Source organism: Manis pentadactyla, chromosome X (assembly GCF_030020395.1).
Source record: "Manis pentadactyla isolate mManPen7 chromosome X, mManPen7.hap1, whole genome shotgun sequence".
Classification (NCBI taxonomy): Eukaryota; Metazoa; Chordata; class Mammalia; order Pholidota; family Manidae; genus Manis; species Manis pentadactyla.
Genome location: NC_080038.1, coordinates 96,029,163 through 96,086,335, shown reverse-complemented (window position 1 = coordinate 96,086,335; position 57,173 = coordinate 96,029,163). Strand labels below are relative to the sequence as shown.

General features: G+C 41.5%; 1 pseudogene; it reads left to right on the top strand.

Moving 5' to 3' along the window:
• The first annotated feature begins 17,343 nt into the window (after positions 1-17,343).
• Positions 17,344-56,577, top strand: LOC130681797 (uncharacterized; annotated as a pseudogene).
• The last annotated feature ends 596 nt before the right edge of the window (positions 56,578-57,173 follow it).

Sequence of the window (57,173 nt, the reverse complement as noted above, 5' to 3'; positions counted from 1 at the left end):
CCAGGGAGTCCTGCAGGCACACGGGCCAGACATGGGGCTTTGCCTGCAGCTTCCATGTCCTGGACCTCAGTTGCTGGTACCACTGCTCTGGCTTTAATTCATGCTACAGCTCTAGCAAGATTCTATTGGGCTGTCCATCAAGTTTTTCTTTCACTGCCCCCACCTTTATCAAATCAACTGTTAATCAAATAATTAAGATTAAATGAGGTCATAAAAGTGGTGCTCTGGTGCAATAAGATTAGTGTCCTTACCAGGGACACATGAGAGAGCATGCTCTCTGTCTCTCTGTCTCTGTCTCTGTCTGTCTGTCTGTCTGTCTGTCTCTCTCCTTCCCACTCTTTCCCCTGCCGCACATGCACTGGGGAAAGACATAGCAAAGGTCAAGAGACTCCCAATGCCGTTGCAGGAGAGGGAGCAGAGAACCCAGCTGCCACCAATGGCTCTGGAATGAGACTTGCATTTGAACCACTGGACTCAATAAAGTAGATTGCCTTTTCCAATGTGGGTGGCCATTGTCCAGTCTGTTGAGGGTCTGAATAGAACAAAAGCTGTAGGGAGGAATTAGCTCTTTTTTTCTGCCTCATCTTCTCCTTCCTTTGGACTGGGATTTATACTGTCAGCTTGCCTGGTTGTCAGGCCTTCAGACTTAGACTGAATTACCTTGCAGAAAGTTATCATGAGCCAGTTCCTCATAATAAATCTCTATGTATCTATCTAATCTCCTATTGGTTCTATTTCTCTGCAGAACCCTGACTAATACAAGTTGATTATACTGTGCAGGTTGTCTATATCCTTACTGATGTTCTTCCTGCTTCTTCCATCGGTTGCTTATGCAGAAATGTTGAAGTCTCCAACTATATTTGTGGATTTGTTTACTTCTCCTTTGATTTCTATCAGTTTTTGTATTATGTATTTTGAGGCTCTATTTGTTAGGTGCACACCTAAGATTTTTGTTTCTTCTCGTAAAATTGATTCCTTTATCATTAAGTAATGTCCCTTTTATCCTTGATCATATTACTTGTTCTGAAGTCTATTTTGTCTGAAATTAACATAGGTCATCCAGGTTTCTTTTAATTAGTGTTTGCATGCTATGTCTTTATCCATCTCTTTACTTTTTATCTGTCTTTATACTTTAAGTGGGTTTGTTAAAGACACCATATAGTTGGATCTTAACTTTTTTATGCAATCTGCAAATCTTTCTTTCTAGTGGTGTGTTTAGTCTACTCACATTAAAAGTCATTATTTATTTAGAGCTGGGTTAAAATCTACCATCTTTCTAGCTGTGCTTTATTCATTATATGTCTGCTGTGTTATTGGCCCTCTTTTTCTGATTTCTCTGCTTTTAACTGGGCAATTTATATGATTCCATTTTATCTCCTCCACTGATGTCATTTATGTATCTTTTCTTAAACTATTTCAGTGGTTGTCTTAGAGTTTATAATATACATTTTTAAATGACCTGAGTTCACCTTCCAGTAATACTATGTCACTTCTTGTGTAGTGTAAGGACCATATCCATCCTTTCTGCCATTGTTGTCATACATTTAATTTTTGCATATATTATAAACATCCCATGTATTGTTATCATTAATGCTTTAAACAATTAACATTTAACATCCTTAAAAATAAGAGGAATAGGGGGCGGAAGATGGCGGCGTGAGTAGAGCAGCGGAAATCTCCTCCCAAAACCACATATATCTATGAAAATATAACAAAGACAACCCTTCCTAGAATAAAGACCAGAGGACACAGGACAATATCCAGACCACATCCGCACCTGAGAGAACCCAGCGCCTCGCGAAGGGAGTAAGATACAAGCCCCGGCACCGTAGGAGCCGAGCGCCCCTCCCCCCAGCTCCCGGCGGGAGAAGAGCAGGCAGAGCGGGAGGGAGACGGAGCCCAGAGCTGCCGAACACCCAGCCCCAGCCATCCGGGCCAGAGTGCAGGGCCCTCGATACTGGGAAAACAGGGCAGCAAGAACAGTGAGCAGGCACTGGAGGCTGGGCGACAGAGGACATAAGAAAAGCGCGCGACCATTTTTTTTTTTTTTTTGCTTTTTTGCTGCTTTGTTTTGGCGAGCGCTTTTTGGAAGTCTTAAAGGGACAGGGACCCCAATACTAGGGAAACAGGGCAGAAAGACCGGTGAGCAGAGGCCTGAGGCTGGCACTGGAGAATAAAGAAAAACGAACGACCACCTTTTTTTTTTAATTAAAAATTTTTTTTTTTAATTAAAAAAAATTTTTTTCTTGTTTTTTTTTGTGGTCCTTGTTTTGTTTTGGCGGGTGCTTTTTGGAAGTCTTAAAGGGGCAGGGCGGGTCACTTAATCCAGAGGTAGGGAATCCGGGATCTCTGGGCACCCTAACCCCTGGGCTGCAGGGAGCAGGGAGGCCCCTTACGGAGATAAATAGCCTCCCAGCAGCTCCTGCTCCAACGCGACTCCACCATTTTGGAGTAGCTGCCCGAGCCAGGCCACGCCCACAGCAACAGCGGAGATTAACTCCATAGCAGCCGGGCAGGAAGCAGAAACCCTGTCTGCGCGCAGCTGCGCAGCACAAGCCACTAGAGGCCGCTGTTCTCCCAGGAGAGGAGGGCCACAAACCAACAAGAAAGGAAGTCCTTCCAGCCGTCACTCGTCCCAGTTCTGCAGACTATTCCTATCACCATGAAAAGGCAAAGCTACAGGCAGACAAAGATCACAGAGACACCACCAGAGAAGGAGACAGACCTAACCAGTCTTCCTGACAAAGAATTCAAAATAAGAATCATAAACATGCTGACAGAGATGCAGAGAAATACGCAAGAAAAATGGGATGAAGTCCGGAAAGAGATCACAGATGCCAGAAAGGAGATCGCAGAAATGAAACAAACTCTGGAAGGGTTTATAAGCAGAATGGATAGAATGCAAGAGGCCATTGATGGAATTGAAATCAGAGAACAGGAACGCATAGAAGCTGACATAGAGAGAGACAAAAGGATCTCCAGGAATGAAACAATATTAAGAGAACTGTGTGACCAATCTAAAAGGAGCAATATCCGTATTATAGGGGTCCCAGAAGAAGAAGAGAGAGGCAAAGAGATGGAAAGTATCTTAGAAGAAATAATTGCTGAAAACTTCCCCACACTGGGGGAGGAAGTAATCAAACAGACCACGGAAATACACAGAACCCCCAACAGAAAGGATCCAAGAAGGGCAACACCAAGACACATAATAATTAAAATGGCAAAGATCAAGGACAAGGAAAGAGTGTTAAAGGCAGCTAGAGAGAAAAAGGTCACCTATAAAGGGAAACCCATCAGGCTAACGTCAGATTTCTCAACAGAAACCCTACAGGCCAGAAGAGAATGGCATGATATATTTAATACAATGAAACAGAAGGGCCTTGAACCAAGGATACTGTATCCAGCACGACTATCATTCAAATATGACGGTGGGATTAAACAATTCCCAGACAAACAAAAGCTGAGGGAATTTGCTTTCCACAAACCACCTCTACAGAACATCTTACAGGGACTGCTCTAGATGGGAGCACTCCTAGAAAGAGCACAGCACAAAACACCCAACATATGAAGAATCGAGGAGGAGGAACAAGAAGGGAGAGAAGAAAAGAATCTCCAGACAGTGTATATAACAGCTCAATAAGCGAGCTAAGTTAGGCAGTAAGATACTAAAGAGGCTAACCTTGAACCTTTGGTAACCACGAATTTAAAGCCTGCAATGGCAATAAGTACATATCTTTCAATAGTCACCCTAAATGTTAATGGGTTGAATGCACCAATCAAAAGACACAGAGTAACAGAATGGATAAAAAAGCAAGACCCATCTATATGCTGCTTACAAGAAACTCACCTCAAACCCAAAGACATGTACAGACTAAAAGTCAAGGGATGGAAAAACATATTTCAAGCAAACAACAGTGAGAAGAAAGCAGGGGTTGCAGTACTAATATCAGACAAAATAGACTTCAAAACAAAGAAAGTAACAAGAGATAAAGAAGGACACTACATAATGATAAAGGGCTCAGTCAAACAAGAGGATATAACCATTCTAAATATATATGCACCCAACACAGGAGCACCAGCATATGTGAAACAAATACTAACAGAACTAAAGGGGGATATAGACTGCAATGCATTCATTCTAGGAGACTTCAACACACCACTCACCCCAAAGGATAGATCCACTGGGCAGAAAATAAGTAAGGACACGGAAGCACTGAACAACACAGTAGAGCAGATGGACCTAATAGACATCTATAGAACTCTACATCCAAAAGCAGCAGGATATACATTCTTCTCAAGTGCACATGGAACATTCTCCAGAATAGACCACATACTAGGCCACAAAAAGAGCCTCAGAAAATTCCAAAAGATTGAAATCCTACCAACCAACTTTTCAGACCACAAAGGCATAAAACTAGAAATAAACTGTACAAAGAAAGCAAAGAGGCTCACAAACACATGGAGGCTTAACAACACGCTCCTAAATAATCAATGGATCAATGACCAAATCAAAATGGAGATCCAGCAATATATGGAAACAAATGACAACAACAACACTAAGCCCCAACTTCTGTGGGACACAGCAAAAGCAGTCTTAAGAGGAAAGTATATAGCAATCCAAGCATATTTTAAAAAGGAAGAGCAATCCCAAATGAATGGTCTAATGTCACAATTATCGAAATTGGAAAAAGAAGAACAGATGAGGCCTAAGGTCAGCAGAAGGAGGGACATAATAAAGATCAGAGAAGAAATAAATAAAATTGAGAAGAATAAAACAATAGCAAAAATCAATGAAACCAAGAGCTGGTTCTTCGAGAAAATAAACAAAATAGATAAGCCTCTAGCCAGACTTATTAAGAAGAAAAGAGAGTCAACACAAATCAACAGTATCAGAAACGAGAAAGGAAAAATCACGACGGACCCCACGGAAATGCAAAGAATTATTGGAGAATACTATGAAAACCTATATGCTAACAAGCTGGGAAACCTAGGAGAAATGGACAACTTCCTAGAAAAATACAACCTTCCAAGATTGACCCAGGAAGAAACAGAAAATCTAAACAGACCAATTACCAGCAACGAAATTGAAGCGGTAATCAAAAAACTACCAAAGAACAAAACCCCCGGGCCAGATGGATTTACCTCGGAATTTTATCAGACATACAGGGAAGACATAATACCCATTCTCCTTAAAGTTTTCCAAAAAATAGAGGAGGAGGGGATACTCCCAAACTCATTCTATGAAGCTAACATCACCCTAATACCAAAACCAGGCAAAGACCCCACCAAAAAAGAAAACTACAGACCAATATCCCTGATGAACGTAGATGCAAAAATAGTCAACAAAATATTAGCAAACCGAATTCAAAAATACATCAAAAGGATCATACACTATGACCAAGTGGGATTCATTCCAGGGATGCAAGGATGGTACAACATTCGAAAGTCCATCAACATCATCCACCACATCAACAAAAAGAAAGACAAAAACCACATGATCATCTCCATAGATGCTGAAAAAGCATTTGACAAAGTTCAACATCCATTCATGTTAAAAACTCTCAGCAAAATGGGAATAGAGGGCAAGTACCTCAACATAATAAAGGCCATCTATGATAAACCCACAGCCAACATTATATTGAACAGCGAGAAGCTGAAAGCATTTCCTCTGAGATCGGGAACTAGACAGGGATGCCCACTCTCTCCACTGTTATTTAACATAGTACTGGAGGTCCTAGCCACGGCAATCAGACAAAATAAAGAAATACAAGGAATCCAGATTGGTAAAGAAGAAGTTAAACTGTCACTATTTGCAGATGACATGATACTGTACATAAAAAACCCTAAAGACTCCACCCCAAAACTACTAGAACTGATATCGGAATACAGCAAAGTTGCAGGATACAAAATCAACACACAGAAATCTGTGGCTTTCCTATATACTAACAATGAACCAACAGAAAGAGAAATCAGGAAAACAACTCCATTCACAATTGCATCAAAAAAAATTAAATACCTAGGAATAAACCTAACCAAAGAAGTGAAAGACTTATACTCTGAAAACTACAAGTCACTCTTAAGAGAAATTAAAGGGGACACTAACAGATGGAAACTCATCCCATGCTCGTGGCTAGGAAGAATTAATATCGTCAAAATGGCCATCCTGCCCAAAGCAATATACAGATTTGATGCAATCCCTATGAAACTACCAGCAACATTCTTCAATGAACTGGAACAAATAATTCAAAAATTCATATGGAAACACCAAAGACCCCGAATAGCCAAAGCAATCCTGAGAAAGAAGAATAAAGTAGGGGGGATCTCACTCCCCAACTTCAAGCTCTACTATAAAGCCATAGTAATCAAGACAATTTGGTACTGGCACAAGAGCAGAGCCACAGACCAATGGAACAGACTAGAGAATCCAGACATTAACCCAGACATATATGGTCAATTAATATTTGATAAAGGAGCCATGGACATACAATGGCGAAATGACAGTCTCTTCAACAGGTGGTGCTGGCAAAACTGGACAGCTACATGTAGGAGAATGAAACTGGACCATTGTCTAACCCCATATACAAAAGTAAACTCAAAATGGATCAAAGACCTGAATGTAAGCCATGAAACCATTAAACTCTTGGAAGAAAACATAGGCACAAACCTCTTAGACATAAACATGAGTGACCTCTTCTTGAACATATCTCCCCGGGCAAGGAAAACAACAGCAAAAATGAGTAAGTGGGACTATATTAAGCTGAAAAGCTTCTGTACAGCAAAAGACACCATCAATAGAACAAGAAGGATCCCTACAGTATGGGAGAATATATTTGAAAATGACACATCCGATAAAGGCTTGACGTCCAGAATATATAAGGAGCTCACACGCCTCAACAAACAAAAAACAAATAACCCAATTAAAAAATGGGCAGAGGAACTGAACAGACAGTTCTCCAAAAAAGAAATACAGATGGCCAACAGACATATGAAAAGATGCTCCACATCGCTAATTATCAGAGAAATGCAAATTAAAACTACAATGAGGTATCACCTCACACCAGTAAGGATGGCTGCCATCCAAAAGACAAACAACAACAAATGTTGGCGAGGCTGTGGAGAAAGGGGAACCCTCCTACACTGCTGGTGGGAATGTAAGTTAGTTCAACCATTGTGGAAAGCAGTATGGAGGTACATCAAAATGCTCAAAACAGACTTACCATTTCACCCAGGAATTTCACTCCTAGGAATTTACCCTAAGAACGCAGCAATCAAGTTTGAGAAAGACAGATGCACTCCTATGTTTATTGCAGCACTATTTACAATAGCCAAGAATTGGAAGCAACCTAAATGTCCATCAATAGATGAATGGATAAAGAAGATGTGGTACATATACACAATGGAATACTACTCAGCTATAAGAAAAGGGCAAATCCAATCATTTGCAGCAACATGGATGGAGCTGGAGGGTATTATGCTCAGTGAAACAAGCCAAGCGGAGAAAGAGAAATACCAAATGATTTCACTTATCTGTGGAATATAAGAACAAAGGAATAACTGAAGGAACAAAACAGCAGCAGAATCACAGAACTCAAGAATGGACTAACAGGTACCAAAGGGAAAGGGACTGGGGAGGATGGGTGGGTAGGGAGGGATAAGGGGGGGAGAAGTAAGGGGGTATTAAGATTAACATGCATGGGGGGGTAGGAGAAAAGGGAGGGCTGTACAACACAGAGAAGGCAAGTAGTGATTCTACAACATTTTGCTATGCTGATGGACAGTGACTGTAAAGGGGTTTATAGGGGAGACCTGGTATAGGGGAGAGCCTAGTAAACATAATATTCGTCATGTAAGTGTAGATTAGTGATAGCAAAAAAAAAAAAGGGCAGTTCCTGTGTGGTAACCTCCAACGAGTTCTACACAAGGGTATAAAGGGCATATAAAAGTGTAGGCAAAGGGTCTGTTTGTGTTTATACAGAGGATCAAAGCCTAATTGGGCTACCCCGAAAATGAACTAAGATACGATATGAAAAAGAACTTCCAACATCTGCACTCTCTGCAAGACTCATGCCAGAAAATGATCATCAAAAAACCCCAACAAAGATCCACGCACTGCTACAGCTGTAGATGCACTCATCCCACCAGTTCCTGGACTTGCCATGGGAATGAGGAAGGAGATATCTAAGCTGGCCTGTGCATACAGTAAAACAACAAAATTGGACTGGATCTATACTGTTGGAACTCAACCAAGAATTTGGAGAAGTGCAAATTGTAGTGCTCCAAAGTCTTACAACTACAAACTATTTACTGTTAAAAGAACACAAGGGATGTGAACATTCCCCAGGAATGGGTTGTTTTAATTTATCTGATTTCTCTCAGACTGTTCAAGTTCAGTTGGACAATATCCACCATATCATAGATAAGTTTTCACAAATGCCTAAGGTGCCTAACTGGTTTTCTTGGTTTCACTGCAGATGGCTGGTAATTACAGATATGCTTTGGTTATGTAACTATACTCCTATTATGTTAATGTGTGTGTGCAATTTAAGTAGTAGCTTAAAACCTATACATGCTGAAGTTACTCTACAAGAAGATATATCAAAGAAATAATCAATCTTCCCATGTTTTCTTCCGCCTGCTACTTCTATAGCTTTTCTTCTTCCTTCCTAATTACAACCCTTAAATAGAATTCGTGCCTCATATCAAATTTACCGAGTATCATAATTCTTCCAAGTGGTAAAGATACCTCAAGACAAATGCTGGGCATAGAAGCCACAGGGCATAAATATGCAAAGAAGTAAAAAGCTAACTTTTTCAAACAATAAGGCTTCTCTCTCACTTACCAACTTCACATTTCCCTGTATGGCCCCGGAAGATGACTGGTTAGCCAGAGACGGGTAAGATTCCTCAAGGGAGGAACAACCTAAGACAGGCACAGTCGCAGGGGGGCCATCAGGTGAGAAATTGGGGATCAACAGAGGTGAGGCTTAGAACCTCACCCCCCCGTTCTGAGAGAAATCTTCTGCATACGTGGATGTTTTATTGCCCTTGTCTAGCTTGGATTAACACATAGTCTACAGGCACACACCTGATCATCTACATGTGCTCTCTTACAACACTAAACTATGTTTTCTACCTTTATCTTGTATCTACCTACCACTTCAGCATTTTATTAAAAATAATAATAATAAAGAGAGAAATGTGGTATCCACATATAAATCAAGTATAAAAACCAAATGAGTATTCATATTTGAACTGACTGTTTATAGTTCATAATGCATGAGCAAAACCGAAAGTTTCTGTGATGACTGCCCTTGTACTGTTCACTATGTAACTTATTCATTATGTAAGAATTTGTTCTACATGTAAAAACTTGTTTGTTATGCCTCAGACGATTGGAGACTGACAAAAATTAGGCTTGGGGTGGAATAATGATTGTGCATTGAGCATTGACTCCCCTATGCAGAATTTTATTGTCGTTAACAACCATTTGATCAATAAATATGAGAGATGCCCTCACAAAAAAAAAAGGACAGACTTCCAATGGTAAAATAAATTAGTAACCGGGATGTAATGTATAGCATAAGGAATATAGTCAAGATATTGTAACAGCCTGGTAGGGTGATAGCTGGAACCTAGAATTATGTATATAAATGTTCTACCACTGTGTTGTACACTTGAAACTCATGTAATGTAATACTGTGTGTCAACTACCCTTCAATAAAAAATAATTATTAAAAAAAAAAATGAGAGGAATAAATTGTATTTCACATTCATTTATTCCATATGCAAAGTTCCCTGTTTCTTTTTGTAAACCCAGGCCTTTAACCTCTACTGTATTTTTTCTGTCTTAAGAACTTCCTTTAACACATCTTGCAGGGTAGGTATGCTGGAAATTCTTTCCATTTTTGCTTATCTAAAAAGTATTTCTTCCTTTATGGGGATATTTTCAATTGGTATATCACTTTGGGTTGAATCATTTGATGCTTTAAAGATGTGACTCCATTGTCTCCTTGCTTTCATGGTTTGTGATGAGAAATATGACATAATACTTATCTTTGTTTCTTTGTGGGTAGAGGTTTTTTCCTTTGGTTCCTCCAATATTTCCTTTTTGTCTTTGGTTTTCAGCAGTCTGAATATAATATGCCTGGATGTGGATGTTATCTGCTTTTATATGTGTTTGGCTTCTGTCACTAATCTTGGAAAAAAATCTCAGTCATTAGTTCTTCAAACATTTCTTCTGACTATTTATTCTCTGTGATTTTATTTATGCACATATTGTACCATTTGATATTATCCCTCAGTTCTTGGATACTCTGCTTTGTTTTCCACTCTTTTTTTTCTCTTTGCATTTCAGTTTGGGTAATTTCTATTGAACTGTCTTTAGGCTCACTGAGTCTGTCTTCTGCTGTGTAGAATCTTCTGATAAACCCATTGATGGAACTATTCATTTTACTTAATTAAACAAATTGTGCACTTCTATTTGATTATTTCTTATAATTACCATGTCTTTGCTGAAATTACCTATTTTTTCTTGTATGTTGTCTACCTTTTCCATTAGATGCCTTAACATATTAACTCTAGTTATTTAAAATTTTCTATCTGACAGTTCTAACATCTGTCTTGTTATGGACCAAATTGTGTTCCACCCATAATCTTATGTTGAAGCCCTTACCCCCAATGTGATGGTAATTGGAGATAGGGACTTTAAAGACGTAATTAAGGTTAAATGAAGTGATAAGGGTAGGGCCCCAATACAGTGGGATTGATGTTCTTAGAGGAAGAGAATATGATACCAGAGATGTGCATGCACAGAGAAAAAGCCATGTGAAGCCATGTGGAACAAGAAAGTGACCATCTGTAAGCCAAGAAAAGAGCTGTCAGGGGAAACCAACCCCGATGATACCTTGATCTAGGATTTCTAGCCTCCAGAGTGTAAGAAAATTAATTTTTGTTGTTTAAGTCACCCAACCTGGCAATTTGTTATGGCAGTATGAACAACCTAGTGCATGTCTTATATGTGAATTTAGTTTTGATTATTATTTTGTCTTTTCATATGTTTTTTTCCTGCCTTTTGACATTTTTCATAAATTTTTGTTGAAAGCCAAATGTGTAGGGAAATTGATACTTGGGTAATTTTTTCTTTTTTTAAAAAATTGGAATATAGTTGATATAGAATATTATGTTGGTTTCAGATGTACAACATAGTGACTCAGTAATTATATACATTACTAAATACTTGCACTGTAAGTGTAGTTACCCCTGTTACCCTAGCAAGATATCACAGTATTATTGGTTATATTTTCTATGCTGCACTTCCATTCCTATGACTAACATTTTATAATTTGAAGTTTGTACCCCTTCACCTATTTCACCTCACTCCCCATTCCCCTCCCTATGGTAAACAACAGTCTGTTGTCAATATTTATGGGTCTATTTCTTTTTTGTTTGTTTTGTTTTAGATTCCACATGAAATTGAAATTATGATATTCATCTTTATCTCACTTATTTCACTTAGCATAATACCCTGTAGGTGCATCCGTGTTGTTTCAAATGGCAGGGTTTCCTTCTTTTTTATGGTTGAGTAACATTCCATTGTGTATATGTACCACATCTTCTCTACCAATTCATCTTATCGATGGGCACTTGGATTGCTTCCTTATCTTGGCTGTTGTAAATAATGTGGCAATAAACGTAGGGGTGCATATATCTTTCCGAATTAGGGATTTTGTTTTCTTTGGGTAAATTCTCAGAAGTGGATTTGCTGGGTCATATGGTATTTCTATTTTTAGTTTTTATATGTTTTGAGAGGAGCATGCCTTTTATTCTGTTAGGCATTTATAGAGTAGGGATTTGTGTTCATTTAGTCAGGAGTTGAGCTGTGTTTGTAATTTGTTATTGGTCTTGTTACCAGAGATGAAGTTTGTTGTTCCTCAGGGCATCAGAGATATCATATCTCTCCACTGACATATTTTGTTTTTGTCTTCTTGCTTGGTTGTGAGTATTCTGTTTGTGCTTCTCCTAAAGAGTTTTTGTATCTTACAGTTGTCTCAGCTACATTCTACTTTTACCTTTACTTGGTATATGTTATTGTACTTGTTGAGTGTAGTGGAGAGGGCATTCTCTAAGGTTCTGATTAAGCCTCAGACTTCCATAGGAGCTGTGCACCTGTACCTGGGAGTATGGCTTTCACAGATGTTTCTTACTTTTCCTCCATAGGCAGAGACTCCCCTCTTCTTTTTCCCCAGCTGCACAGGCATCCTCCAGTGTTCCCAGGCTACACTATTAAAATTCTCCCTGCAGATTAAGGCCTTTATAACATAGGAGAGATAAAGAAGTTGAGCCTGAGTAGAGTTTTATTGGTGTGTCTGTGTTCTTCCACCAGCTACAATGGAAATCTACCAGTGCTTTTAAGACATACATATTGATGAAGTTCCCTCTACAGATTAAGCCTCTTGTTTAGAAAGGGATATGGGAGACATGTCTCGGTGAATTTCAACAGTGGCTGCTATTCTCCTCCACAAGTCATTTAGTCATGGCATTTAGCCCATGAATATTAGCTTGGTTGAACATATGAAAATCAGTTAATGTAATATACCATATAAATAGAATGTAGGGGGTTGGGGGAACCTCATGACCATCGCATAGATGAGGGGTAGGGAAGCATTTGACAAAATCCAACATTTCATGAAAATAAATATAATAAAATAGGAATAGAAGGGAACTTCCTCAACCTGGTAAAGAGCCCCTAAGAAAAACCCACGGATAACATTATACTTAACAGTAAAAGAGCGGGTGCTTTCCCCCTAACATCAGGAACAAAATAATGTCTGTTCTTGCCACTTGTATGTAGTATTGTACTAAAAAATCCTAGTCAGGGCAATGAGGCAGGAAAAATAAAGAAAAGGCATCCAGATTGGGAAGGAACAAGTAAAACTATATGGGTAGATGACATGTTCTTGTATATATAAAACAGTAAGAATCCACCAAAAAGCACAACAATCTGTTTGAGGATGCAGTGGATGAGCTAAGCAAATATGCAGGATCCCAGATCAGTATGCACCAAAGAGCTGTATTTCTTTTTTTTTTTTTTTACTTTAAGTATCATTGACATACAATCTTCTATTGGTTTCAAGTATACAACACACTGGTTCAACAGTTACCCATATTATTAAATCCTCACCACCCCAACTACCCTGCTGTAGTGCAGTTACTATCTATCAACTCAGAAAAGATGTTACAGAATCATTGACTATATTCTCCATGCTGTACTACCATGACCATGACCAGCTTATATTGAGAATGAGAATTATTGTGCCTCTTTATCCTCCTCATCTTTCCCCCAACACCTGCCCCAACCCCTCCCCCTTGATAATTACTAGTTAGTTCTCAGTGTCAATGAGTCTACTGCTGTGTGGTTCCTTCACCAGTCGGTTGTATTTCTGAGCACTAGCAGTGAACAATCCAAAACCGAGGTTAAGACAATAACTCCTTTTACAGAATCATCAAAAAGAACAAAATACTGAGGAATAAATTTAAGAAGAGATGTGTAAGACACTTGTACTCTGAAAACTGAAATAAATTAAAGAGGACCTAAATAAATGGAAAGGCACCCTGTGTTAGTGGATTGAAGATTTCATATTGTTAAGCAGCCCATAATCCTTAGGGCAATATGCACAGATTCAATGACATGCCTCTTATAATCTAACCTGGCTTCTCTGTAAGAATGGACAAACAGATCCTAAGACTCATACGGAAATGCAAGGGGCATGGATGGCCAAAAGAATCTTGAAAAAGAAGAAAAAGTGGGAGGATCCACCACACTTCCCAATTTCAAAACTTACTGTAAAGCTACGGCAATCCTAAAAAGCATGGTACTGGCGTAATGATAGACATATAAGTCAATGCTTTAGAATTAGCGCCAGAAATAAGCCCATATGTCTATCAACAGTTGATTTTCAATAAGGGTGCCAAGGCCATTCAATGGAGGAGCGAACAGCCTCTTCAACAAATGGTACTGGGACAACTGGATATCCACAGACAAAAGAACAAATTTGGTCCCCAGTCTCACACCATGTACAAAAATTAACTCTAAAATAGATCACAGAGCTAAATGTAAGGGCTGAAAGTATAAAAATTTTGGAATAAAACAGATGTAACTCCCCATGACCTCAGATTAGGCCAAGGTTACTTGACTATGACAGCAAAAGCACAGCCGCCAAAGGCAAACAAACAAAAAAGATGAATTGTACACCATCCAAATCAAAAACTTTTGTGCAACAAAGGACTCAACCTAGAAAGTGAAAGGACAGCCCACAGGACGGGAGAAACATTTGCAAATCATAAATTTGATAAGGGTCTACCTTCCAGAATGCATAAAGAACTCTTACAACTCAACAGCAAAAAAAAAGGCAAGCAACCCAGTGAAACAACAGGCAAAGGTCTTTAATAGGCATTCCTCCAAAGCAGTTATAAATGGCCAAGAGGCACAGGAAAAGATGCTCAATATCATTAGCGGATAGGGCAATGCAAACCAAAACCACCATGAGATAGCGCTTCTCACCCCATAAAGGGCAATTATAGTCAAGGCAAGGCAAAAGAGAGCAAAGCAAGTGGAAAATAACAAGTTTGGGGGAGGATGTGGAGAAACCAGAACCCACATTCACTGCTGCTGGGAATCCAAAATGGTACTGGTGCTGTCAGAAATTGGTTGGGCAGCTCCTCAGTAAGGTAAACATGGAATTACCATACAATCTCACTATGCCAACCCTAGCTATATACCCACAAGAATTGAAAACAGATCTTGGAACAGAACCTTGTACAGGAATCATCACCGCAGCGCTGCTCACGATAGCTACAAGGTGGGAATCACCCAAACGTCATCAGCTGATGAATGGATACACAACACGCGGTCGACCCCTGGTCTAGAGAATGTTATTCAGCAATGAAAAGGGACGGAGAGCTGATTCATGCTATGGTATGCACGAGCCACAAGGCAAACGTTATGCTGAGTGAAGCGGCCAGAGATAGAAGTCCGCCTATTTACTGGTGTGACGCCATTTGTAGGAAGTCTCCAGAATAGGCAAACCTCCATGGACAGGGAGCAGGTTCGGAGCTGCCTCCGGGAAGAGATGGTAGTGGGGGGGAGTGCCTGAGGAATTTGGGGGTTTCTTTTTGGGGTGGTGCCGATGTCTCAGGACTAGATAGCTGTGATGGATGCCCAACATTGGGGGTGTATACTTGGTGCCACTGGATTGTATCTGTTTATCATTTCTCCTGTCCAGTGGCAAGTGAGAGTTCCCTCAGAGAGAGGTGCCAGGGAGCAGGGTGCACAGGCTCCCGCCTGCACCTTTTCCTTGCAAGCACAGGCCCACCAGAGGCCAATGTGAGAGCAGTGACCTAACCGGATGTACATCACAAAGCATGCGCCTCAACCTATGAGGGGCCGGTCCATGGTCACTAGGATATGGAGTAACGGCTTGAGTGCTGGCTGTCCTAAGCGGTTGGGGCCAACTGGCGCACTGCATCGCATCCCACCGCACCTCGTTGCACAGCAGCACATCCCACCGCACCAGACTGCACCGCACCGCACCACAGAGTTACGCTGTTCTGAGAAAACGCACCCAATGCCCAACATGCCCCAGGAGAGGAGCTGTCGAGTGTTGTCTCGTGGGCACAGGAGGACCCACTTGTGCACCACCCAAGTGGAGCTGCGGTTCTTGGTGAACCATATGGAGTGCCTCCTGCAGGTGGGCCACTACACGCAGCACCTGAGCTTGTCCACAGCGGCCTTCCTAGAGGCCATCACCCAGTACATGATGGCCAAGGTCTTGGAGCTGGCACGCAACGAGACCCAGAACTCCGGCAGGAGGTGCATCATCACCCGAGAGCTCGTGGACATGGCGGTCTGCAACAACCCGCTGCTCAGTAGCTTCTTTGGGACTACTACCATATCCCAAGTGGCCCTGGCCTGGGAGTAGCTGCTCAACATGACCTGGATCCCTGGGCCTTGGCTGACAGGCAGCAGGCCCACTCACAGCCGGCACAGTCCCAGACTGGCTGGTGCCCTGGGCAAAGTCATTGACACTCATAAAGTGTTTAAAGAAACCAATGTGCATGTTTCAGTCACTTTTGTAGGAGGTGGTTGTGGGGCCTCCCTCTTTGGAGGGATGGGGGTTGCGGGGGCCTGGCATGGGGAGAGGCAGGGGACGGGTTGGAATGGAGGATGATAGAGATGCGGTTTCTCTTGGTGACAGTGCAAGTGGTTGCCCTGGGTGGGAGAGGCTGGCTGGGGTGGGGGTAGGGTGGAGGGTGAGTGTGGGGGTACAGAAGACCCCCCATTGGCTCTGAGAAAGTGGGAGCCCAGCGAAGTAGCCGGAAGGATGGTGTTCATTGGGGCAGACCTCAAGACCATGACTGCAGTGTTGTGATAGGAGAAACATGCAATGGCAACTTGGGGGCGGGATGGAGGGGTGTACAGAGTGGTTGGCACCTCCCAGTTGAGGGCCCCCAGCACCTCCTTGGCTTACCTTGGAGAGCCGCAGGGCTTTGCTCCTACGGGAGCGGGAGCCCATGTGGGCTGAGCCAGCAGAGGGCAAAGCCACAGGGAGCTGTCCCAGCGCTGGTGCTCCACCTCTCCTCCTGCAGCCCTTGCATCCAGCTGGGCCCTCCTGGGCACCCGGACAGGCCTGGTCCAAACCTGCAACCTGGCCTGAGGGCATCACAGTGAGTGTGCCTGGAGCCTGGGAGCCCTGGCCAGAGGCGGCAGGGCTGGTGGCTCCACTGCATGCTGCTCCCAGCACGCACAGCACCACTGCCCCCTTCCCCCGGGTGGCAGGATAGGATGGCATGGCGTGATGGTGCCCTGAGTGAGAAATGGTGCTGAAGGAGCAAGGCCCATCTGTCCTGGCTCCCTCTGGGACTGGCATGGGGGATCCCCAGGGGCAGGTAAGGCCTGGGAGTGACTCCTGCTCTGCACCCCTCATCCCTAGGCTGGGCCCCTGCTCGTGCCAACTTGGCCCATGTGTGGAGCCCTGAGGGAGGCACCTGGCCCAGGAGGCTCGTAACTTCCTCCCAGAGCTCCATTGGCAACAGGGGAACTGCGATCAGCAGGGGCAAGTCACAGGTGGGGCTCGCCTGACTGGCACAACACAGGCTTGTTGGGGAGGGACGTGGGAACTCGCGTGCCCAGCGGTATCATGAGAGGTATCCACAGGGTAATGGAGGAAGGGCCTGTTTGTGCAGGTGTGCTGGGGAGCCCGAGTGATGTCACGTGGAAAGGGGAGGAGCTTCCAAAGGCAATGTCAGTCTCTTTGGGGTGGAGCTGATCCCCGGATCTCTACGACCATGGCCTGGACCTCTTGGCGGGAAACAGCCATGTGGGGTTTGTTTACGCGGGCACACGGGGCATCCCACGTTACCTTGTGCGTTAAGCGGTGGAGCTTTGTGAAGGAGCCGCAGTCTCAGCAGTCTGCAGGGAGTGCGGTCATGTCCACCATGGTCTCTGACAGGGACAAGGCAGCAGCCATATAGGCCCCAGACGGCAGCGCCAGTGATGTGGGAGGTCAGGGCATCCCACGTAGCCTCCGAGCTCCTTATTGCCTGTCTTGCTCAGGCAGCCTTGAAATCAAGGGTGGCCCTGGCCACGGAGGAGCAGTGGATGAAGCAGGCATCTCCCCTGTGCAGGGTGAGCATGCACTGCCTGCGCTCCAGGACCTGGCAGAGATACAGACCCCATGGCTGTGGGGCTTAGAGGCCGACTGCTGGAGTTGTATCCTTTCCATGGAGCCTCCCTGGGCAGGGGCTGTGGTGGGGTGGCAGGGGCGCATGGCAGCAGCCTGGTGAGGGGACAGAAAGGTGCGCAGGGGGCGACCACGGGCAGCCTGGAGGGACTAGGGGTTGTCGACATCTGAAGGGCCTTGGTCAAGGCAGTGGGAAGAAGGCTTTCTTTCTATAATCGGGAACAAGACAAAGAGACCTGCTTTCACTGCTACTTTTCAACATTATACTGGAAGTTCTATATAGAGCTATTAAACAAGGAAAAGAAAAAAAGTCATCCAAATTGGGAAGGAAGAGATAAAACTATTCGTATTCACAGATGATGTGATGATACAAATATTTGTGTATGTGTGTATAAAATCCCAAAGTTACCTAAAGAAAACTAGAGCTAGTAAGTAATTTCAGCAAAGTTAGAGGGTATAAGATGAACAAGCAAAAATCAGTTTTGTTTCTATATACAAGCAATGAGCATCTTAAAAGGAAATTAAAATAGCAATTTTATTTAAAATAGAATCTAAAAGAATTAAATACTTAGGAATAAATCTAACCAAGGAAGTGAAAGACATGTATGTTGAATACTAGAAAACATTACTAGAAAAAATTAAGGAAGACCTAAATAAAGGGGAAGACATTCTGTGTACATGGATAGGAAAATTTAATATTATTGTCAGTACTACTAAAAAACCATATACAGATTCAATGTAATTCCAATCAAAATTCTAACAACCATCTTCACAGAAATAGAAAAGCCAGTCTTCAAATTTATATGGAATTTCAAGTGTTCCAAATAGCAATGATTTTGATAAAAGAACAAAGTTGAAAGTCTTACACTTCCTGATTTGAAAACTTACACAAACTGTAATAATCAAAACAGTGTGTTACCAGCAAAAAGACACACATTTAGATCAATGGAATAGAATAAAGAGCATAGAAATAAACCCTGACATGTTTGGTCAAATGATTTTGATGAGGGTTCCAAAACCATTCAGTGGGGAAAACGACAGTCTTTTCAACAAATGGTGTTGAAAAAATTGAATATCCATATGCAAAAGGATGAAGTTGGGCCCTTAACTTATAACATATACAAAACTTAAGTCAAAACAGATCAAAGATTTAAACATAAGAGCTAAAACTAAAAGTCTTAGAAGAAAACAGGAAGTTTTATGACATTGGATTCACAAAAATTTCTTATTTATGATACCAAAAACATAGGAAACAATAGTAAAAATAGAAAATTGGACTATATAAAAATAAAAAACTGTGCATCAAAGGAACAACAGCTCACAGAATGGGAGAAAATATTTGCCAATCAAGTGTCTGATAAGGGGTTAACATCCAGAATAAAGAACTCCTACGACTTAACAAAAAATCCCTTAATAAATTGATTAAAAAATGGGGGAGAGACTTGATAGACATTTCTCCAGAGAAATACAAATAGCCAATAAGCATATGAGAACATACTTAACATTACTAATCATAATGAAAATGCGAATCAAAACTGCAGTGAGATATGGCCTTACACCCATTAGAATGGCTACTAGCTAAAAAGCAGAAAATATCAAGTGTCAGGATGCAGAGAAATTGGAACCCTGTGTACACTGTTGTGGGAATGTAAAATGGCACGGCTGCTATGGAAAACGGTATAGTGGTTACTCAAAAACTTAAAAATAGAATTACTTTATGATCCAACAATCCCACTCCTGGGCGTATACCCAAAAGAAACGAAAGGAGGGACTCACACAGAAATTTATACATCCATGCTTTTTAGTAGCATTATTCACAATTGCAAAAGGTGGAAGAAACCGAAATGTCCATCAATAAAAGAATGGATGAACAAAATGTGTTATATACATCCCATGTATTATTCAGCCTTAAAAAGGAAGTACATTCTGAGACATAATATAACATGGATGAACTTTGTGGACATTATGCTAAATGAAATAAGCTGGTCACAAAGAGATAAAGGCCGTATCATTCCAATTACATAAGGTGCCTAGAGAAGTCAAATTCATAGAGATAGAAAGTGGAATAGTAGTTTCCAGGACTGTGGGGTAGAGGAGAAAGTGAGGAGGTATTGTTTAATAGGTACAGAACTTCAGTTTTGTAAGATGAAAAGAAGTCTGAAGATGGACAGTGGTGATGGTTGCACAACAGTATAAATGTATATAATATCCCAAACTATGAATCTAAAATGTTTAAGATGGTAAATTTTATGTTACATTGTTTTTACCACAATTAAAATAAATGTGATTTCAATCTTTTTAAGTTTGTTACAACTTGTGTCCTATCATGTGATCTATTCTGGAGAGTGTTCTGTGTGCACTTGAGAAGAATCCATATTCTGCTACTGTTTGGCAGATTGTTCTGAATTACATCTGTTAGGTCCATTTGGTCTATAGTGTTGTTCAAGTCCACTATTTCCTTAATTGATTTTATGCCTGGATGTTCCCTCTGTTCTTTAAAGTGGAGTATTGAAGTTTCTGTATTAGTGTCTATTGGTCCCTTCAGTTCTGTCATGTTTGCTTTCTATATCTAGCACTCTGATGTTGGGTCATTGACGCTAGCACTCTGATGTTGGGTCATTGTATATTTTTAAGTTATACCTTTCTGATTAATTAATCCTTTTGATTTATCAGGGGGTAAAGAAGAAAGAAAAGGAATATCAGAAAATATCCCGAGATGAATTAAATGAAAACAGAACATGTAAGTTTTGAAAACGTAGCAAATGCAGTACTAAGTGGGAATTATAGCACTAAATGCCTATATTAAAAAAGAAGAAATATCTCAAATTATCTACACAACTTTATACCTCAAGGAACTAGGGAAGAAAAACCAAACTAAGCCTAAAGTTAACTAAAGGAATAAAATAATAAAAATTAGAGCAGAAATAAGTGAAGCAGAGAATATAAAAAATGAACAAAACTGGGAGATGATACCTGAAAAAGCTAAACAAGATTGGCAGACCTTTGGGTAGACTGAGAAAAAGTGAGGGAAGACTCAAATAAATACAATTAGAAATGAAAGGAGACATCACAACTAATGTCAAAGAAATAGAGGATAAGAGACTACTGTGAACAATTATATGCCAACAAAATGGATAACTGGGGACAAGCCCTGCCTGTTTGTAACCTTTTGTCCCAGAATAACCATGTGTCCACATAGCACCCTCCTTTGAGCAGTATGCTTAGGCATTTGATGGCTTGGGGCTAGCTAAATCCAGGCCTGCCTTATTGATGTAGACATCTTAGATAAGGAGGCAGATCCCTCTGACCAAAGTTTTGTTCCTTGGCATACAGGTTGCATAAGAAGGATGTCTCCTACCAAAGCATGTAGTTTCTGTCCCTTCACCCCATAAAAACAGTTCCCTCTCTGTCTGTGACAGCGGTGTGCAACCTCGTCTTACTCTCCTTCAGCCTTGCTTGCTGGATGCCAGTAGGAGCCATTTTTGACACTCCTATCTGCTGTGCTGAAACAACTTGCTCCACCTTAGTGTTCCCCCATGAACTCACCCCACCTATCCAGCCTTCCTCCAGCAGATACCCCTCAAAGCAACTCCTGCACTGCCATACCCGGTGAACAGCCTCAGTCAGGACAGGCAACCCTGTAGAATGACTCTTGCCTCAGAGAGGGGAGGAGCTATCCCCATGCATCAGCACACCCATAGTAGATAAAACCAGGTCTCTTAGCCAGCAGTGCCATGAGTAAGCCCTCCTCCCTACCAGTGCACCCATAGCAATCCTGGTAGGCAGTTGCTGACAGCTGGGTAGAGGGCTGGCCCTACCAATCAGCACACTCAGAGCATTTGTGGCCCAGCCACAACAGGTTGGTGCAAGCAGCCTGCAGAGGGGATACGCCTGGAGTACTTGGTTCTGGTGACTAGGGGGTATTGTGCTACTGGGCATTGCAATCACCTACTACATAAGGCCACTGCTTTCAAGACCAGCAGATGTGGCTTACATACCTAATACATAGAAATAAACACAGAGAATCAGAAAATGAGGCAGAGGTATATATTCCAAATGAAAGAACAAGAAAAAATGCCATAAAAAAAGCTAAAAATGAAATGGACATAAGCAATCTACCTGATAGAGTTCAAAGTAATGATCATTAAGATACTCATCAGATTGGAGAGAAGATTGGATGAATTCAGTGAGAACTAACAAAGAGATAGAAAATATAAGAAAGAAACAGTTAGAGCTGAAGAATACAGTAACTGAAATGGAATATATGCTACAGAGAACAAACAGCTGATTAGAGGATGTGGAAGAATCAATCCCTGATCTAGAGGACAGAGTAATGGAAATCATTCAAGGTCAATGGCAAAAAGAAAAAGTTCTAAAAATGAGAATAGGTTAAGGGACCTTTGTGACAACATCAAGCATAGTGACACTCACATTTTAGGGGTCCCAGGAGAGGGGAGAGAGGAGCAGAAAACTTATTTGAAGAAATAATAGCTAAAACCTTCCCTAATGTGGAGAAGGAAACAAGACATCCAGGTCCAGGAAGCACAGAAAGCCCCAAACAAGATGAAAACCATGGAGGTAAAAAAATCAAGACAGAATGAAAATGGAAAAAGTTAAAGATAGAACTCAAAAGCAGCAAAAGACAACCGAGCAGTTACAAGGAAAACCCAAAAAGGCTATTGGCTGATTTTTCAGAAGAAACTTTGCAGGCCAGAAGGGTGTGGTATGATATATTCAAAATGCTGAAAGGAGAAAACTACAAGCCAGAAATATTTAGCAACATTATCATTCACAATTGAAGGAGAGATAAAAGAGTTTTCCAAACAAATGTTAAAGGAGTTCATCAACACTAAATTCGCCTTACAAGAAATGTTAAAGGACTTCCTTAAGCAGAAAAGAAAAGGACATAACTAGATAAGAAAATTATGAAAGAAAAAAATTTCACTGGTAAAAGCAAACATATCATAAAAGTAACAGGACAAACACTTATAAAGCTAGTATGAGGTAAAAAGAAAAGTAGTAAAATCAGATATATCTACAATAATTACTTAAGGATACACAAAATAAACAGATGTAAAATACACATAAAATGTGGAGGGAGAGTAAAAATGTGCATTTACAATGCATTTGAACTTAAGCAACCATCTGCTTAATACAGACTGCTATATACATAGGATGTTATATATGAATCTCATGGTAACCACAAACTAAAAACTTATACAAAAAAGAAAGAGGAATGCAAGCATAACTAAAGAAAGTTATCAAATCACAAAGGAAGAGAGCAACAGATAGAAGGCAGATTACATGTTAGGCCCTGAAACAAGTCTTATTAAATTGAAGAAGATTAAAATCATATCAAGCATCTTTTCTGAGCACAACATTATGAAATTAGAAATCACTTACAAGAAAAAAACTGGAAAAAAACAAATATGTGGGGCTAAGTAACATGCTACTGAACAACCAATGAGTCAATGAAGAAATCAAATAGGAAATTAAAAAATACCTGGGAACAAAAGAAAACAAACACAACGGTTCAAAATCTTTGTGATGCAGCCAAATCAGTTCAAGATGGAAGTTTATAGTAATACAGGTGAACCTCAAGAAAAAACACTTACCTTACACCTTAGAGAACTACAGTAAGAACAGACAAAGCCAAATTTAGTAGAATGAAGAAATTAACAAAGATGAGAGTGGAAATAAATGAAATAGAGACTGAAAAGACAAGAGGGAAGATCAGTGAAACTAAGAGATAGTTATTTGAAAAGATAAAATTAACGAGCTTTCAGCCAGACTTATCAAAAAGAAAAGAGGTCAATCAAATAAATCATAAATGAAAAAGGAGAAGTTAGAATGAACACCACAGAATGCAAATCATTACAAGATTTCTATGCCATGAAAAAATACATGGCAACCAATTGGACAGCCTAGAAGAAATGGATAAATTCCTAGAAACAGGCAATCTTCCTGATGACTGAATGACTGAATCAGGAGGAAAAGAAAATTTGAACAGATCAATTACTAAGAATAAAATTGATTTGGTAATCAAAAAAATAAAAAAACTCCCAACAAACAGAAGTTCAGTACCAGATGACTTGACAGATGAATTCTACCAAGCATTTAAAGAAGATACTTTTCCTGATCAAACTATTCCAAAAAATTGAAGAGGAAGGGATGCTTCCAAATTCATTCTATAATGCTAGCAGTACCCAGATACCAAAAACAGATAAAGACACTAAAAAAAAAAAAGAAAGAAGAAAAACCTGCAGACCAATATCCTTGATGAACATAGATGCAAAAACTCTCAATAAAATAGTGAACTGAATTCAGAGTTACATTAAAAAGATCATTTACCATAATCAAGTGGGATTTATTTCAGGGATTCAAGGATGGTACAACATCTGCAAATCAATCAACGTGATATACCACATTAACAAAATGAGGATAAAAATCATATGATTGTCTCAGTAGATGAGAAAGCATTTGACAAAATACAAATCCATTCATGATAAGAACTCTCAACAAAGTGGGTATAGAGGGGACATACCTCAACATGATAAAGGCCATATATGACAAACCCACAGCTAATATCATACTCAGTGATTAAAAGCTGAAAAGTTTTCCTCCAAGATCAGAAACCAGACCAGAATGTCTAATCTCCATGCTTTTATTCAACATAGTACTGGAAGTCCTTGACATAGCACCTAGAGAAGAAAGAAAAGGAAATAAAGGCATCCTTCATTAGGGATAAGTAAAAATAATAAGGAATAAGTAAAACTGTTCCTATGTGCAGATGACATAATAGTGTCTTTGGAAAACCCTTAAGACTCCACCAAAAAACTACTACAATAAATTAATTGAGTAATGTTGTACAATGAAAAATTAATATGTAGTCTGTTGCACTTCTATATACTAATAATGAACTAGCAGAAAGAGAAATTAAGAAAAACAATCCCATTTACAGTTGCATCAAATAGAATAAAACACGTAGGAATAAATTTAAAGGAGGTGGAAGTCCTGTACTCTGAAAACTGTAAAACACTGATAAAGACTCAAATAAATGGAAAGATACACTGTGCTCTTGGATTGGAAGAATTAATATTGTTAAAATGACCATATTACCCAAAGTAATCTACAGATTTGGTGCAATGTCTATCAAAATATCAATGGCATTTTTCATAGAACTAAAACAAATAATTCTCAAATGGAACCACAACAGGCCCAAATAGCCAAAGCAATCTTGAGAAAGAACAAAGCTAGAGGTATCACACTTCCTGATTTCAAAATATACTGCAAAGTTATGATTACCAAAACAGTATGGTACTGGCACAAACACAGACTTGTGGATCAATGGAACAGAATAGAGAACCCTGGAATAAATCCATGTTTATATGGTCAATCAATCTATGACAAATGAGGCAAGCATATACAATGGAGAAAAAGTCTTACCAGTAAATGGTGCTGGGAAACAACTACATGCAAAAGAGTGACACTGGATCTGTGTCTTACACCATACACACACACACACACACACACACACAAAAAAAGCACATCAAAAAAATGGATTAAAGATTTAAATGTAAGTTCTGAGGCCATAAAACTCCTAAAAAAAACCATAGGCAGTAAATTCTGGAACATCAGCCTTAGTAATTTTTTTCTGGATATGTCTCTCCAGGCAAAAGACACAAAAACAAAAACAAGTGGGACTACAAAAAAAAAAAAGAAAAGAAAAAAAGCTACCACACAGTGAAGGAAACCATGAACAAAACAAAAAGGCGGTGTACTGAATAGGAGAAAATACTCACAAATCATATATCTGATAAGGGGTTAATATCCAAAATATAAAAAACACAACACCAAGACAACAAATAATCCAATTAAAAAGTGGGCAGAGGAACTGAGTAGACAGTTTCCTAAAGGAGATATACAGATAACCAATAGACACATGAAAAGATGCTCAACAACACTAATCATCAGGGAAATGCAAATCAAAACTACAGTGAGATATGACCTCACACCAGTCAGAATGACAAGTATCAAAATGACAAGAAATAACAAATGTTAGTGAGAATGTGGAGAATAGGGAATCCTCATGCACTGTTGTTGAGAATGTAAAATGGTACAGCCACCACAGAAAGCAGTATGGAGGCTCCTCAAAAAATTAAACATAGAAATGCCATAAAAACCAGTAATTCTACTTCTGGGTAATTACCTGAAAAAAATTAAAACACTAATATGAAAAGATCCTATTTAGCCTTATGTTCATTACAGCATTATTTACAATAGCCTAGATATGGAAACAATCTAACTACCCATCAGTAAATGAATGGATAATGAAGATATGGTGTAGACACACAATGGAATATTACTCAGCCACGAAAAAGAATGACCTCTTTCCATCTGTAACAACATGGATAGACCTAGAGGATATTATGCTAAGTGAAATAAGTCATACAGAGAAAGACAAATAGCATATGGTTTCTATGTGGAATTAAAACCAAAAAGAAACAGACTCATAAATACAGAGTGCAAACTGGTATTTGCCAGAGGGGATGTGGGTGAGCAGATAGGTGGAGTAGATGAAGGGGATAAAGAAGCACCAACTTCCAGTTATGAAATAAGTTTTGGAGAAGAAAAATACATATAGAGGAAATAGTCAATAATATTCTAATAACTTGATATGGGGAGAGATGGTAACTACACTTATTATGGTATTTTGTAATGTATATAAATATCAAAGCACTGTGTTGTACACCTGAAATGAATATGTCAACTACAATAAAAAAAAATTTTTTAAATAAACTAAAGGCCAATATTCCTGATGAACATAGCTGCAGAAATCCAAAACAAAATACTAGCAAACTGAATTCAGTAGCATATTAAAAGGATTATACACTATGACCAAGTGGGATTATCCTTGGGATACAAGAATCGTTCAACATATACACATCAGTGAATGTAATAAACACATTAACAGAAATGTTAAATATCATAATCAATGCAGAGAAAGTTCAATTTGACTAAATTTAACATCCTCTCATGCTTAAAACCTCAACAAACTAGGTACAGAAGGCATTTACCTCAATATATTAAAAGGCTATATGTAAGTCCTATCGCTCCCCTCCCTGCTTCTGACCCGCAGAAAAGGGAGGAGACACAATAAGATACTGAAGACCTGAAAGGGCCAGCCAGGACACTCAAGGCGCAACAGCGCAAGAGTGGTGCTGAGAGGGCACCCTTCATATTTATTGAGCAAATACATGTTAACAACAATAGAATTCTGTGTGGGGGACTTAATAGACAACCATTAACTAACTCTAAACTTAATCCTCGGCAGTCTCCAGTTTCCTGGGGCATGACGTCTTACATGGTATTGAAACAATAGCAAGGGCAATTAGGTCACAGAAACTGTTTTGGTCTTGTTTGTTCTGTTCCTGATCACTTATCAGGAATTACAGGAAAAATAATCAAGTCATATATGATTATACATTTGATTTCTATACTTGATTTATATATATATATTTTTAAATAAAATGTTGAAGTAGTGGGTAAATATAATAAAAATTAGTTTCTAATAGAGAGCTTTTTAACACAGTTTACTTTTTCATAAAAGATAATTTATTTTTTAAATCTTGTGATGTAATATAAGGATGGAAAGTAGAGTTTAGTGTAGTAGGAAGGCAAGTGTAGGCGGTCAGGTCTGTGCCTTATAGACTAGGTATTGATCCGAGCTAGACAAGGGCAACAAAACAGCCATGGGTGCAGAAGATTTCTCTCAAAACTGGGGGGATGAGGTTCTAAGCCTCACCTCAGTTGACCCCCAATTTCTCACCTGATGTCCCTCCTGCGACTGTGCCTGTCTTAGGTTGTTCCTCACTTGAGGAAACTTACCCGTCTCTGGCTAACCAGTCATCTTCCGGGGCCATACAGGGAGATGTAAAGTTGGTGAGAGATAAGTAATATTCTTTGAAAAGATTAGCTTTTTACTTCTCTGCAGATTTATGCCCCATGGCTCCTATGTCCAGCACATGTCTTGAGGTATTTTTACCAGCTGGAAGGATTATGATACACAGTAATTTTAAGTATGAGGCACAATTTCTAGTAAAGGGCTGTATTTAGGAAGGAAAAAGAAAAGCTATATAAGTAGCAAAGAAGAAAATATGAGAACATTGATTCTTTCTTTGACACAACTTCTTGTAGAGTAACGTAAGCATGTATAGGTTTTAACAAACTACTAATTAAATTATGTACACTTTCAGTCCGGGGAAAGGAAATCCCGGGCAAAATACTCCTAAAAACCAAAATCAGTCAAAGGGAGAAATGAAGTTTAAAACCCGTTTATTTCTCACAAACTGCAGTCTCAGGCTGTATTTCTTCTCCGCTCCAGCAGCCACAACACCGGCCCTCCCCTTCACCTCTCAGGTACAGATAAGCCCTCGGTTGCCCAGGTAATCACCCATTGATATGGAGATGCCCTTCTCCACCCCTGAGGAAAGATGCGAATGCACTAAAGCCATACTTCTTTCCACCTCTGAACGCCTATTGATATGCAGATATACTAAAGCCAGGCGAGATATTCTGGAAATGTTGCAATTTTACCCACATACACACATTAACATAACAGGAATACAGATGCATAGTAAAAGCAGACCTACAATTACCGGCCATATCTAATGAAACCAAGAAAACCGGTTAGGTAACTCAGGCATTTGTGAAAACTTATTAATAATATGATGAATATTGTCTAATTGATTTTGAATGGTTTGAGAAAAATCAGACAAATTAAAAAAACACATTCCTGGAAACTGTTCACATCCCATATGTTCTTTTAACAGCAGTCTATAGTAGCATGATTCTGAAGCACTGCAACTCACATTTCTCCTAGCTCTTGATTGAGTTCAGATAATACAGAAGCAGTCAAATTCGTTGTCTTAATGTATACACAGGCCAGCTTAGATATCTCTTTTTGCATTCCACCGACAAGTCCAGGAACTGGCAGGATGAATGCAGCTGTAACTGCAACAGAGGTGGGTGGCATCTAGAAGCTTCAAGTTGTCATCACAATCAGATGGCAGAGGTCGGAGAAATCTTTCATGACTACTTCGGGATTAATCTATTAGAGCAGGAAGGATGCATCCCACGCCACATATACCTTGATAATGTGAAGGGAGGGCTTAGGGTGTGGACTTGTACCACCTGCCCTGCCCCTAAGGTGGGCTGGGTTGTTCTGTTTGCTAGGGCTGTTTACAGTGAAGTCACGGGTTACGCTGAGATACCCTTCTTTGTTTGCAGAACACTCCAACATTCCAGGCGAAGCTGCTCCTGGCCTTTTGAGCTTTAACTGATCTCACTGAAGAATGACTCTAGAGCTTAATGTTTAACGCAGAGTTTTGGTAGGGGGTTTCCTTGGCATGTAGTTACATTGCTCTGACTGCAAATATCCTGCCTTGCTTTTTCCGGAGACCCTCACCTGTTAGGGTTCGGGACTCCGGGGCTTCTCCAGAGAACAAACCACACAGGCACGGAGATGTAAATCCAAGCAAAGTCTTTATTCAGCCAGCTAGCTGGGGCCAACAGCACCTCCCCTGACACGCAGGTCGAGTCCGAGCTGTCGACCCCCAAGCAACTTTAGGTATAGATTATATAGGATTTCCACAGCCATTGCACCAAAGCCCATACATTACCACAACCAGTGAATTTAAAACACATCCCATACTTTAACCAATAAAGTTGAAACGGGGACCCGCCGCTTGCCTGATCTTTGCACGAGCATTCCTTAACGTCTTGTCACGAGTTTTGTCCCCCTTAGGGTATGGAAACTGGGTGGCTCTCGCTCTAGGGTGTTTCCTGCATTCCTTTACATTCCCCCCTTTTCTTGACTAAACTGAGGAATCTTCCACAGCGGCATCTAGGGCCTGATACCTTTGACGAAGGACTAAAAGTTGGACAGTGTCAATCCTTTCCCGCACAAACCTAACAAGCCTGTTAATTATGCATGGGCCAATCGTAAGCAGCAACAGCAGGATGACCAGTGGCCCTGCAATGGCCGAGAGGAGGGTAGCGAACCAAGGTTTGTATTTGAACCAAGACTCAAACCAACCTTTGCTACTTTCATATTCTCTACGTCTCTTCTCTAGATCTTTCTTCAGTTTGGCCAGGGAGTCTCTTACTGCACCTGTTTTGTCTACATAGAAACAACATTCTTCCTTTAAGGCTGCGCACAGCCCACCTTCTCTTAAGAACAGGAGGTCCAGGCCTCTTCGGTTCTGTAGAACCACCTCCAACAAGGAAGTGAGGGATTGCTCCAGGTCTGACATTGTCTGTCGGAGTTGTTCTAGGTCCCTATCAATTGCCAGCCTCAGGGCTGTAAGCCCCTGTTCCCGAGTTACAAGGGCTGCGACCCCAGTGCCTGCCCCTGCTATCCCTAGGGAGAAGAGGGCCCCAATTGTCAGGGCAGTAACAGGCTCCCTCTTTCTCCGGTGGGGGCTCGACACTTCTTCCCAAAAAGAAAGGAGGGATTCATGAGAACAATATATTAGGCGAGGTAGAATGGCCACAAGCACACAAAACTCACTGCTAGCATTGAACACAAGGGTGGATAGGGCCGGGGTGAGGCCTGTCTTTGAACAGAGCCACCAACCCGAGGAGGGTATAACCCACTTTCCCGGCTCCCACGTGGTGTTATTATAGGAGGAGCATAACTGACTCTGGGCTGTAGGGACTGTGCCCACACATGTACCAGTGATTGAGACCTGAGCGATCGTAAGTCCCCTCGGTCCCCTGTCCCAAGGAGTGGGATAGGAGTCGTTGATAGTGTAGGAGCCATTTATCCCGACTGCCTCATAGAAGGGGGGTGAACCTGGGTAGCATAACCAACAGGGATCAGTGAAGGAGGGAGTGGTGTGGTTCAGAGTTTCTGGTACTGCCTGCACCATCTCCCACAAGGGGTTATCTAACCCGGACGGACCCAAACCCGGTCTTCCTGCAGGTCCTGGAATCAGCTTCACAGATGTGGTTCCCTCGAAAGTCCATATTAAGGTGCTTATCAGCAGGATCCCCTTAATCTTCGGCATAGGTGTACTTTTAGAGGATTCGCAGGATGCTGCTGCACCTTCCACTCTTCCTCGCGGGCTCCTGGATCCTTATGAGGCAGGACCTTCTGAACGTGGGTGTGATGCACCCAGGGAGCGATACCATCTACCTTGAGGGCAGTGGGGGTGGTAAACAATACAACGTAAGGTCCCTTCCACCTGGGCTCGAGTGTCCTCACTCGGTGTCTCTTGACCCACACCATGTCCCCTGGGACTATGCCATGTTCCGGGCCCGGAATCTTCCCGCCCTCATAATATGCTCTAATCAGGGGCCAGATTTCCTGTTGCACTTTAGCGAGAGCTTGCAACACATTCAGGTAGTCAGAGGCCGGGTCCCCTGCCCCGGAAAGCTGTACTCGCCGAGTTATGGGTGGAGGAGCTCCATACATTATCTCAAATGGAGTTAAACCATGTACATAGGGGGAGTTTCGAGCATGGAAGATGGCTAAGGGAAGGAGGGTCACCCAGTCCCCGCCAGTCTCTAATACCAATTTAGAAAGGGTCTCCTTCAAGGTCCGATTCATTCTCTCTACCTGCCCAGAGCTTTGTGGGTTATAAGCACAATGTGACTTCCAATCTACCCCCAAAGCCTGGGCCAGTCCCTGCAGGATCTTGCTAACCAAAGCCGGGCCGTTATCTGAACCTATGGCTTCAGGGACCCCATATTGGGGGATAATTTCTTCAATTAATCTTTTTGCTACTACCTGGCTTGTCTCATGCTTGGTTGGAAAAGCCTCCACCCACCCTGAGAAGGTGTCTACCATAACTAGCAAATACTTGTACCCATACTTCCCTGGTTTTACTTCGGTGAAGTCTATTTCCCAGCTCCTCCCTGGAGTCCTCCCCCTTTCCTGAGTACCTGTCGGGTGGGGCTCTCTTGGGGCTGGTTTCAGCATTGCAAAGCTGCTGCGTTCTCTCGTGATCTGACGAGCTGCCTCATTCTGGTGGGGAAACACCAACTGCGCAGACTGGAAAAGGCTGAGCAGTTTTTTCCAGCCTAGATGGGTGGACTTATGCAGATTAGCAAGCATGTACTGTCCTAATGCTTCTGGCAGGATCAATCTACCTTCTTGGTCCCTACTCCAATTTCTCTCCTCAAACACTCTACCCGAGACTTGTTTCCTAATCCACTCAAGATTCTGAGGGGAATACTCAGGTTTAGGTGGCAAGGCGGGCAGTTCAGGTATGGGTACCTCGAGGGCTGCAAGTACAAGGGAGTCCGAGAGGGCCGCCCTCCTAGCTTCCGCATCAGCATGTTTGTTGCCGATGGCCTCAGGCGTCTTCTTTGATTGGTGGCCCGGTACATGTATAACTGCTACTGCCTTCGGTTTTTCTATAGCAGCCAGTAATCTTTGGACTTCTTGTAGATTCCCCAGCTCCTTTCCTTCTGCGGAGCGGAATCCTCTTTCCCGGTAAATGGCTCCATGGACATGGACAGTGCCAAAGGCATATCTGCTATCTGTGTAGATGTTGGCCCACTTGCCTTCTGCTCTCTCCAGGGCCTCAGCAAGAGCAATAAGTTCCGCCTTCTGTGCTGAGGTGTCAGGGGGCAGGGCTGCGCTCCAGACTACTCCCCCCCTCGTGGGTCACCACCGCTGCCCCTGCTCTCCTGACTCCCTCCTGCACAAAGCTGCTCCCATCTGTGTGCCAATTTAGCTCACAGTTCGGTAATGGTGTGTCCTTCAAGTCTGCTCGCATCTGGATAATTCCGGAGAGGATGTCTCTACAGTCATGGATGGGGGTCGACAGATCTGGGTCCGGCAGAAGGGTGGCAGGATTTAAGGTCACAGGGTCGGAGAAGGCAATTCGTGGAGAATCTAGTAGGAGCCCTTGGTAGTGGGTGAGTCTTGTATTCGTCATCCATTTTCCTGGAGGATGCCTGAGGATCCCCTCCACAGTATGTGGGGCTGTTACCCTCAAGTTCTGGCCAAAAGTGAGCTTGTCTGCCTCTTTTACCAGTAGAGCAATGGCTGCTAGGATACGCAGACAAGGTGGCCATCTGGAGGCCATGGGGTCTAGTCGCTTGGACAAATAGGCCACCGGTCTTTTCCATGGACCTAGCTGCTGAGTCAAGACTCCTTTAGCCACTCCTTTCTTTTCATCTACAAACAAGATGAAGGGTTTTTCTGGGTCTGGGAAAGATAAGGCGGGGGCCCGGAGGAGAGCTTCTTTTAGTCTGTCAAAAGCCTCTTGTTGTTCTTGAGTCCATTGCCAGCCCCACCCTTCTTTGGTAGCCTCATATAGCGGTTGGGCTATTTCTGCGTACCCTGGAATCCAGAGCCTGCAGAACCCAGCTGAGCCAAGAAATTCCCTCACTCCCCGGGGTGAGAAAGGGACGGGGATAGTCAGAATAGTTCGTTTCATGGCCGGCGTTAGCCACCTGGCTCCGTTAGATATTTTGTACCCCAGGTAGATCACTGACCTTTGACAGATGTGGGCTTTCTTGGCACTGGCTCGATATCCCAGTTCGCCTAGTTCAGCCAACAAGTTCCCTGTGGCTTCTTTGCACTCCTCACGGGTTTCTGTGGCCAGCAACAAGTCATCCACATACTGCAGCAATGTCACACGGGGGTGGCTCCTGCGAAAGGGCTCCAGGTCCTGGCTTAGGGCTTCATTGAATAAAGTGGGAGAGCTTTTGAAACCCTGTGGCAGTCTAGTCCAGGTAAGCTGCCCGTTTCTTCCTCCCCCTGGTTCCTGCCACTCAAAGGCAAACAAAGGCTGACTAACTTCAGAAAGGGGGATACTGAAGAAGGCATCTTTCAGGTCCAGAGTAGTATACCACACATGTGAGGGTGGCAGGTGGCTGAGCAAGTTGTAAGGGTTGGGCACTGTGGGGTGGATGTCCTCGATCCTTTCATTAACCGTTCGCAAGTCTTGCACCGGTCGGTATTCTCTGCCGCCAGGCTTCTTTACTGGAAGCAGGGGCATATTCCATGCAGATTGGCAAGATTTAAGGACTCCAGCCTCTAACAGTCTGTGGATAGGGGGTGCTATCCCTTTCCTAGCCTCTTCCGGTATTGGATACTGCCGGACTCAGATGGGCAGGGCCGTGGCTTTGAGCTGAAGAACAACTGGGGGCAGATGTTTGGCGAGACCAATTCCTCCGGTTTCGGCCCATGCAGAAGGGAACTTCTGCAACCAAGAGTCAATTTCTCCCTGGCCCCCCTTTTCTTGATCTGCCTGAAACAGGCAATGCTTGTCGGCTAGGGATAGGGTTAGCACATGCACCGGTTGTAGGGACTGCCCTTCTTTGTCCATGATCTTTATCCCTTCAGGTTCAAAATGAATGTGCGCCCCGACCTTGGTCAATAAGTCTCTGCCCAGTAACGGTGCGGGGCTTTCGGGTACAACCAGGAATCAGTGAGAGACCTGATGTCTTCCTAGGTCCACTTTTCTATTAGTAGTCCAGGCACATTTCTTGGACCCTGTTACTCCCTGGACTACACTTGTGCGTCTTGGGTTTAGGGGACCATGGGCTTGGTTGAGAACTGAATACTGTGCCCCCGTATCTACCATGAACCCAATAGGAGTCCCCTCCACACACACGGTTACCCAGGACTCAGGGAGGGGTGCCAAGTCCCGTCCCCGTCAATTCTCCTCTCCTAGGTGTAGGGTCTTAATGGGGTTCCCTCCTCCTTGTTCCTTCCTTTTGGGGCACTCTCTTTTCCAGTGCCCATATCCCTTACACAGGGCGCACTGATCTCGTCCTAGCCAGGATGAGCGGGGTCCCTTTCTTCGAGGAGATCTAGGGCTCTCCTCTACTCCAGCTAAGAATATCCTAGCCATCTCCTCTCTCTGCTTCTTGTTCTCCCTCTTCTGAAATTCTCTGTCTTCTTTCCTATTTTTCTCCTGCACTTCCCATTTCTCTTTCTTCAGCCTTTCTTCCCTATCTTCCGGAGTCTCTAGCATTGAAGACTTTCTCCGCTTGCTGCAGCATTTCTCTAATAGAGATCTCTCCTAAGTCATCCCGCTTGTGGAGTTTCCTCCGGATATTGGGGGCTGCCTGGTTGATGAATGAGAGGACTACAGCTGATCTGTGTTCCTCTGCCTCTGGGTTTATGGGGGTATATTGCCTGTAAGCATCAAACAGCCTCTCTAGATACGCGGCCGGGCTCTCCTTTTCTCCCTGAACAATAGTTTTTACCTTAGCTAGGTTAGTGGGCCATCTGGCGGCCGCCTGGAGACCAATCATCAGAGTCTGGCGGTAGACCCGGAGACGCTCCCTACTTTCTGCAGTCCCGAAGTCCCAGTTTGGGCGTGTAAGTGGAAACGCCTCATCAATGATGGGCTGGAGGGTAGTAGGTCTTCCATTTTCTCCGAGGACATTTTTCCTGGCTTCATTGAGGCTGTGCTCTCACTCTTCCTTTGTGAAGAGGGTGCGGAGCAACTGCTGGCAGTCGTCCCATGTGGGACAATGGGTGAACATAATGGACTCTACCAGACCTATAAGACACTTGGGGTCTTCCGAGAAGGGAGGGTTCTGAGTCCTCCAATTATAAAGGTCACTGGATGAAAAGGGCCAATACTGATATTGCTGAGCTCCACCCGGACCGCCTGCACTGATGGCACGCACGGGCAGAACCGGCACTGCTTCTTCTGAGGTGGAGAAGGGGGCCTCCCCTTCTTGCTCCCTCACCCCTCGAGGCCTCAACTGCATTCCTCCCGCTCTACCTGGCGCCCAGCATGGAGCCAGGGTGGGAGAGCGTGGGGAAGCTCTTTCTGGCCTCCTGCCTTCTCCTGCTGAAGAGTCTGGGGAAGCTGTGGCTGCCAGATCCCTGCTGGGCTCTCCAACCTCGTTCTCTACCCCTCTGGCAGCTTCACCCCCTTCTCCTGCATACGGGGGTGGCCGCTCAATCAGCAGAGGGGGGTAGAGGGGGGAACTGTCAGGGAGAACAGGCGGCGCACTCAGGCGCACAAGGTTTCTGGCCCTATGATCAGGGGGTTTTAGATCTTCCTGGGCAACTAAGATGGAGGTTTTTAGTGGGTCAGTGTGAAATTTCCCCACCAAAAAAGGCCTCATCCAGGAAGGGGGATTCTTGGCCAAATTTTCCCAGACAAGAATATAGGGAAGCTGGTCAGGGTGGCCCTCAGGGTCTGGCTGGGAGATGACGGCTTTGACCTTGCCAATAAGGTCCAGGGAAAGAGACCCCTGGGTCAGCCAGCCTACTCCAAAGGAGGGCCACTTGGCTGAACAAAAGGTATCAAGCTTACTTTTCTTGATACTAAGACTCATGTTTAGGGCCTGTTCCTTGACCTTTGGAAAGTGGGAAAGGATCAGACCTTTAGGAGTAGCCTGAGTCTGGCCCATGGGGAATAATGCAAGGAAGACAAATGCGAAAAGTAGAACTGCCACTTTAAACAAGATGATGACTGGTGTATGTGCTTGTGGACAGGTGCCTGTCGTTGCACAGTTTTTCTTCTGCGGGGGACGCGAATTTATCTGGGATTCGCGGCTGTGACCCCCTTATCCTGTCACGGGAGTCTTCCAGCGGCGGGCGCCCTAATGGCTCTTAATTGCCCGACCCGTGCCCGCAGGGGAATGATTTAGTGGCAGAAAGGAGGAACGAAGAGAACAGGCACAGGAGAGCCTCAGAGTAAGAGAAACTTAAAGGGAAAAGCGCAAAAAGAAATATAAACCAATACACAATAAAACAATCAACAATAACACCAAACACACACAACACATTTGATCGCACTCGCTCGGACCGGTCCTTCTCTCACTCTGGTGCGCACCACACTCACCACTCTCAGGATCCTCAAAAACTCTCGTGATTCTCCCGAAAGGCGTCCACTCGGACTGCCGCAGGGTGACGAGCTCGATCCTTTCCTCCTCGGGCGCCAGGTTCCTGCCGATCAGACTTCCCTTCCTAAGGCCGAATCACTCAGACCTTAGGGCCAGGATTGGTTACCTGGGCTTCACCCAGGGTCACTAACCTGGGGGCCGGGACTACCAACCTGGACTTCCTTACTCAGGATCACTAACCCGAGACCAGACAAGGGATGGCGACTCCCGCTTTATACTGGATTTATGCAGACACGAGGGGGCGAACCTCGAATTACACTGCCCCGTCTGGACAATCAGACCTTGCCTCCAGCCATCCCTTGTTCTCTGGGAAGTCGCTCGGATCCTGGACGAGCCCCCAAAATGTTAGGGTTCGGGACTCCGGGGCTTCTCCAGAGAACAAACCACACAGGCACGGAGATGTAAATCCAAGCAAAGTCTTTATTCAGCCAGCTAGCTGGGGCCAACAGCACCTCCCCTGACACGCAGGTCGAGTCCGAGCTGTCGACCCCCAAGCAACTTTAGGTATAGATTATATAGGATTTCCACAGCCATTGCACCAAAGCCCATACATTACCACAACCAATGAATTTAAAACACATCCCATACTTTAACCAATAAAGTTGAAACGGGGACCCGCCGCTTGCCTGACCTTTGCACGAGTATTCCTTAACGTCTTGTCACGAGTTTCGTCCCCCTTAGGGTATGGAAACTGGGTGGCTCTCGCTCTAGGGTGTTTCCTGCATTCCTTTACACACCCTCTTCTGTCTAAGCTCAAGGACCCTGTGTCATTTCCCCCTCTGCAGATAGAGACCCTAGCTACTGCTAGGGAAACGGGGCATCAACTGTTCTGGCTGCTTCATGCTGAGAGTGATGACGGGGTCCTTGTTCACGAAGCCGAAGAATGAGCTTCACAAACTGTCAAGGTAGGAGAGCAAGGTACAGGCTTTTATTTAGAGATAAGGTGAAAGGACAGAGCTCCTGGCTCATGCCAGGAAGGGACAAGACAGTCCGTGGTGGTGCGTTGTCTATGGGTTTTATAGGCAGTTGAGGATATTTGGGAACATGAAAAAGAGTTTAGGGGTGTAGACTTGTTAAGTGGTCCCTGAACATTAAAAATTAACAATGTAAGGAATTTCCTGCCTTGATTTCTCTCTCTGGGATACCGGTGCCTTGGTCCAGGAGCACATCAAAAGGCTGCCTGCCCAGCCCCCAAGGTGGGCTGAGGTATTTATTGTCTATTTGTTGAAGAATCCTGCCTCTTGAACTACCTGGGTGTTAAAATGCAATCTTATCTTTAAGATGGAATTCTTCCTGCCTTTTACCATGTCGTCTACAGCTGGATCTGCATGCTAAGTAAGTTGCTCAGTTTGCAAAATCACCTCGTCAGATTTGAAGGAGAAAAGACAGAACATAGGTCTGGGCCTTTTAGTATGCTAAAGTGAATCTTACACATGGTTACAAGTGATTAGCGTAACTAAACATGTGCCACTCTTCCCCATCTGGGGAACATTAACTGATCTCACTGAAGAATGATCTAGAGCTTAATGTTTAACATAGAGTTTCAATAGGGACTTCTTTGCCCATTGTTACATTGCTCTGACCGTAAATATTCTGCCCTGCTTTTCCCGGAGGCCCTCACCCTACTCTGACTACACCCATGGTCCCTGTCTCAAGAGGGGGTGCATAAAGGGTGCAGTTAGGTCTCCATCAGTGGTCAGTTGAGAGGGCCTCGGAAGATTAGCACTTCTATTCCAGGTTCCATTTCTATTACTATTTGCAGTTTTATGGCTTATAGGCTAGATTGGACAAATCGTGTTATTAGGTTAAGTAGCACTATCTGGAGTTGGATTTTCCTTTTTGGAGCAACTTGACAAGATTAAGAATGTATGGCTGAATATGAGGACTAGAAATAGTAAAATTTTAATTGAAATGATGGGAGAAAACTAAAACATCTGGAGACTCATAGCTAGATATTTTGGGGAAACTAGAATTCTGGATCTAGTCTATGTCCCAATGACTAGTATTAGGATTTAGTACAGATAAGGCTGCATTATTGAAACAATACTTTTCTGTAAAATCACCCTCATTTTTATTAGAAGTAACTAGATTAGGAAAATAATTAACACTTGGCTTGACTATTTGCCTAAGTGCAGCAAGAAGAGCAATTGATTACATAGGATCTTTTAAATGTGCTTTGCTGGAATTTTTTATAAGGAATTTCACATTGGACTTTTAAAGGCCTCTTGAGGCCAGAAAGCCAAGCCAGATTTACCATCAGGTTTTGCCTGCAGTGCCTGTATATTTGGGTGAATTCCTCTCTTCTTGAGGTCCCCAAGACATTTTGAGGTTCCTGTACCTGCCAGGAGGTGACCTTCCTTACTCACCTGGTAAGGATGCTGGGAACCTTGTAAGCAACATACCAGGCCAGTTCTTCCAAGGGGCTTTGTTGGCTCTGTAAAGTCAACCTTAGTTCCTTAAAGTTGTTCATATCTGAGTTTATGCATGTGTCTCTCAGGTATGGCATTCCAGTCAAAGCCTTGGTAACATAACCAGTGTTTTTAATTGGTCCTGTTATAAGGAAATCAGATTCTTACTGAGCTTATACAACTAAACATACTGCCCTAAAATATAAAAATACTGAAAGTTTTTAAATTCTGGAGGGGTCAGGTAGAAAGATAAAATGTTTCAATTCTGCTTATAAAGGTATTGTCATTTACTAAACTGTTGTCAGTCAGCTTAAGAGAAAAAGCTTAAAACACTTTATCAGCAACATTTGAAACAAAAAGCCACAAAATCATTTCCCTTAGTTTACTTAATCTTATGTAACCAATAGCTGTTCTGCTGAAATCTAGTTCTTTACTAGTGTAGGAGTAATAAAACAGTGACTATAAATGACAAAAGACTTACAAATGACAATGGTTAAACATCTGATGAGAGCTTACTATAATACAGTTGACATAAGAAAATTTAGATATTTCTGTAACATAAAACATTCAGTAACAAAGTTTAGCATCATTCCCTTTGACAGTGCTTTCCAGGTAAACACGTGTCAGATAAATAAGCCAAACTAGCCAAATATTTTCCCCGATGAGGAGAAAAAATTCCTCTGACATGTTCCAGGGGCCCTCTGGAAAATATCAGAGTTAATTAGAGGTAAAAGCACCTTTTTGAATTTGATTTTAGAAAGTTGTCAGAAGAAAATTTCTTTGGCATTTGCTTAAATAAGATTATAGGTTGCCATGAAGCAATATTTATTCTTTTAACTAGAATGGCAACAAAATACTTCAAAGGTAGATACAGAAATTTACACAATTGTTAGCAAAGTTTAACTTTAGGTCCTTTAATACTAAGAACTCATTTTCTTAAATACTCAGACAATTCATTGAGACTTTAAGTTTGAGAAACTACTTTGATTAAACAATTATAAAACTTTTTGCAATTTTTCAACATTAATAGCAGACTGACAATTTAAGAAAACTTTGTCTATTTTACTGAAAACAAAATTCTAATTTTGTTGTGTACTTGATATCAAGACTCATTTGCCTTAATTTCACATAGCATGACTATATCAATTTCTCCACAAGCTTTCTACAACTTTTCTTTTACATTCAGTGTTCTCTCTCTTTAAATAAATAGCTGTACTTTAGAACAAAGTTACTCTCTTATCAAAAGGCACATTTTTTAGCATGCAGAAATGTTTTCCTTCTTCCTTTAAGTAGTTTTAATTAACATTTAAAATCATTAGGAACATTAATTTTCAGTGAACACTGAGAAGTAGGCTATTGTAAACTATTACACTAACATTCTTTAGATTGACAAATTTATGAACACATTTTATAATTTCTGGAACTGTGTGCTTTATAGCACAATCTCTCACTAAGCACAAAATATGTCTAGTTAACTTTAGCAAAACTTTTAAGATTTTATGTTACTACAAAGATTCTCAGGCTGTTTGTAGGTATACACACTGTAACACACTGTAATACGTTAACACACTGTTAAGATGTTTACTTGTTACACTTATTTAGTTTACTTATTCCTAATAAGTATGCTCACAAAACTTTTACCAAACAATAGACAAAGTCAAGCCTCTCTTTAAGCATTTTTTCTTGAAAGATTTAACAGATAACATCAACTTTAATGACTTTAGGTAAACTTAGGCAGCTGATAACCATAAGGACAGGTCAATTTCAGTTTAAATTAGCATTAATGCTTAGTATCTTTTATTAGAATTTTCTGGAAGTTTTAGAATGCCCAATTTTTACAAGTGCTTGTCTTTAAATCAATTTTTATTAATACCATACAGAGGTAGAAAAATATTTTTCATTTACACACTTAGACACACAAACATACAGATTGAGACATAATGACTACGGTTAGCAACACTTTTCATAAAAGAACATATACACAGACAAACTGATACAAAGATTTGAGTTACTGATATTCAATTGCCTTCTTTCCTTTTAGCTCATTTGACTAAAAGGATCTTGGTTTTCAAGAATACACTCTAAAGGTGAGTAGTTTACATAACTGGGTTATGGTTTAGATGGCCCCAGACTAACAGGGCTGATGAAAGCTATGAACTGATAGGGACTGTGTGTGTCCAGGGGGCTGGAAATAAAATGCAAGTACAATTCTAGCACCAGTTATTGAAGATCAGGCTGTATTGCAGAAGATAAATTTCTTCCATTTCAGGGAGTCTAGTTTAAAAATCTCCCAAATTTTGAAGATAATAATGAACCCAATAAGAATAGGTTTTCACCAAAAAAAAATTTAGAAAACTAATAACATATTGTAGTAGTCTATGGGACTTTTGACTATTTTTCTTCTTTGTGGCAAAATATATTTAGCTGCATAACTTTATAATATTGTATACTTCTCTCAGGGGCCAAGCCTTTCTAATCAGAGACTTAAGACTGGTGGCCAATGCTAATGGTCTTTTAAGTGGCTAAAGGGTGCTCAGACACATTTTATGAGATACAGAGTACAGCATTTAGTCAGGAAAAAGAGCAATCTCTTACCTTGCAGTGGTGGGCATCAGGTTCTGTGAAACTTGATGAAGTTAGTGAGACAGAGACCATGGATGTAGTCAGAGTAGGGTGAGGGCCTCTGGAGGGGGCAGGGCAGGATATTTGCAGTCAGAGCAATGTAACTACATGCAAGGAAACCCCCCTGCTAAAACTCTATGTTAAACATTGAGCTCTAGAATCATTCTTCAGTGAAATCAGTTAATGTTCCCCAGATAAAGAAGAGTAGTACATGTTTTATTATGCTAACCATTTATAACCATGTGTAAGGTTCTCTTTAGCATGCTAAAAGGCCCAGGCCTATGTGCTGTCTTTCTCCTTCAGATCTGATGAAGTGATTTTGCAAGCTGGGCAATGAATTTAGCAAGTAAGCCCAGGCATAAACATCACAGTAAAAGGCAGGAAGGATTCCACCTTAAAGATAAGATTGCATTTTAATACCCAAGAAGTTAAGACATTAGAAATTCTTCACTTACTCTTTAGCAAATAATGCCTCAGTCCACCTTGGGGGCTGAGCAGGTGGCCTTGTTTTATATGCCCCCAGACCAAGATGCTGGTATCTCAGGGAGAAATCATCAGAGGAAGTTACTTGTGTTAAGTTAATTCTAAATATTCAGAGACCACTTAACAAGTCCACACCCCTAAGTTTTATTCATGTTCTCGGAAAATCCTCAGCTGCCTATAAAACCCCCTAGACAATGCACCACTATGGGCTCTCTTGTCCCCTCCTGGTGTGAGCCAGGAGCTCCATTCTCTCACTTTATTTCTAAATAAAAGCCTGTACCTTGCTCTCTTACCTTGACTGTTTGTGAAGCTCATTCTTCGGCTCCGCAAACAAGAACCCCGGCATCATTAGGAGAGAGTTAGGAACATCCCCTGCCTCATTCAGAGGCCAGGGTGGCCTGAAGAAGCAGGCTGGAAGACAGAGAGACAGAAAGAGAGACACTGCTCATGGATACCCAGTCGGGCTGTAGGGGTCTAATTCCAGGCACGCGGACCTTTGAGAAGCCGCTGAAGTGTAGCTTCAGCCTAGACTCTCACAGTTGCCCATGGCCTTCATCAGTCCCTCGCATCCAAGGAGATGCCTCTGAAAGGGAATCCTGGCCTCCACTCAGGAGACTTTCCCGGCTCCCAAGGAAGATGGGGGATTCACTGAGGGAGACGCAGGGGAACCTGTCTCTCGAGTCTTTGAGAATGGCAGCCGGGCTAGTTCCATTTAAGTAGCTGACGAGCGCCTGATGCTGTGTGCCATAGATGGCTTCCTTCTATAAGGACAGTGAAAGAAAAGTCAGGCTTGGATGCTGATACTCACCTCCGAAGTTATTCTGGACAAGTCTCCAAAGATGATGCTGAGGTTCTTGTTTGCGGGGCTGATAAATGAACTTAGCAAACAGTCAAGGTAGGAGAGCTAAAGGGAGGCTTTTATTTAGATACAGTGAGAGGACAGAGCTCCTGGCTCATGCCAGGAGGGGCAAGAGAGCTCTGTGCACATAATTTTGACAAATTGTAGGGCTGTTTAACATTCCTTGAGGAGGTACCTTCTATTGGAATGTTTCTGAAGGAGCTTGTAAATTTAAGGAGGGTACAGTAAAAGCAAACTTTTCCCTATCTGCCATGGCTAAAGGAATTGTAAAAAAACAATCTTTAAGATCAATGATAACCATGTCCCAGTCTTTCGGAATCATAGCTGGAGAAGGGAGTCTTTCTTGTAAAGGACCCATAGGTTTAAGGACTGCATTACATTACTCTTAAGTAATGTAAGAGTTTCCATTCTCCAGACTCTGTTTTATAACAAATACAGGGGAATTCCATGGGCTTGTGGAAAATTCTAATCTATCTAACTGAAGCTGGTGTTGAACTAATGTGTGTAAGGCTGCCAGCTTTTCTTTATTGAGGAGCCATCGATCCACCCAAACAGGGACAGGGATAATGTTTCCCTGTCTGTGAGCCTTTTTGAAATCTCTTAATACATTACTCGAATCAGCTTGTCTGAGAGTTCCTTGTGGCAGCAACCAGTAACAATGGTTTTTTAATATATTTGTGAAGTTGAGCAAAGTCTTTTTTAGAAGTTTTCACTCCTCAGGTTTTCAGGAGGGCATGGAGTAATTTGAAGTAATCCTCACGTTTATCTGCTTTAGTTTCATGTTGGCCCATTATAGTGTCCCTGATGTCTCAATCCTGTCCCTACTTACGCTTTCCCGGGAGTCTTACCGGATTGACGATCTTCGGAGCTTCCCCGCTCTGAGTTTCAAGCCCTGTTCAGGCGCTACTTGTCGGTCCCTCCCTGCTTCTGACCCACAGACAGGGGAGGAGACACGATGAGATACTGAAGACCTGAAAGGGCCAGCCAGGGTACTCAAGGCGCAAGAGCGCAAGAGTGGTGCTGAGAGGGCACCCTTCATATTTATTGAGCAAATACATGTTAACAACAATAGAATTCTGTGTGGGGGACTTAATAGACAACCATCAACTAACTCTAAACTTAATCCTCGGCAGTCTCCAGTTTCCTGGGGCATGACGTCTTACATGGTATTGAAACAATAGCAAGGGCAATTAGGTCACAGAAACTGTTTTGGTCTTGTTTGTTCTGTTCCTGATCACTTATCAGGAATTACAGGAAAAATAATCAAGTCATATATGATTATACATTTGATTTCTATACTTGATTTATATATTAATCCCACAAGTCCACAGCTAACATCATAATCAATGGCAAAAAAGTGAAAGATTTTCCCCTAAGATCAGGAATAAGGCAAGGATACCCACTCTTGCCATTCTTATTCAACAAGTACTGAAAATACTAGCCAGATAAATTAGGCAAGAGAAAGATAATAAAAGACATCCAATTCAGGAAGGGAGAATTAAATTATCACTGTTTGCAAAGACATGATCTTATACTTTGAAAACCCTAAAGACTCCACCAAAAAAAAAAAATCTGTTAGAACTAATAAATGAATTCAATAAAGGGGCAAAAGTCAAAATCAACACAAAAATTTCAGTTATATTTCTTTACACTAATGATGAACTATCCAAAAAAGTAAATTAGCAAAACAACCTCATTTATAATGGCATCAGAAAGAATGAAATACTTAGGAATGAATTGAACAGAGGAGGTGAAAGATTTTTACACTGAAAATTACAAAACACTGATGAAGGAAATAAAAACACAAATAAATGGAAAAACATTCTGTATTCATGGATGGAAACACTTAATATTGTTAAAATGTCTGTATTATCCAAAGTGATCTACAGATTCAGTGTTATCCCCATGAAAATCCAATGACATATTTTTTCAGAAATTGAATGAAACAATCCTAGGATTCCTATGGAATCACAAAGGACCCCAAATGCCATAGCAGTCCTGAGAAAAAAGAATAAAGCTGAAGGCATCATACTTCCTGATTCCAAGATATATTACAGACTACAGTAATTAAAACAGTATGGTTCTAGCATAAAGGCAGACATACGGATGATTGGAACAGAAAACCCTGGAATATATCCATGCTGTGTAGTCAATTAATCTTTGACATGAATGCAAGAATACACAATGGAGAAAACATAATCCTTCAATAAATGGTGTTGGGCTAATTGGATGTCCACATTCAGAAGAATAAAATTGGATCCTTAACTTATATAGAAAATAAGTAAAACTTAATTTAAGACTTAAATATAAGACCATAAAATTCCTAAAAGAATACAAAAAGGAAAAAGTAGACATTGATCTTGACAATGGTTTCTTGGATATGTCACTTAAAGCACAGGCAACAAAATAAAATAAACAAATGGGACATCAAATCAAAAAGCTTCTGCATGGCAAAGGAAACCATCTACAAAGTGAAAAAAGACAACCAATGAAATGGGAAAAATTATTTGCAAATCATATACCTGATAAGTGGTTAGCACTCCAAATATATAAGGAACTCAAACAACTTAATATAACAAAAAACATATAACCCAATTAAAAAATAGACAAAGAAATTGAATTCACATTTCTCCAAAGAAGTCATATAAATGACCAATAAGAATATAAAAAGGTACTCACAGGCGGAGCCAAGATGGTGGCGGAATTTGCCTCCCACAAACCACCTCTACAGGGTATTTTAGAGGGACTGCTCTAGATCAGAACACTCCTAAAAAAGAGCACAGAACAAAACACCCAACATAAGAAGAATGGAGGAGGAAGAATAAGAAGGGAGAGAAATAATCATCAGACTGTGTTTATAATAGCTCAGTAAGCGAGTTATGTTAGACAGTAAGGTACTAAAGAAGCTTAACTTGAACCTTTGGTAACCACGAATCTAAAGCCTGCAATAGCAATAAGTACATATCTTTCAATAATCACCCTAAACGTAAATGGACTGAATGCACCAATCAAAAGACACAGACTAATAGAATGGATAAAAGAGCAAGACCCATCTATATGCTGCTTACAAGAGACTCACCTCAAACCCAAAGACATGCACAGATTAAAAGTCAAGGGATGGAAAAAGATATTTCATGCAAACAACAGGGAGAAAAAAGCAGGTGTTGCAATACTACTATCAGACAAAATAGACTTCAAAGCAAAGAAAGTGAAAAGAGATAAAGAAGGACACTACATAATGATAAAGGGCTCAGTCCAACAAGAGGATATAACCGTTATAAACATATATGCACCCAATACAGGAGCACCAATATATGTGAAACAAATACTAACAGAATTAAAGGAGGAAATACAATGCAATGCATTCATTATGGGAGACTTTAACACACCACTCACTCCAAAGGAAAGATCCACCATACAGAAAAAAGTAAGGACACAGAGGCACTGAACAACACACTAGAACAGATGGACCTAATAGACATCTATAGAACTCTACACCCAAAAGCAGCAGGATACACATTCTTCTCAAGTGCACATGGAACATTCTCCAGAATAGACCACATACTAGGCCACAAAAAGAGCCTCAATAAATTCCAAAAGATTGAAATCCTACCAACCAACTTTTCAGACCACAAAGGTATAAAACTAGAAATAAATTGTGCAAAGAAAGCAAAAAGGCTCACAAACACATGGAGGCTTAACAACATGCTCTTAAATACTCAATGGATGAACGACCAAATTAAAATGGAGATCCAGCAATATATGGAAACAAATGACAACAACAACACAAAGCCACAACTTCTGTGGAACACAGCAAAAGCAGTCTTAATAGGAAAGTATATAGCAATCCAGGCCTATTTAAAGAAGGAAGAACAATCCCAAATGAATAGTCTAATGTCACAATTATCGAAATTGGAAAAAGAAGAACAAATGAGGCCTAAGGTCAGCAGAAGGAGGGACATAATAAAGATCAGAGAAGAAATGAATAAAATTGAGAAGAATAAAACAATAGAAAAAAATCAATGTAACCAAGAGCTGGTTCTTCGAGAAAATAGACAAAATAGATAAGCCTCTAGCCAGACTGATTAAGAGAAAAAAGAGAGTCAACACACATCAACAGAATCAGACACAAGACACCACAGAAATACAAAGAATTATTAGAGAATACTATGAAAACCTATATGCTAACAAGCTGGAAAACCTAGGAGAAATGGACAACTTCCTAGAAAAATACAACCTTCCAAGACTGACCCAGAAAGAAACAGAAAATCTAAACAGACCAATTACCAGCAATGAAATTGAAGCGGTAATCAAAAAACTATCCAAGAACAAAACCCCCAGACCAGATGGATTTACCTCGGAATTTTATCAGACATACAGAGAAGACATAATACCCATTCTCCTTAAAGTTTTCCAAAAAATAGAAGAGGAGGGAATACTCCCAAACTCATTCTATGAAGCCAACATCACTCTAATACCAAAACCAGGCAAAAACCCCACCAAAAAAGAAAACTACAGACCAATATCCCTGATGAATGTAGATGCAAAAATACTCAACAAAATATTAGTAAACCGAATTCAAATATATATCAAAAGGATCATACACCATGACCAAGTGGGATTCATCCCAGGGATGCAAGGATGGTACAACATTCGAAAATCCATCAACATCATCCACCACATCAACAAAAAGAAAGACAAAAACCACATGATCATCTCCATAGATGCTGAAAAAGCATTCGACAAAATGCAACATCCATTCATGATAAAAACTCTCAACAAAATGGGCATAGGGGGCAAGTACCTCAATGTAATAAAGGCCATATATGATAAACCCACAGCTAACATCATATTGAACAGTGAGAGGCTGAAAGCTTTTCCTCTGAGATCGGGAACAAGACAGGAATGCCCACTCTACCCACTGTTATTCAACATAGTACTGGAGGTCCTAGCCATGGCAATTAGACAAAACAAAGAAATACAAGGAATCAAGATTGGTAGAGAAGAAGTCAAATTGTCGCTATTTGCAGATGACATGATATTGTACATAAAAAACCCTAAAGACTCCACTCCAAAACTACTAGAACTAATATCGGAATTTAGCAAAGTTGCAGGATACAAAATTAACACAGAAATCTGTGGCTTTCCTATACACTAAGAATGAACTAATAAAAAGAGAAATCAGGAAAACAATTCCATTCACAATAGCATCAAAAAGAATAAAATACCTAGGAATAAACCTAACTAAGGAAGTGAAAGACCTATACCCTGAAAACTACAAGACACTCTTAAGAGAAATTAAAGAGGACACTAACAAATGGAAACTCATCCCATGCTCCTGGCTAAGAAGAATTAATATAGTCAAAATGGCCATCCTGCCCAAAGCAATATACAGATTCGATGCAATCCCTATCAAAGTACCAACAGCATTCTTCAATGAACTGGAACAAATAGTTCAAAAATTCACATAGAACCACCAAATACCCCGAATAGCCAGAGCAATCCTGAGAAGGAAGAATAAAGTGGGGGGGATCTCACTCCCCAACTTCAAGCTCTACTACAAAGCCACAGTAATCAAGACAATTTGGTACTGGCACAAGAACAGAGCCACAGACCAATGGAACAGAATAGAGACTCCAAACATTAACCCAAACATATATGGCCAATTAATATATGATAAAGGAGCCATGGACATACAATGGGGAAACGACAGTCTTTTCAACAGATGGTGCTAGCAAAACTGGACAGCTACATGTAAGAGAATGAAACTGGATCACTGTCTAACCCCATATGCAAAAGTAAATTCGAAATGGATCAAAGACCTGAATGTAAGTCATGAAACCATAAAACTCTTAGAAAAAAACATAGGCAAAAATCTCATGGACATAATCATGAGTGACTTCTTCATGAACATATCTCCCCACACAAGGGAAACAAAAGCAAAACTGAACAAATGGGACTATATCAAGCTAAAAAGCTTCTGTACAACAAAGGACACCATCAATAGAACAAAAAGGTATCCTGCAGTATGGGAGAATATATTCATAAATGACAGATCTGATAAAGGGTTGACATCCAAAATATATAAAGAACTCACACAGCTCAACAAACAAAAAGCAAATAACCCAATTAAAAAATGGGCAGACGAGCTGAATAGACAGTTCTCTAAAGAAGTAATTCAGATGGCCAACAGACACATGAAAAGATGCTCCTCATTGCTTGTCATCAGAGAAATGCCAATTAAAACCACAATGAGATATCACCTCACACCAGTAAGGATTGCCATCATTGAAAAGACAAACAACAACAAATGTTGGCAAGGTTGTGGAGAAAGGGTAACCCTCCTACACTGGTGGTGGTAATGTAAATTAGTTCAACCATTGTGGAAAGCAGTATGGAGTTTCCTCAAAAAACTCAAAATAGAAATACCATTTGACCCAGGAATTCCACTTCTAGGAATTTACCCTAAGAATGGAGCACTCCAGTTTGAAAAAGACAGGTACACCCCTGTGTTTATTGCTGCACTATTTACAGTAGCCAAGATATGGAAACAACCTAAATGTCCATCAGTAGATGAATGGATAAAGAAGAAGTGGTACATATACACAATGGAATATTACTCAGCCATAAGAAAAAAACAGACCCTACCATTTGCAACAACATGGATGGAGCTACAGGGTATTAAGCTCAGTGAAATAAGCCAGGTGGAGAAAGACAAGTACCAAATGATTTCACTCATATGTGGAGTAAAAAAACAATGGGAAACTGAAGGAACAAAACAGCAGCAGAATCACAGAACCCAAGAATGGACTAACAGTTACCAAAGGGAAAGGGACTGGGGAGGATAGGGGGAAGGGAGGGACAAGGGTGGGGAAAAAGAAAGAGGGCATTATGATTAGCATGTATAGTGTGGGGGGCACGGGGAGGGCTGTGCAACACAGAGAAGACAAGTAGTGATTTTACAGCATCTTACTACGCTGATGGACAGTGACTGTGAAGGGGTATGTGGGGGGGACTTGGTGAAGGGGGAAGCCTAGTAATCATAATGTTCTTCATGGAATTGTAGATTAATGATACCAAAATTAAAAAAATGTGCATCTCTTGGAAAACCAGAAAATGAGGCAACCATATGTTGACTCCACCATCTCTGAACCTTATGCCTGGAGAAGCCCTGCAGCAGAAAAAAATAAAATAAAATAAATAAATAAAAAAACAAAAAGGTACTCAACATCACTAATTAGGGAAATGCAAATCAGAACCATAATGAGATAATCACCTCATAGCTGTTAGCATGGCTATTACCAAAAAATCAAAAGAAAATAAATGTTGGCAATAATGCGGAGAAAAGAGAACCCTTGTATACTGTTGTAAAATGGATAAAAAAATTGTAAAATATTGCTGTAGCTACAGGAAACAGTATGGAAGTTACTGCTAAAATTATTATTTTAAAGATTAAACGTAGAGCTACCATATGTTCCAGCAATTCCTCATCTGAATATGTACACAAAAGAAATAAAATCTGTATCTTAAAGAGGTATCTGCACTCCCATATTCACAGCATTATCCACAATATTTAACATATGGAAACAACCTAAATGTCTATTGGCAGAAGAAAATGTCACACACACACACATTGGAATATTATTTGGCTTTATAAAAGAAGGAAACCCTGCCATTTGCAACAATATGCATGAACCTGGAGGACATTATGCTAAGTGAAATAAGCCAGATTCAGGAAGACAAATAGTGCATGATCTCACTTATATGTGTGTGATGATTAATTTTATGTGTCATCATGACTGGGCTATATAGGATGCTCAGATTGTTGGTAAAACATTATTCTTGCGTGTATTTGTGAGTATATTTCCAATAGAGATTAGCGTTTGAGTTGGTAGACTGAGTAAAGATCACCCTCACTAGTGTGACTGGGCATCACCCAATTCATTGATGGCCTGTAAGGTGCAGAAAGGATGGATTTTCTCTCTTTGCTTGAGTTGAGACATCTTTTCCTGATGTTGGGTGTTGGTGCTACTGGTTCTTGGACTTTGAACTCCAAGTTACATTATTGGTTTCTCCAGTTCTCAGGCTTTTGAATTCAGACTGAATTACACCACTGGACTTCTTGGTTCTCCAACATGCAGATGGCATGTTGTGGGACTTCTCAGCCAACATAATTCTGTTGATCTGGTTCCTCTAATAAATCTCAGATCTCTCTCTCTCTCTCTCTCTCTCTCTCTCTCTCTCTCTCTCTCTCTCTCTCTGTCATCTATCATCTATATCCTATTGATTCTGTTTCTGGGAGAACCCTGACTAATACAGATTTTGGTACTGAGAGTGGTCCTAGGGGAACAGAATCTTGAAGATGAGTTTTCTGATTTGGTTCTGTTGTTTCTGGAATTGGGTCTCTAATCTGATTAGAGTTAAGACACTAGTGACTCTCTTTCCAGTAGAAAAGAGAGCACAGATAAGTGCATGGTGGGAACTGTTTATAGGGATATGCAAAATATCTGCATTGGATACTCCTAATCAACCGCTTATAAGAAGCAATGAGCTAAGTGAATCAGTATATGATACTTTAAAAATTTTTTTGGAAACTAGGAATATAATGATATTGATTGGTTGCTCCTAATGTTAGACAATGTGGTGAAAGAGAAGGATGAGTTCAGGGATTCAAATTCCCAGCTGAGTGTCACCTAAGAGCTTCTATATATGCCCTGAAAGAGAGTCTTATCTCCTGTGGCTGCAGGGCTGAAGTTGCTGAAAATCAAACACATAACCTCACATTGTGATTGGATGAATTACAATACAAATTTAACTCTTAGCCTTGCAGAATATGTACTGTTAAAGTGAGGGCATTGATTGGGAAGAATGGGATCCTGTAAATTGGGATAGGCATGTATGGGAAGATCCTGATTAAGCTGGGGAACATTGAGCCCCTAAATATTGATGAATATTCTTTACCAGTGGAAGAAGTCTCCCTATTCCTAGTGGATATGATCTCACCATCCTCAATGAAAGTGACCTCCCCAGAACCAGTAAAAGTGGCTTCCCCAATTACAGCAGTGACCTCCTTACCCCTTGTGGCAGCAGCATCCTCACCCCAGTTGTAGCAGCCTACCCACCACAGTGATATAGGCCTCACTCCTTGTCTCTGGGGGTTAACATTGCATTGCCTGAGGAAATGGTAATGGCCTCCTTTTAGGCAGTTTTCATGCAAGACAATAATGAGACTACTCAGGATCCACTCTTGTCACCCCTCTCTGCTTTTAAACCTATAACTAGACTCAAATCTTATCAGGATTCTAAAGGTGAGGTACAAAGTGTGATTCATGAGGAGGTGCAGGTTCATGTTGGTTCAAAACTGAAGGAGTTCCTAGGGTAGAATTCAAAACTGGCCCCCATACATGGAGGGCAAGGAGAGACCAAAGAAAGGCAGATGATTCCAGATTAGTAGGTGGCACTTTGAATAAGCAAGGGAACTTACATATAAGGCTTGTTTTGAGTGGCTGCAAGATGATTTCTGTACATACCCACCAAAATATCTTAAAAGTTTATGTAGAGTCCTTAATGGGATTCAGTCATGTACACAGTCTAGATGGTCTCAATGATGCATTACTCTGTCAAGGCTACATCCTTCAAATGGCTCCTAATGTGGGAATAGTGAGCAGAACATGTACATTATGAGGACAAGGGAGGGGATAAGGAGCTTCCAATTGCCTGGGTCCAGTTCATGTGTCCCATCAGCAGTCATGTTCTCTCAGTGACCTGCAGTAACTCACTAAGTGGAGATTTTGCATTTAATGTTGTAAGCTAGGAAGTTAGAAAGGGCTTTAATTGGTTGGTTGGCTGAAACATGGACCAACAGATGACCCACCATATGTGAATTGGAAATGCGCAACCACCCTTGGTTTAATGTAGAAGAATTCATAGACTTAGAGGGACTGGAATGTTAGAGTGTATTTGTCATTTAAGACCTACTCATTCACACTGGGAGGGGCCAGAAGATGTCACCTTTCATCAGTACTTGGAGAAATAATTTTGTGAGTGGAGCCCTAGCATCCTGGAAGAGTTCCATGATCACTCTTCTCTATAGTCCAGACCTTACAGTGTGAACTATAGCCACTAAAATGGAAAAGTTAAATATGCAATGGGAGCAATTGCATCATGGAGTGGCAGGGGCCAAGTGGTGGCACTTAACCAACAAAAGGAGGGTAGGTGTGGTTGATGAAATGGACAGCAGAGTCAAAGCAGCTATCAGATTAGTGTGTTTCATGCAAACCTATGGTGATGGTTAGTTAATTATACTGTTCTAAAAAGTGGAATAAATAGGAAGCCTCCTAGATTCTTACCTATCTACACAGAAAAGTTGTAGGTCAAGTGAACAAAAGTCTGACTTGAATCATAAAAACAGAAAATCATAGCCCCTCAATCAGTTCTCAGACTTGAGACAATTTGCAGATCTAGAACCCCTTGAATGAAGTGGAGGCCTGTCTTTCTAAGGAAGGACCCTGGTATGCTACTGAAAATTTATACTGTTAATCTTTCTCACAAAGGGACTTACAGTCTTTTACCAGAGTAACTACATTGGGGAAAAGGAAATAATCAGACCTTTCAGAGACTGCTGGACACTGTATCTGAACTAACACTGATTCCAGGAGACCTCAAGCATCACTATGGCCCTCCAGTCAAGTAGGGGCTTACGAAAGTCAGGTAATCAATTGAGTTTTAGCTCACAGGTCTGTCTCACATTGAGTCCAAAGTGTCCCTAAACCCATTCTATGGTTATTTCCAGAATGCATAATTAGAATAGATAGATGTAGCAGCTGGCAGAATCCCCATGCCTGTTCCCTGATCTGTTGTGTGAGGACTATTATGGTGAGAAAGGCCAGTGGAAGCCATTAGACCTACCTCTATCTGTGGAAATAATAAATAAAAAATAATACCACCTTCCTGGAGGGATTGCAGAGATTAGTGCCACCATCAAGGATTTGAAAGATTCAGGGGTGATTTCCACCACATGCCCTTTCAACTCTCTTATTTGGTTTGTGCAGAAGACAAATGAATCTTGGAGAATGACAGCCAATTTTTGTAAGCTTAACCAGGTAGTGACTCCAGTTGCAGGTGCTGTACCAAATTTGGTTTCATTGCTTGAGCAAATTAACACATCACCTGGTACCTGGTATGCAGTTATTGATTGGGCAGATACCTTTTTTCTCCATACCTGTCCATGAGGTCCACCAGAAGCAGTTTGCTTTTAGCTGGCAAGGTCTGCAATACACCTTCACTGTCCTACCTCAGGGATATAGCAACTCTATAGCTCTATGCCATAATTTAGTTTAGAGAGGTCTTGATTTCCTTTCCTTTCCACAAGATAACACATTAGTCCATTATATTGATGGGTTTATGCTGTTTGCACCTAGTGAGTGAGAAGTAGCACCTAATCTAGAGTTACTGATGAGAATGTTACATGTAAAAGGGTGGGAAATAAATCGAACTAAAATTTAGGAACCTTCTACCTCAGTGAAATTTCTAGGGATCCAGTAGTGTGGAGCAGGTTGAGACATCTCTTCTAAGGTAAAGGATAGCTTGTTGCATTTTGTCCATCCTATAACCGAGAAAGAGACACAATGCCTAGTGGGCCTCTTTGGATTTTGGAGGCAGCATATTCTTCATTTGGGTGTGTTATTCCAGCAAATTTACTGAGTGAACTGAAAAGTTGCTAGTTTTGAGTGAGGTCCAGAATAGAAAAGTCTCTCAAACAGGTTTAGATTGTGCAAGCTGTGGTGCCACTTGGGCCATATGATACAGCAGATCCAATGGTGCTTAAAGTGTCAGTGGTAGATAGAGGTGGTGTTTGAAGCCTTTGGCAGGCTCATAACTGAATTACAGTGCAGACCTTTAGGATTTTGGAGCAAGACCCTGCCATCTTCTGCAGGTAACTACTCTCCTTTTGAGAAAAAGCTGTTTGCCTGCTACTGGGCCTTAGAGACTGAATGCTTGACCATGGGCCACCAAGTTAACCATGTGACCTAAGCTGCCCATCATGAAGTAGGTGTTATCTGACCCACCAGACCATAAAGTTGTCCATGTACAGCAGTATCCATCATCAAATGGAAGTGTTATATACATGATCATATCCAAGCAGGCCTAAAAGTCGTAGTTAAGTTACATGAAGAAGTGGCCCAAATACCCATGGCCCTCACTCCTGCTACACTGCTCTCTCCCAGCCTGCACCTATGGTTTCATAGGGAGTTCCCTACAATGAGGTGACAGAAGAAGACTTTGGCCTGGTTTATAGATAATTCTATGATATGAAGGGCACCACCTGAAAGTGGACATCTGCAGCATTATATCCCCTATGGGATATCCCTGAAGGATAGTGGTGAAGGGAAACCCTCCTAGTGGGCAGAACTTTGGGTAGTGCACCTGGTTGTTCACTTAGCATGGAAGGAGAAATGGCCAGATGTGTGATTATATACCAATTCATGGGCTGTGGCCAACAGCTTGGATGGATGGTCAGGGATTTGAAAGGAACATGATTGAAAAATTAGTGACAAATTTACAGAAGATGTATGTAGATAGGACTGTCTGAATGGGAAAAAGACATGAAGATATTTGTGTACCATGTGGAATGCTCACCAAAAGGTGACTTCAGTAGAGGAGGATTTTAATAACTAAGTGGATAGAGAGACCCATTCTGTGTATACCATTCAGTCCCTTTTCCCATCCACCTTTATCACCCAATGGACCATGAACAAAGTGGCTATTGTGGCAGGATGGTAGTTATGCATGGGCTCAGCAACATGGACTTCCACTCACAAAGACCACCCTGGTTATGGCCACTACTGAGTGTACAGTCTACCAGCAGTAGAGATCAATAATGAGACCCCAGTATGACATCATTCCCTGGCAGTTACCCCCAACCACTCCCAACATGGGAGGGACAGTGTTTTTCCTTACTGGAATAGACACTCTGGATACAGAGTTGCCTTCCCTGTGTGCAGTGCTTCCTCCAAAGCTACCATCTGTGGATTTACAGAATGTTTTATCCACTATCCTGGTATTTCACACAGCATTGCTTCTGATCAAGGAACTTGCTTCACAGAAAAAGAAATGCAAGAGTGGGCCGATGATCATGGAATTCACTTGTTTTTCCATACTCCCCACCATCCTGAAGCCACTTGTTTAATAGAAGAGTGGAATGATCTCTTCAAGACTGAGTTATAGCACCATCTAGGTAAAATTTGTTACCTTGAGGGCTGAGGAAAGGTTCTCCAGAAAGCTGTATATGCTCTAAGTTAGTGTTCAATATATGGTGCTGTTTTACCCATAGCTAGGATTCATAGGTCAAGGAATCAAGGAGTGAAAATGAAAGTGCACTACTCCTATTACTCATAGTGATCTGCTAGCAAAATTTTTGCTTCTTGTTCTCATGATTTTATGTTCTGCTAGCCTAGAGGTCTCATTGCCAAAGGGAGGAAAGTTCTTATCAGGAGACACAAAAACTATTACATTGAGCTGGAAGTTACTACTGCCACCGAACAACTTTGGGCTCTTCATGTCCCTGAATCAGTAGGCAATGAAAGTAGTTATGGGGTTGCATGGGATGATTGATCTTGAAAATATAGCAAGAGGAAATTGGACTACTGCCACACAGTGGAAATAAGGAAGACTATGTCTGGAATACAGGAGATACCTTAGGGTATCTCTTAGTATTACCATACCTTGTGGTCAAAGTCAATGGAAAACTACAACAGGCCAATCCAGGCAGGGCTACTAATGGCCCAGAGAGTTCAGAAATAAAGGTTAGGGTTACCCTGCCAGCTAAAGAACAAAGACTAGCTGAGGTGCTTGTTCAAGGCAAAGGGAATACAGAATGGATAGTAGAAGGTATTTATAAATATCAACTACAACCACACGACCAGTTATAGAAATGAGGACTGCAATTGACATGACTATTTCCTCTTTTATAAATATGTTTGCATATGGGCATATATGTGTGTATATATATATATATATATATAAATTCAGCAAATATCTTTGTTTCCTTTTTCCTTTATGACATAATATAAGCTGTATTGACTTTTTATCAGTATTTAAGTATTGCTAATTTTACATGATAGGATTTAAGTTGCAGGATATCAGGAGAAGAGTACACATTACTCAAAGACT